Raw genomic sequence first — 71,762 nt, 5'->3', positions numbered from 1 at the left:
GGTGCAGCAAGCTGCTGGGCAAGAATGTGGAAAAATAGTTATTTCTTAACTACAACATTTGTTTGTTTGGATATAATTACTAAGTAAGTAACACCTAAAGATTTAATATTTAGCGACTCTTACTGCAGGCTCTGAATGATTGGATATAGATTCATTGTTAATTAAAGTAGCATTGCATCTTGATATATTTAATAAATCTTGTGTTCAGTAACTTCGTTTATATACCTTTCTCGTTTGGTCTCGGTCGAACGTGAAGTTAAACTTTCGGTTTCGGCTTCGGTTTCGGCCAAAAGTGTAGTTAACTTTCAGTTTCGGCTTCGGTTTCGACCGAAAGTAAATTTTTTACTTTCGGTCTAGTTTCGGTTTTGGCCGAAACCACAAATTCAGTTTCGGTCGGCCTCTAGTTCGTATCGATTTTAACAGTTGGCTACGTACGGTGTGAAACTATTTCAACATATGTACGTGAATTATTGATCCTGTATCCTAACCACAATGCCATACACTGTCCATGTGTAATAATACAGGTCGACGACAAGCGACTGTGTCTCCGTCTGTTTATTTCTTCATTATTTGGACAGCTCACGTTCCGCTCTCTCAGACATTCTGCATCGCGTCACTCCTTCCCGCGTCACTCAGACTCCGCCCTTCACCACACCCCTTAAGAACTTTCCAGATGATACCACCCCCAAGCGCCCGCGGGCTCCGCCCTTGAACCCTGCCCCCGGTGGCTCGTGTCACCTGGTTGGCTTAGGGGCTGGGGCAGCGAAGCCCCAGCCTACGCTCGCATTACACCCCCCCCCCCCCCCCCCCCGGTATAAAAGACTAGCCGTCCTAGGACAAGACCATAATGCGAGAGTTATAGTAACACAGTAACAGGACCGTGCCGGTCGCAACTAAAACGCCTTCCGATCCCTGTTCAAAATGGGAGTTGACCCAGCCGGACGATCTGGGCCCCAACCAGCGCAAGACCCTTGGTAGCGGTGTTAGACGGGGACAGCAGCACGCTCGCCGCCACGTCCATCCTGTGGAATTGTTTACGGTAACGCAACGGGACGAGCATTTGGGAGCCAGGAGGAATTTCCACCAAGCTATCGGCAAGCACTTGCACTGGAACGTCCGGCGCAGGATGACTCAACGTGGGTGGCAAAAAAAAATCTTACGCCCCGCAGGCAGCTCAATGCAGCCCTGATCAACGAGGATCTTAACTGGCATTTGACAGAGAAAATCGGTACCCAACAAACAAGGCACTGCCAATGATCTGGAAATCATGACCGTTCCTGATGCCGCAATGTTCCTGATGGAAACATGCGCTTTGACCTGACCCACAATGCCCATGCTACCCCCGTTGGCAGCAATACACACATCGAAAGCTGGCAGCACGTGCAAAGCGGGAATGGACAGGAGGTGGAATATAACATCGGAGATGATGGTGGCCGACGTGCCCGTGTCCACCAATATCTGGACGTCCACCACTTGAATAGAGCCCGGCACTGTAGAGGACCCCGTCGCGGCCGCTACCACACGACGTGCCAACTTCCTCCATTGAGTAACCGTACGAGGCGAACCGCCAGTGGCCCCATGTGAGCCCCAAACATACGAATCATGCGCGGTCGACGATGTATGAGGTTACAAAGCTTGCCAGGTGTCTGATGCATACCGACTTGCCTGGCTCTGGTCACAGCACGACGACAGTGGCGGCCGCTGAGGTGGGGACCCGGGAAGAGGCGGCTGGCGGGGACGACTCCGACAGTCCCGTGCGAAGTGGCCCGGCTAGCCACACCGAAAGCACGTCATGCCGGCCCACCGGTCGGCCCCACCGACGTCCTGGAGCGGCGCCGATGGAGCACCCGAATGCGCCTTGGTCGTCCTCCTCGGAATCAAGTGGCCCGCAGCGGCCATCAGGTCGCCGGTCTCCGCGTCGTCCAGAGTGCGGACGGCCCGTGACGGCACCCATCCCCTAGGGTGACCATCCACAGCAGGGTCGCCCATCCAGGAGGCCATCTGCACCCAGCGGCGCAAGTTGAACTGGGCATCGAGGAATTTAGTGGCTAACCGGGAAATAAGTGGCTCATGGCCACACACCGGCATCAGAATGCCGAGTTCCTTGAATAGCTCCAACATCTTGCCCAGGATGAGGGGGTTAAGCATGTCGGGCTTAGCGTCAGCGTAGTCAGCCATTGCCTATGCCACTAGGGCGCCACGGTAGGTGATGGGAGATTCATCCGCACCCCGCTGACGCTGCACAAACTTGCGCTGAGTATCGGACGGTGGCTCGTAAAATTCAGCCATTTCGGCAAACGCTTCCTTCAGCGTTGCCTTCTTCTCAGCGGGAATGGAGCGGAACACTGCGAGCGATACATCATCGGGGAGCGTACGTAAAGCCTCCAACGCCTCCTCCTCCATCCATCGGACAAAGCGAAAAGTGGACTCGAAGCGCCAAGCGAAAGCACTCCAGTCCTCTCCCGTGCTGAATTATTTTATGTTCGGAAGACGATGGCTGCGCACCGCGCCACTGTCCCCACCGGGCCCAGCCTCCTCGCTTCCGCATTCCACGCGGCACCGCCAAAATGGCGGGTTCCTGCGGCGCACTCGCGGGCCCGTCCAAGATGGCGTCGTCTTGCTGCATGGCCGCAATGGCGGATAGCCTTCCCGAGGCCGCAATGGCAGCCGACGCTTGCCCAAGGGGACCTTCCGAGACCCCCCCGAGAGGGCCCTGCCTGTCAGCACTCATCAGCGTTCCATGCGGACGTCCTGGCACCACGGACGGCGCGACCATCATCACCAGATTGAGCAGGACGGCACGCAGCGAGTCGATCTGCTCTGCCACCTGCCACCAGCTGTCACCAGCGCCTGGGGATGAAGACGGCCCGCCACCGACGACCATTTCCGGTGCTTTAGCAGAGCCGACTGTAGCCGCCGCGTCCGGGCCCCCGCTCCTGGGATTGTCAGGTCCTGGGTGAGTGAGTCGTTGTCGTCGTCGGAAGACGGCGTAGGTGGAACTTTTTTTTCTTGAGATGCTTAAGCATGTCGTCCACGTCAAGAATCACTTCTGACCCCAATTGTAATAATACAGGTCGACGACAAGCAACTGTGTCTCCGTCTGTTTATTTCTTCGTTATCTGGACAACTTGCGTTCCGCTCTCTTGGACGTTCCGCATCGTGTCGTGTGAGCTGGCGTCCTGCTCTCGTACCGCTCTCTCGCTCTCGGTGCATCACGTGAGCTGGTGTCCTGCTTCCCCGCTCCCGCGCACCGCTGGCAGACGGTTCGCTGGAAGCCGTCTCCACGTCGCCACGTGGCCGATGGAGACCCGCGACGTGGTCCAGCTTCCAGCTCTCACCAACTGACCTCGAGCCCCTTCTGGCTCTCCCTTATATCCCCTTCCCGCGTCACCCAGACTCCGCCCTTCACCACACCCCTTAAGAACTTTCCAGATAATACCACCCCCTAGCGCCCTCGGGCTCCGCCCTTGAACCTTGCCCCCGATGGCTCATGTCACCTGGTTGGCTTAGGGGCTGGGGCGGCAAAGCCCCAGCCTACCCTCGCATTACAAATGTACAGCCCTTTTGTCAGTCCACTGTTTGATGAGGGCCGCCGCACGCTGTGCGGGTTGTGGCGGTAATTTGACCATGCTTCAGGCTACACAATATTCTTGTGGTATGAGTATGGATTTGAGAAATTACCTCTGTGCTTAAAGATTGAAACAGTAATGCAAAGATGTGACAATTTAATTTTTTTATTTTTACAGTCCAACGTTGCATATCCGACTCGCTGGGGACTGAATCATTGGTGGCTATGTGAAATGTCGGATGTGATTATAACGTTTTTAGAAACTGCCAGTTGCATTTTTAGGAACAATTAGGTTTCTTGGCACCAATGAAGTGCAAAGTTTTGAACGTGGGGAAATGTGTTATTGTACTTCAGAGATAAGCAGCTGTATGCTAGATTAAAAATATGTGACTGCATGTGATAAGGTAAGATTTACAAACACCTTTAGAATGTGATCGTTGCACCCTGCACGGTTACTGCTGAACTGGATGTGTGTGGGCAGTTTTGTTAGGGCGGACATTGTAAGAATATTTACAGACCAATTGTTATTTTTTCACAATTACAACAATATTCGAAAAAAATACTTAAAGCACGAATAGACGGCGACCTAAAACTCACAATCTCCCGCGCAATAAAGAGTCTAGTTTCCATGAGGATTACTGTGCCACCACACCTATGATGGATAGTATTTTTTTCTTCAGTAACCTTCATAAAGGCCACTACTTCTGTGCACTATTCATTGCCTGGTCAAAAGCCTTTGATACTGTTGACAATGATATTCTACTCACACGATGCAGTCAACTTACATTCTCAGACAGTATAATAAAGGTACCTCTCAGACCATTCTCAAAAGGTACATCATGGTAAAATCTCGTCCAAATATATTAAAGGTTGGTGGCTACTGTGACGCTTCATACAGATCAGCTACTAATGTAACACTGAACAGACTAAACCCCATTTGTCATTCTGATCTCCGATTCTTATTGTATGTACCATACATGACCCACAATTTGACCTCGACTTAAAATCCCATCTCACGTCACTTGATGCAAGTCGAAATCTACATTGGGCCTTGTTTATCCGTAAAATCCTTCTTGGGAAATCTGTGCTATAATTAGCTAAATCATGAAGCCTGCTGTCAAACCCAAGAAACCTAAGACATCCATTTAATTGCCTGTTAATTATCCCAACAACGAAAATTGAAATAGGTGACAAAGCCTTTGCCGTTGCAGCACCAATGATTTTGAAAAACCTTGTTTCATTCCTTAACATCATACATTTTCCTTCAATAAACGTCCTGAAGCAGAATAATCGAGCTGGCTTCAGCCACATTTGCAAATGTGATTGGAACTTTGATCCATATCCATGTATCGATAGTTCAATATTCATGTACAATATTATTGAGAGATTGTGTGCTGTCTTGGTGTGATGAGGGACTATTTTTGTTTTTCCTGACTTGCCCAGGCTTGCATTTCGTGTTAAATCATTTATATCCGATTGTAATTTGTTAGTTATATATTGGAAGGTGCGGGGTGAGGACAACAAACCAAACACAAAAATCAGTTCCAAAGAAATTAGTTTTTAATGTAAGTCCGATCCAGACGTCGCTACCTCTGTTCTTTCAGAATGCTTGTCTGAAGCACAACTGGCTGCAGCTAAACCTGGGCAAGACAGTGTATATGATTGTTGACTCAGAGCAGAGTCCGAGAGCGTGGCAGGGCCACTTCGATCCTCCACTGATTAGCAGAGCTCGCCCTCTTCGTGTGTCCAAAGGACGCAACCTCGGTGTGCTGTTTGATCAAAGCTTGGCCATGCGCCCGAAGGTCGCAGCTACAGTCAGAGCAGGTCTCTACCACTTCCGAACACTCCGAGGATTGTGCCCACTCCTCTCTGCCCCAGACCTAGAATCATCAGTTAATTAGAGGATTCGCCGGTAATCACAACCAGCCTCCACATGCTGGTTGTATTTAGTGGCGAAACGACTAATTTATATTTACTCGATCTAACCCAAAAATACCTCTTATAGATATTGGTCGCAAAAGACGACGTGTGAAACTGCTTTTCATATGATTTATTTTACTGATTATATTTACCACTTGAATTGGTGGACATTTTTCGGCGCGATTGCAATTTACTTTGCTCAGTCGGGGTTAGCCGCCGAGGTCGTGACAGATTAATTTTTTACACACTTTCATTGAACGCCCTGTTGTGTTTATATTATTTCAAATATTTGACCCTTTTGCGAAGTCTAACGATCTCAAATGTTCTACACATATTCGTCTTGCGTGCCAATTCAAGATTATATTTAAAGAACCGATCCAGGTTCTTTAAATGGCCCTCATTGTATTTTTTACTATATTTTTGTCATAAAAAATCATACGTTCCGCCCTGCCTCCCATTTTAAATCACGAATGGTCGCGCCCAGCTACGAGGGGAAACGTCTTGTCCAATCAGAGCGGCTGCTTTTCTTGGGGAGCCTCTGACCAATGAAAGGCGAGCTTATATCGCCGCTCGTCATGGCGCCGGAGCGGGCGCTGTGATATCCTATTACTTAGCGCGAGACCAACAATAATAATAATGACTACTATTGCTGTTGTTAAAATAATTACATAGTTATAAGCGTAATAAATAGTAATATTATTTGCTTTGCACCACCCGTGCCAACGCGCTGAGGGCAACCTGGTTATGCTGAAATTGAGTGAGAAGGTGAGGACCATGATCTTGATTTTGAATTAAATATCATAATGTTATCACTATTTTAATTGGCAAAATGTTCTAATTATGATTGCTGATATAAATGCTTTAAATGAAAGTGCTAAATCTGTGCACGATGAATACATTGTCGCGATATGCACTGTTGTGCATATGCGCACATTTATATAGCATTGCAGTCTATATTTACCTGACCGGCTTCCATATAGTGCAGTACTTAATGATCGCAAATACGACAAACGCGTTACAGTACACGTATTATCTTGTTCTAAATGTAATTTATTCTAATTGTAATATGCGTGCTTCGTGCGAGGTGCTATCAACCTTGCATTACCTAAACCAGGGGTCTGCAACCTTTAAGACATAAAGAGCCACTTGGACCCGTTTCCGAAGGAAAAAATAAACTGGGAGCCGCAAAACCATTGCGACATTTAAAACAAATATAACACTGCATATATTGTTTCTTACCTTAATGCTATATACAGGATCGTGCAGTCAGCTGTCAATCTGAAGAAAAAAAGGACTTTTTCACTTAACAATGTAAAATATATTTTTGCAAATTAATAGCTAATTAAAATATTTAATTTACCTGGTTAATGGGATTTTTGCTCCTGAACCTCAGTGCACAGTGTCTGCACATCAGGGCTGTAAGACGTCACCTTCATTTTCACACAGGCTTGCAAGCTGTCATCTGTGAGGCGTGATCGATGTTTGTCTTTAATATAGTTCATGTTGGAGAAGACCTGCTCACATACATATGTGGAGCCGAAGATCGACAGGACTCCAAATGCATACTTTTTCATGTTTATATAAGTGTTGGGGATGGCATTCCATGTTTCGAATACAAGTTTGTCCTGTTTGGGAAGGTTTTCAATATCACTCTATTTATGATTCTGAGCCAGAATGGCCTTCTGATGGGCAACATCCTGAAGAGTAGCGGTCAAGCATTTGAACTTGGACACCCATATATCTTTGTCGGCTATATCGGCCAGTTCCATCTCAAGATCAGGTTGACTTACACCTGCAAATGCAGTCATATTCAATAGGGATGGATCGATCGCCAGGGGAGTGACAGGGAAGGATGTGGTTTTTTCCTCTCTGAACTCACAGAATCGTTTCCCAAACGAACTTTGCATTGCGGTGATTGCAGACTTGAAATATTCCAAATTTATCGTATCATGACTTTGTTTGAACTCTCTCAAAGAGGGAAAGTGAGGCAGTGTACCTCTCTGTAAATCTTTGACAAACACTGTCAACTTGCGCTCGAATGCCAAAACCTCCTCCAGCATGTGCAGGGCTGTGCCTCCTTTCCCCTGCAGGGTTGTATTTAGCGTGTTTAGATGTGCTGTCATGTCTACCATAAAATGTTATTTTTCCAGCCACTCTGGCTGTTCCAGCTCAGCAAAGGTGAGCTCTTTGCTGCCCAGGAAGGTTTTTACTTCTTCCAAACATGTGACAAAGCGTTTTAGCACTGCGCCTCTGGACAGCCACCGGACCTTGTTGTGGAGCAGGAGGTCAGAATATATGCTTTCCACCTCATCCAATAGCAAACGGAACTGGCGGTGGTTTAAATCCCTTTCACATTATCTTATTAACAATCTGAATGACCACATCCATCACTTTTGTGCATTCCGGGGGAAATGTTTGAGCACACAATGCCTCTTGGTGCAGGATGCAATGAAATTACAGCAGCGTTCTACCCAGCGCCTTCTGCAGTAGAGCCACAAAGCCCTTCTGTGCTCCTCTCATGCTCGGTGCCCCATCAGTAGCCACTGAGACCAGGTGGTTGGTGTTTATTTTTTTAGCACTTAAAAAGTCCAGGACAGCCTTACAGATATCCTCACCCCTTGTTTGGTCTTTTAGTGGTATCAGCTCAATCAGTTCTTCCTGTGGCCCAAAAGAGTTCACATATCGGCAGAACAGCGCTATTTGTTCAATATCACCTTTATCTTTGGCCTCATCACAGGCGATGGAGTACGCCACAGCTGAATTAATGTCTTGAATTTGCTGTTTGCTAATGTTTTCTGCCATTTTTAGGGTTCTGTCTTTGACAGTCTTCGCAGAGAGAGGCATGTCTTTGATTTTCTGCACAATTTCATTCTTGTTTTTGAAGTCCATGTATAGATGTTCCGAAATATTAATGAATGCTTCTTTTATATACTCTCCATCTGTGAAGGGCTTCCCGTGCTTGACTATTTCCTGAGCGGCCACAAAACTAGCAGTCTCGTCAGTAGAGAATGCAAATGATTCTGTCCATGTATCATTAAACACTCTGTTTTCTTCAGAAATTTTTCTCTTCTTGCCTTTATCCATGGCTGGCCTATCGGGGGGTCGAAAACAGCGACGTAATTAGAAATCACAGGGCCCCATAGCAAAATTTGCTATGCCCACCCCCCTCAAGCTCCAACCACCCCCCTCCCCTTTCCCTGCAACGTACTCCAACCAAAAAAAAATAATGCAATTGAACAGCACATTACACAGCCAATGACAATGCCCCCAATGTGCCATAAAAAAACTAATTACTGCCCCAAAGTGCCAGAGAAAATGACCAATGCCCCCAAATGACCAATGCCCCAAAATGGCATAGAAAATTAATCAGGGCCCCAGTGTACCATAAATCATAATCAGTGCCTGATGTAAATAATAATTAATAATGAGGGCCCAATGTCATCCTCGTCATTATAAAAATAACTTTTTTGTCACTTTTTTTTATTTTTTGGTTTGACCCCCTCAGAATTACTCCTCATAGAAATAAACGTTAAATTAACAGGTTACCTTTTTTGTGTGTGTGTGTTCTTCACTCCCGCGCAGTGCTGGCTCAGGCTGGCTCCGGCTCCGTCACTCCTCCCCCTCGCACGCAGGCGGCCTGACGTCACCAGGCACTGTACTAGCGGCGAGGCGGAGCTGAGGAGCGGAGCTGATGGAGGCAGCCATGTTGCGTTACCTAGCAACGGCAACGTTATTGCCTGTCACCGGGCGGGCAGTGTGGAGCGGAGCGGCTACCTGTCAGCAGCTGCAACGCCAGAGCAGGTGTCACAGTGCGCCTCCTTCCCTCGCTAGCATCCGCCCTGGAGCCGCGGTCAAGGTTCAAAAGAGCCGCATGCGGCTCCGGAGCCGTGGGTTGCCGACACTCGACCTAAACTGTTGTTGTATAGCAATGCGCATGCTTTCATTTATTGTAGGGTCAAGGGTTGACATAAGCAAGCCATCATTGCCATCTTTACAGCGTCATTAAACAGGTACAACTGTGTGCCATGTCGTCAGTGGTTGTTAAAGAGGGCCTCTGCCATGGGAATGTGGAATTTCCACTGGTGGAGATGAGCACCGCACAATGCCTGTAGGAGCATAGGTAAATTTTGCCAATCTACTGCTGGTTGTGGAGGCCGTTTGACATACTTCAGTCCAAAATTACCGGTATTCTAAGTCTTGCGAAATTTGCTAAACAAAGACATTTCATCCCACTTGAGACGGTTTCAGTGCTGATACTACACCCACCTACGGGGTGTACGCGAAGACAGTGCATCGCACGCCATTACCCTCTAGGGCCGGCACCATACAATGACATCTGCAAAATCATCACAAAAAGGCAAACAGGGAAAATTGCGTGCAGTTTACCATGCCAAAAAAGCTTCGGAACTACCGGAGCATCGAGAAAATTGATTAGAAGCCATACAATTCACACGTCTAGCCATGGGGATTCCAGAAAAAACTCCAGAACAGTGTCCAAAGATTAGTATAACAAAGAGAACGTCAGACATCACTGATTGCACAGGAAGGACCTGAAGAGCGTCGCTGCCGTCTAGAACATGATTCACAGCGCCATGCCACACAAAGAACAAACGAGTCGGTAATCTGATAAGAGTCCAAAAATTGGAAACACAATGACAGTGCAGACTCATTGCAGTCGCGGATTTTGGATTCTTTGATTGACAAATCAACGTGCTTGCTGACAAGGTTCACGAGGAATGTCAGAATCAGTGATATCCTAGCCAATAGTCATTTGAGATTGAATTCTGCGCAAATTCCAGACTACTTTCCATTGCAGCTTTCACAAAAGTCAAGTATGTTGTGTGATCGATACAGACGCCATCTGAATAGCAACGATCAGCTTCCCCCAGCGAAATCCTCAAAATTTGGTGCATTTTATGTGCAGTATGGATAAACGCCAGACCATCCTGTTCGCTCAAGACTCTTCGAAGTAAGTGAGCGTTTACTGAACATGCTGCTGCCATCTCCAGAAATGGCCGGAAATGTTCTTGTCAAGGATGAGGTGGAAAATCTTTACATCACCAGTTCTCGATTTCGACAGAACGTGTAAATAGGATCCTGAACTGGCTCATCAACAACAATCCACTCTACAGAAATGTCCAGCACATTACCGATGATACCAATCTGCAGCAAAACGCAATTGTGCGGCAAGAGAGAGCGGAACAAGAAGAACTGTTTGAACTCGATGCTTACTTCAGGATCAATGATCATTCCCGACTGATTCGTACTTCATGGAACCAAGCTAATGCTGGTTTCTTGAATAATTCCTCAGCTGGAACACAATGAAGTGCCATGGAACTCTCATCAATTGTTGAGTCCAGCTTGTTTCCATCATCGATATGGAGCAATAACATCTACAACCAAGTGCTGATTGAAGGCAACAATTTGTACTAAATAATTAGAATGCTGGTCGCTATGCCCAACATCAACATACCAGAGTTCAGCTTCCTGGACGTAAAAAACTTCGATGTCATCCAGATCGACTTCATCATGTTCTACGACTTGTTCTCAATAGTGCATGATAATGCTCCATCAACTTTCATTAATCTGGATGACAAACGGAACATTCCTGAAATTGGCTTCAAGTTGCTGAACGGTTTGAAACAGCTGTTCAATCATCATGGTGCTGGAATTTTGATAGCAAACTGCAAATGCTATGCGGTGATCCAGAATAGTGACAAATATCATTTCTGTGATTCACATTCTCGTGGAGCAAAGGGAACAACATCAGCGAACAGACCAGAATAAATCAAATTAATCTACTGAATAAAAGTGAGTGGTTTACTTTCGATATTAGTTTAAATTTCTTTATGTAAGCCACCCACTTGATTCAAATTTTATCAATTCTGGGGTCAAAATAATTTATTTTCTACGTTTGAATGCAAATAAAAGTGTGTGCATTGAAAAACGAATTTTTTTTCCCTAATTTCATTTTTGTTGTTCTCTGTCCCCTGAATCGTGCCCGTTCTGTTGGAATATGTGCTGATGCCTACTTCATTGTGTGGTGAGTCTATAGGTGTCTGCGTGGTGAGTCTATGGGGTCTCTCTGATGAGTCTATGGATTTCAGTGTTGTGAGTCTATGGGTTTCTGCACGGTGATTATATGGGGTCACTCTGATGAGTCGATGGGTGTCTATGTGAGTCTGGGTCTCTGTATGGTGAGTCTATGGGTGTCAATGTGAGTCTATGGGTCTCTATATGGTGAGTCTATGGGTGTCTATGTGAGTCTGGGGGTCTCTCTGTGAAACTATGAAAGTGTCAATGCATGGGCTCGTTAACATGCACCGTGTAGCAGATAGTGTTTTCAGGTGTTGGTGGGTTGTGGTCATTGTAGTAATTCATCGCTTTGTTACAATGTCGCTTTGTTATGAAACGGTTTATGGGCAGCTCCACGAGGAGTTTATTTCTTTAGCCAGTTGAGAGTGAGATGGTGAGTGAATGTTTGAAATGGAGCACGAGCGAATTATTAGGTGAGTGAGTGGGTGGGTGAGGTGATTTGAAGGTGAGGTATGTGAGGGTGAGGTGAGTTGAGATGGTGGGGATGAGGTGAATTGAGATGAAGTGAGTTGAATTGAGGTGAGATGAGGTGTGTGAGAATGAGGTGACATGAGATGAGTTTACAAGAGGTTATTTGAGATTAGGTGAGTTGACATGAGGTTAGATGAGATGGAATTTGACCAGCAACCCCTGGCGCTGAGACGTCGGCACTTACCAGGGTGCGTCTTGTGACATGCATATGTGAGCGAGTGGGATTGTGCATGAGAGAGTGATATGGTGGTTGAGTGAGTGCGTGGGTGAGTGAATGAGTGAGTGGGTGAATAAGTTACTAAGACCCTGAGTGAGAGAATGAGTGAGCAAATGACTCAGATGGTGGGTGTCTGCATGATTTAATTAATGCCAGACTGAGTAAGTGGGTGAATTCGTTCCTGAGATTGTAGGTGGTTGAGTGAGATAGTGGTGAGTGATAAGTGAGTTGGTGGGTGAGTGAATGAGTGAATGAAGGGGTAATTGAGTGACAGAGATGGCGAGAGGGTGAAATAGTGAGGTGGTAGGAAAAGTGAGTGAGATGAAGAGTGAGTGAATGACGAAGTGAATGGATGAGTGGGTGAGATGGTGAGTAAATGAGTTGAGGACAAGGTGCCATGGTGTAGTTTGAGTCCCTGTCTCTTTGTGCCTCTTTCTCTCTGTACTCAATCCCGTTATTGATCCTTATTCCTCTTTGGACCCTCTACTGGATAAAGATTTCCTGTACATTGAACAGCACTGCCCATAGACTCAACACTGCCCATAGACTCAACACTGCCCATAGACTCAATGCTGCCCAAAGACTCAACACTGTTCATAGACTCTACACTGACCCTGCCCAAAGACTCAACACTTAATTCTAGATTTGAAGCTTTCGTGACTGCAAGGATTCATATTCTTAGGTTTTTTCGGTAAAGTCACGTAGGTAAAACATTAAAATTAATAAAAGTAAAGACTCAACACTGCCCAAAGACTCAACACTGTTCATAGACTCTACACTGACCCTGTACATGAAGCAGCCTCACTTCTTACCCTCTTTCTTTCTCTATAGTAAAGCCTGACCTCTTCTCCATTACCCTATCTCGTTGTCATGGATACAATATAACGTGGTTCACAGTGGTGTTCAATGATGGTACAATAGTCTGACTCGACGGGTTTCCGGTCCATTTGAAACTGAAATTATCTGGATGTGGCTAGGGGCCGGGTGACCAAAACCCATTGGCACCTTCCAGTATACAAGGGGGTTGACTGTTAGAGCAGCACCAGCAAAAGAAGCAGCACCAGCAAAAGAAGCAGCACCAGCGGGAGAAGCAGGAGCCACAGTGGAGGAGGCAGCGGCACCAGCGGGGGCAGCAGCAGCACCAGCAGCAGTGAGCTGAGCGTGCAAAGCATCTCCACCTGGGGTGGGAGCAAAGACCCACGGCCTGGTGTGAAGATCTGAAGGGAGAAGGCAGGACTCAAGATCAAGCCCACTGTAGGCCTCTTGGACTGATGCCTAAAACCGCGGTGCTGGTTTCCCGGTCCCGTGGATTGAATAAGTGGTACGGTTATTCAGGGATGTTCGCAGACTGTCTACAGTACATGTGGACAGTAGAGTTGGTTTTGGTGATGTGTGTGAAATGGTGAAACGCATAACGACCACCACTAATGAGATTGTGCGTGTGTGTGTATGTTGGGATTACACAGGGTCATAAGTGTGAGTGGGTTTAGATAGACCCGTGTGTCTGTGTTGAATTGTGTGTTCTGTGGGTGTTGGTGGGCCTTCACACATCTCACTCTACTGTCTGTAACCTGGCCTAAGCACAGAAGTAAACTTGCTTCATCGCTTAAAAGCCTGGTCCATGGATGCCGTTGCTTATTTCGCATTGTGGAGCCGACCGGCCTGCAAACGCTAGAGTTGGTTACCCACCGTCACACACTTGCTCTTCCCTCCCCCTACCCTTTCGTAATCTCTAAGTATCCCCTATCGCAGTCACCCATTCCTCAGCCTCTAACACGTCCCTGCCATCCATATCATTGTATTATGTAACCTTTCTTTTTAACTATGTTAAGCACATTGAGAATAGGTGTGCTATGAATATAAAATAAGTTGTTGACATGAGCACCGCTGTTGACAGACGCATCGAGGCTCGCCGAGGCAGTGCTCGAGCCACCACTCGACTCGTGGATGGTGACGCCACTGCCCTAGAGGTCGCCATCTTTTTATGTTGTATCTGTCACTTTCAACGAAGGGAAATCTGCGTAAATTGTCCTTCAACAAGTAAAGCCTCAATGAGTCACTTTTCAAATATTGTTTTGGGACGTTCAGCCAATTCCTCTTCAAATGGCGAAAACCACAACCCTGCAGCAGTTATTTTCGATTCAGACTGTTGAGGCCACCTGCAGTGCCCATGGAGGCCACCTGCTTTGAGTGGCGAGTCCCTGGCGGTGCACCGAGCCAGGCTCATTATTCGTGGCCAATGTTTTGGGCAAACTTCATTAACCCTGTGGACCTCTTTGAGACTGAACTTAAGAAGAGTGGAACTTAGGCTGGAGGGACTTTTTCAACTGCAACTCCGATGTCCTTTCTGGACTGTCTGGAAAGGACGCGCCAGGATTTGTTGGTGCTCAACTGTTCTGATATTCGTGTCTTTAAGGGTCACGATTATTTGGAGCTTGGTAGGTGAGTTCAACTTTGTTATGGAAAAACTTACGTCATCTCTGCGTGACGGTGGGGCTCGTGAGTTTGTGTAATTGGAGGGTAGCTGTTGATTGTCCAACCTTCACAGAAGTGTGTTGAGAATGAGATGAGTTGACACAAGATAAGTTGACAATAGGTTAGTTGAGATGAGGTAAATTGAGATAAGGTGAGCTGAGTCTTTATTTAGCTACTTCTGGCACCGAGACGTCTCTGCCTGGTCAAAAGTCAACACATTCCAGGGCGCGCCTCATGATATGCAAATCAAACTAAAAGAGTTTGTACTTTAACCTGCCTCACATTTATGTGGCTTGTTCCTAGTTTAGTGCCTCAGATGTCGCCAGAGACTGCCTGAGCTACAGCCAGAGACTGCGTGAGCTATAGCTAGATACTGCTGGAGCTACAGCCATTGACTGTCTGTGCTACAGCCAGCCTGCCTGAGCTACAGCCACAGACTGCCTGAACAACAGCCGGCGCCTATCTCTGAGTGGAGCCACAGGATCATGGCGAGTGCAGCTCCCAGTGGTAGCGAGGCCCCAGGGGAGTTGACCTGCCCCATCTGCCTGGACGCCTTCCGCTGCCCCTGCACGCTCAGCTGCGGCCACTCGTTCTGCCTCGAGTGCGTGGAAGACGCCTGGGAAGCGGTCGAGTCCTTCTCCTGCCCGCAGTGCCGAGTGACCTTCCCTCGGAGGCCCAAGCTGAGCAAGAACTTCACGCTCGCCAACCTGGTGGAGCAGCGCAGTGCCGCAGTTGAATTGGTCACCGTGGTCTTGTGTGACTTCTGCAACGATGGCACGACCGCTGCCACGAAGACCTGCCTCAGGTGTGATATGTCATATTGTGTGACTCATGTAAAGCCTCATCAGGAGAACCAGAAGTTCAAGGACCACATTTTGGTGGCTCCAGTCACGAATCCTGAAGAACGCAAGTGTAAGACGCACCGAGATGAGATCAAGTTTTATTGCCGACAGGACGAGAGCTTGGTCTGCACAACCTGCACCATCGCAGGAGACCACAAGGGTCACGATGTGGCTACGCTGGAGGATGAGCACAAGACACGGGAGGTGAGACGGTCTGCCTGTGTGAGTGGGAGCCCCTCCTGCGTGAAGTCATTTCCCAGTACGAACTGAACAATAACATCCAACTAAATATCATTCCTCTCTCAGCTGGCCTTTGTTCATTCACATTTTAACAACTTTAATTTAATATAAGAAATAATACAACAGAAAGTTATAATCAATCCTGTTGTTTGGCAAATTTCTAAATGTGCTCTTAGTATATTTTATAAAACTGAAGCACTTTAATGCGTAAAATGATTTCTCAAAATTACGTGAGTGCATAGACCGTGGTTTGTATGCAAAAAGTGGTTTGTGGTAGAGAGAAGCATTCCCCAAAATGAAAACGAAATGTAAAACGACTGGGACTGCGTGAGCTGCAGTGCTCAGTGCTTGGTAGCCTCGTGCCGGTCTGTACCAGTTTAGCGCCGCACTCTACAGCAGCTACCGGGTCACTGGACGTGGCGTTCCATAAATGTCGCGTGATTGTGACAGACCCAGTATTTTCTGACCGTATTTATATTTTCATCAAGATGCTCTCTACCGAATTTCTCCGACACTCAACAGTTACATTGCAGCCCTTCCTTGTGCCATGTAAAACTAAACTAAAACTTTTTTATTTTATCAGGTGAAGCTCACTCAGCTATGTAGCTCTTTTTCAGAAGCAAACCTGGCAACAAATGACAGCTCAAAGAAGTGGCTTATCAAGTCGAAATTCATAGCAGCCAAATACTCTAAACGCACGTTTCTAAATGTAGAGGGAAACCCGGAGGACCTGGACAAAAATCCATGCCACCATGGGAAGAACAATCTCCAAATATACAGGTGTCAGGGTCGGGATCGAAACCACGACCTCCTGTATACCAGGCAAGGCAGATTAACATTTCGCGGCGCCTTTTCCACCCATTACTCAGAGCCCTACTCACTACTCAGAGCCCCACCCACTGCTCAGGTAGCCCTGCCCACGACTCAGGTACCAGTGGAGAGTGATTGGGTCCACAGGCTTAGGCTCCTGCGCGTGCTATGTGAGCCCAGCAATAATCAGAATCAGATAGGGTTTTATTCGCCATGAAAGTTTGCACAGGCAAGGAATTTACTATGGCAGGAAGGTGCATATGTAAAGTAGTAACTCGGCAGGAGACGACTTCACGGGTAGCACACTATTTATTTTCACCAACTTGTAGTTACACGGATGACTAACACCCTACTTCGTTACACGGGTGACCAACACCCACTTAGCTACACGGGTGACGGACACCCACTCAGCTACGACTTCGTTACACGGGTGACCAACACCCACTTAGCTACACGGGTGACGGACACCCACTCAGCTACGACTTCGTTACACGGGTGACCCACACCCACTCAGCTACACGGGTGACCCACACCCACTCAGCTACTCGGGTGACTAACACCCACTCAGCTACACGGGTGACTAACACCCACTCAGCTACACGGGTGACTAACACCCACTCAGCTACACGGGTGACTAACACCCACTCAGCTACACGGGTGACTAACACCCACTCAGCTACACGGGCGACTAACACCCACTCAGCTGTACTGACACGGGCTCTTACGCCCCGTTGCCGTCCGGGACACACCCAGCCGGGGTGCCCGTCTCGGCTCTGGGTACCACCGTCCCGACCCACACGGGCGTCGGACTACGGTCCCCCCAGTCTCGGCTCCGAGCCACACAGGGCCCCTATCTCCTCCACCCCGTCTTCGGTCTTCAACTGGTTAACACTGACCACGAGTGCTCTCGCGCGTCCCCCTTTATACCCCTCCTGCGGACGTCGCTGAGAGTACCCACTTATCTGACCAATCACTGCGCACTCGCTACGATCCTCTCTTCCCAGCTTGTGTGAGCGCGCCTCACCACCGGCGCGCGCGTCCATGCCACGCCCACACTGCGTTCCCAACCCCGCGCCCCGTGATCCCTCACTGCCGGCGCACGTCAATACCACCACTACATCACCCCCTACCACATAGCTCGCAGCCGACCCGGCTGCTAATAAACCATACAACACCCCTTCACTCCCATGTGTGCCCCGTAACATAACACAACATGAACACCGCAATCCGCAAAACCCAGCAACCGCCCCACCCGCAACAAGAACAACATGCACAATCCGGCGAGTGGCAACGATACTGTGTATGCGGAAAGAGTAACAATAAAAAAAATTTCTTTAATCATTTTCTCTTCTTTTCTCTCCGACTCATGCAATGTCCCAATGTCCGAGCGTCCCTTGAACGGGACATTACCCCGGCAGAGGGGGGGAAGCCGGCAACGAAGTCGGGCTTTAACAAAAAAAGAATATATATATTTTTTTTTTTTTTTTTTCATGAAAAGTGTTGCGTCCTTGATCGAGTCCGCCTTGCCGGACCGTCGTACGGCACAGGACGCAGTTGGCCATCCGGCAGCGCCGGCAGTTCAGGGAGGCATGGGACAGGCATCGGGGCTCCGTGCGAGCCCCGGGGTTCCGGTTCCCGACGGTCAACAGCCGTCAGGTCCGAGACACCTGGGGGTGGGTCAGGTGGAGACACGTGAGGATCAGCCTGCGACACATCCCTCCCCGAGTCGACGGTCACATCCCACGCTCGGTCGTCACGGCACAACCCGGGGTCACGCGGCGCCGCGTAGGGTTTCAGTCGGGAGGGGTGCACGTACCAACGGCGTTTTCCCCATTTAATCTGTATACTCTGGGGTCGTGCAACCCGCACAATTTCCACCGGTCCCCTCCACGGTCTCAACAGTTTGGGGGACGTAGCCAACGGTGCGTGTGGACAATGCAGCCAGGCTTTATCGCCCGGTTCCCAATTGTGCGTACGCACCTTCCGTTCATGCAATCGCTCGTTCGCGATCTGCCGAGAGCGTGAATTCAATCTCGCAGCCTCTCGCGCCTCCCCCAATTTGGCGATGTTAAACTTAATGTGGTCTGCCAATTTAGATTTTGCACGTGGCTGTGAAATCCCCAGTTGGACGTCCATGGCCGGATCAGCCTCCCGCCCATACATCAGAAAAAATGGAGAAAACCCCGTCGCCGCATGGGGTGCCATCCGATAGGCCGCTAGTACCCCCGGTACCTGTAAGTCCCAATCCACCTGGTCGTCGCATACCTGTTGGCACAGCATAGACGTAATCGTCCTGTTCAGACGTTCAACCATACCGTCAGTCTGCGGGTGGTACGGGGAGGTACGTACTTTCTTCGTACCCAACAGGTCGCACACCTCGCGCAACAAAACACTCGAAAAGTTTTTCCCTTGATCCGTGAGCAAGCGTTCGGGGGCGCCTTTGTCCAAAACGTAACCTTGGACAAAGGCGTCCGCCACCGCCGCAGCCGACTGGTTGGCGAGTGGCCACGCCATGGGCCAGCGGGTGAAGTACTCTACGCCAACCAGCAGGAACTTATTTCCCCGAGGTGTGGTGGGAAAGGGCCCCAAGATGTCTAGCGCGACCAATTCGTTCGTGCGCGAAACTTGAATGGATTGAAGCGGTGGATTAGCCGCTATTGGTGGCGGTTTTCTTTTAGCGCACCCTACACACCCCTTAAGAATGTTCGCCACGTCACTGCCCATCCCAGGCCAATAGTAGTCTCGCTGAATGAGGGCGAGCGTTTTGTGAAACCCCAGGTGCATGAGTCGTTCATGGGCAGCCAGGACGACTTTACCCCGTACAGCAACCGGCACCACAAGCACGTGACGCCGGGACATGGAGTCCCACTTCATCAAGAGGCCCTGTCTGCACACCCAGGAACCGACCCGCGTTTCCCCGCCCTCGGGAACGTTAACCTTCCGACGTAGCGCGAGTAGGGAGCTGTCGGCCATTTGCAGACGGCCCCACTCGATGAGAGGCAATGCTAACAGCGAGTCCCTCCCCGTGGGGGCGTCGACCCCCGTCGTATCCGTGGCGGCTAGCACCACTTCCGCGGGAACATCGACAGAAGGTTTACACCGCGCCGATCCCAACTGACATGCGCATTCCGTACGCGTCGGCAACCGTGACAATGCATCCGCATTCGAGTGGCGCAACCCCTTGCGGTAAATCGTCGTGAATTGGTAGTCCTGAAGGACCTCCAACCATCGGGACAATTGGCCGGATGGCTGCGCCACCCGCATAGCGTATTGGAGAGCCGCATGGTCCGTGCGAACCGTAAAGTGACGGCCATACAGATACGGCCTGAATTTCTGTATAAAAAACACGATCGCCAGCAATTCACGCCGTGTCACACAGTAGCGTTGTTCCGCGGGGGACAGAACCCTGCTACCGTAGGCGACCACCCGTTCGACCCCCCCGACCACCTGTGAGAGCACTCCCCCGATACCCGTGTTACTGGCATCCGTGTCGAGCACAAACGGTTGCGTGAAATCGGGGTAACACAAGGGGGGAGCCTGCACCAAGGCGTCACGCAGGGAGCAGAACGCGGCCTCCTCCTCCGGCCCCCAGTGAAACCGCACCCCTTTAGCCGTCAAGGCGTGCAGGGGCCTGGCTATGGTGGCAAACTGTTTGACAAAACGACGGTAATAGGAGGCAAATCCTATGAAGCTGCGGACTTCAGTAACAGAGGTCGGTGTTGGCCATGAGCCGACGCATTCCGTCTTAGCAGGGTCCGTCGAGATCCCCGAACGGCTAACGATATGGCCCAAATACCTGACCGATTCCCGAAGCAGAAAACATTTAGCCGGTTTAAATTTAAGCTTCGCGGAACGCATCCTGAGAAACACTGCCCTCAGTCGCTGGAGGTGCTCCTCAAAAGTTCGGCTGAAAACGATGATATCGTCGAGGTAAATCAAACAGGTGTCCCATTGAAGGCCTGACAAAACCAATTCCATGAGCCTCTGGAACGTGGCAGGAGCGGAATGTAAACCCATGGGCAATCGGTTGAACTCAAATAGGCCTCCCGGTGTCCGGAAAGCGGTTTTAGGTTTTGATTCGTCATCGAGGGGCAATTGCCAAAATCCCGAAAGCAAATCGAGCGTCGAAAAAAACTGTGCTCCTGCCAAGGCATCCAGCGACTCATCCATCCTGGGGAGCGGATACGCATCGGCCATTGATATTTTGTTTAGGCGGCGGAAATCAACACAGAACCGCAGGGATCCATCCTGTTTTTTAACCAAGACGATAGGAGCACCCCACGGACTGGAAGAGGGCGCAATGATGTCGGCCGCCAACATGTCATTTACTGCTGACTGCACATGCTCCTTCTCGGCTGGACTGAGCCGGAAGGGATTCTGTCGAATAGGGGCCGCATCCCCAGTCTCTATGTGGTGGCGCAACAGGTCTGTGCAGCCAATGTCGTACTTGTGCCTGCTAAACACGTCAGCGAACTCGAGCAGCAAGCCCCTCAATGCACCCCTCTGCACACTGGACAAGGTACTGGACCCGGCACACAACGAGTCCAACCACTCCGTCCCCTCCTCACTTTGGGGATGCGTATCGACATGCGAATCGGCGTGAGCAACGAGCTGTTCCTCGACGGGCAGCGGCGCGGCGTGAGCGAGCACCGTTCCCTGCGTAATCACGGCCGGCCGCGACCCCGTATTCAGGACCACAACGAACGGCTCACTGTCCCCCCTCACCATGGTCTGGGCCACCGCTAAGTCGAGGTCCCCTTTAGCCCTGTTAGACGGCCCCAATAGAACTCCCTGCGCCCCCGCATCCGCCCCAAGGGGTTTTCTCAACCGAAGGGGCACCAACATTTGCGATCCCGGGGGCACCCGTACAGTCCGGGTTGCCAGCGCCTGCACCGTCGCACAAGCCGTGCGTATCTTATTTGGACTCTTCAAAAACTCAACCCGCCGACCCGATGGAAGCTCAATGCAGGCCTGGTCTATGAGAATTTTTATGGGCATCTTAGACAGAAAATCCGTGCCTAGTAAACAAGGAACGGCCAACGATGATGATACAAAAATAGGACCCGCCAATTTAATGTCGCCAATACAAATATTCGCCCGAATCTGGCCGATGATTCCCAAAGATCCCCCGTTTGCCGCGTAAAACGGTACGTCCACCGGCAGAAGTGGTCGACATTGTACGGGAAGAATATTATAAATCAGGTCCGAAATAATAGTGGCCGACGCACCCGTGTCCACGAGCACCCGGACCTCAACCCCGTCAATGTACCCCGTTACCACGGACGACCCGGCCGACGCAGCCACAATCCTGTGGGCTAATTCGGACCACTCGACTGCCTTCGGGCCGTACGCGGACCCCTCTCGCCGAACCGAACCCCCGGCGCCCATACCCGGTCCCCCCACCGCTAAGCGGCGACCCGAATGTGCCGTGCTTGTGGACCGAACGTGTGAGGTGCCGCGACTTGCCGGGTTCAGTTGGGATGTCTTGAGTCCCTGGGCGTCGTCCGGACGTGGTCCCGCGGTGCGTTGACGCGGGGCCCGGCATCCCGACGCGACGTGGCCCCGAAGGCCGCAGTTGTAGCAGACGACGAGGGACGTCGTGGGTTTCGGTTGCTCCAGCTTGCGGGAGGAGCGTGTGGGCGAACGACCGCCCGTTCTCCACTCCCCCGGCCTCGAACCCGCGAAGGCCTCCTCCCGAGGCACAGCAGGCTGAGGTCCGATGATCGTGGCGGCCGGTGCCCCGTTCTCCACCGATGCGCAGACGACCGTCGGCTTCCGCTGTAGGACCTCGTAAGCGTGGATACTCGTGGCAATCCCCAGGGAGCAGATGTCCATCTCGTCCGCCGTATTAATGGGAACTCCCAATCCGTGAGCCAGCGCCAGCAGCTGCTCCGTCACCATGGCGTCCTTCCCCTCCTTGTCCATACGGGGAAAAGCTGAATCTGCCAGGGCGAGCAGCGCCGTGCGATAGGCGAGCGTTGTTTCTCCAACCACCTTCCGCCGATCGTAGAACTGGTGGCGACAGGTCGAGGGCGGCCCGAACACCTTGGCCAACAGGTGCAGCGCGGCCTGGAGCGTGGAGCGGGACGACCTCGGGGCAGACGTGAAGGCCGCAAGCGCGTCGTCGTCGAGCATCGCTGGCAGCGCGCGCAGGGCAGTGGTGTCGGACCACCCCGACATTTCTTGATGCGCGATGAACCGTCGCTGGAAGGCTCCCCAGTCGCCCCCGTCCGCCTTGAACACCGACAGCGCGGGCAATCATTGCTGGAGAACTCGATCGTCGTCGTCGTCGTTGGAGCGATTTTCCCGCGCGCCGCTGTGGTTGTAGAAAATGTCGGCTCCCTCTGCAGGCGCAAAATGGAGAGCTCCGGCGCTCGCCGATGACGCGGGCTGCGCTGTGTGGAGACCTCTGGCCACGTGGTGTCCTCGTTTCCCGCCAAGCGGAGTCGGGCCCTCAAAAATGGCGCCAACTCCCAAACTTTTGGCGCGAAACGCCGTATGGCGGGAACCCTCCAGCCGCGCCGCCTCATCCAACCCCGCAGGCGTTCCTCCGGCCGCTGGAACGGAGATCTCCGCCAAGATTGCAGCGGCGGCGAGCAGCAACTCCGCCAGGCGGGAATGTGCGTCCTGCAGGCTGGTGTCGGAGGCGGGCGGAGCATCGGCCATTTCCGCGAAGTGCTGCATCGGCGGCAACTCCTCGTCCTCTCCTCCCGAGGGTGGTGTCACCGGTACGTCGTCGTCTCCCCGGTCTTGCACGTGGGAACGAGAAGTCTTCCTTGTGTCCATTTCTCCTTGAAGACAGGTTTACTTCTGACGCCAGTTGTAAAGTAGTAACTCGGCAGGAGACGACTTCACGGGTAGCACACTCTTTATTTTCACCAACTTGTAGTTACACGGATGACTAACACCCTACTTCGTTACACGGGTGACCAACACCCACTTAGCTACACGGGTGACGGACACCCACTCAGCTACGACTTCGTTACACGGGTGACCAACACCCACTTAGCTACACGGGTGACGGACACCCACTCAGCTACGACTTCGTTACACGGGTGACCCACACCCACTCAGCTACACGGGTGACCCACACCCACTCAGCTACTCGGGTGACTAACACCCACTCAGCTACACGGGTGACTAACACCCACTCAGCTACACGGGTGACTAACACCCACTCAGCTACACGGGTGACTAACACCCACTCAGCTACACGGGTGACTAACACCCACTCAGCTACACGGGCGACTAACACCCACTCAGCTGTACTGACACGGGCTCTTACGCCCCGTTGCCGTCCGGGACACACCCAGCCGGGGTGCCCGTCTCGGCTCTGGGTACCACCGTCCCGACCCACACGGGCGTCGGACTACGGTCCCCCCAGTCTCGGCTCCGAGCCACACAGGGCCCCTATCTCCTCCACCCCGTCTTCGGTCTTCAACTGGTTAACACTGACCACGAGTGCTCTCGCGCGTCCCCCTTTATACCCCTCCTGCGGACGTCGCTGAGAGTACCCACTTATCTGACCAATCACTGCGCACTCGCTACGATCCTCTCTTCCCAGCTTGTGTGAGCGCGCCTCACCACCGGCGCGCGCGTCCATGCCACGCCCACACTGCGTTCCCAACCCCGCGCCCCGTGATCCCTCACTGCCGGCGCACGTCAATACCACCACTACACATACATTCAACATGTAGGAATCTTAAAACTTAAATAAGTCGTATACAGTCTAACTATACTAAAATTACAAAGTCTAACTAATACTAAGGGGCTAAAGTATGTAACATTTTTAATAAGTATACAATATAAAATGTAAACTAGCCGTAATATACAATCTTAAAATACAAATAGGGTAACATGTTGTAAATATGGCAAGGTGTAATTTTGTAGATAAAATGTTAAAGTAAGTGTAAAAGTAATTTTAAGCCCTTGGCCTTGCTGAAGAGGCCAACAGCGAATGGGAAGAAACTGTTTTTATGACGTGAGGTTTTGGTCCTGATGGACCGCAGACTTCTGCCGGAGGGGAGTAGCTGGAACAGAGAGTGCACCAAACATAGCCAACCGTGCTTATCGGAGGTGCGGGGGAATGACAACTAAACACAAAATACTCCAGCAGGCGTGTGAGCTCCTCGTGAAATCGGTTTTCTGCAGTGCTCGCTACCCCAGCCTCCATTGCTGCACAGGGGTCGCTGCAGCCTGGAGATGAAACCGTCAGTGTGGAGGGGTCCGTGTGGAGCGGGGGTGAGAGGGGGCGCTCAGAGAGTGAGTGGAGTCTCCCCTGGTGACGTCTCTCACAGAAACAAGTGGGAGAGGAGACGCGGGCGGTGGAGGAGAAGAGGAGGGAGGCGGAGGAGTCCGTGAGGCGGATGGAGGCCGCTCGCAGAAACGTGCAGGTACCGCGTCTAGCCCGGACCCTGTGACCTCGTGACTCCACCCTGAGTAGGGTTTGTGATGGAGGACAACTCCATTCATTCACGTGGACTTCCATTGGCTCTGAACACATCGTGGGACTAAAGACACAACGGTCAATGCGCCTCAATACCCAGGACAAGCATAGAAGTGGTTCTCATCTCCAATGAGGAACTGAATTAGTCGTGGAAATTCCACATACTTAGGATGGGGGCCTGATTTTCCCATGTGAACTGCCACTTCATCTTCTGTTATTCATCTATTCTGGCCAGATGAGGTGGCACATACCTATTATCCAGTATATTGGTGGCAGGGTCCACATTATATATTTGTTTACAATATGTATCGCATTGTACTATGAACCAAAGTCACCTGAGATCAACTCCCTGCGATGACAAACATCAGTAATGAGTAATATCTGTAAAACCACAACCGCACAATACACTGAATGCACGCAGTGTGCTTTATGCAATTTACATATTCACGTAACCTATTCACATAGTACACTCCCATTCAGTATATTGCAATGTGCGATGTGAGCATTAAAGTTCATTTGAATTTAGAAAGAGTATCCGACAAAGCACAGAGACACTTCGAGGTAAGGTCACCATGTTGCATGTCCAGTTCTCATCGGTGCACCGATCTTATCACTGCTCAGTCACGAAACCCAGCTCTCGTGTCCAGTCCCAGCTGGGCATGTTTTGTGGTAGGAATACAGCTTGGAGGCGTTGCTGATCAGGCATCTTCAATTATGACCTTTTGCTTTGTCACTCTGCTCGCATTACACACACCTTGCGCAACTCTTCAAAAATATGGGGTTCATATTTAATTATTATTATTATTAAAATTCCTTATTTTTCTCATATTTGTCATGTACTGTTTGCGATTGAGTCCTGTGTAATTTGCAAGGTTATGATAGATGACAATTGCATTGTTCATTGGCTACCGAGGCCGGGATGCACAGGGGGGTTCATCTTCCATCAGATCATCGGGGTTACAGGTCATAACGTCTCCCATAGTGTGGGTTGCATGGCCACAGTGGCAATACTGTGGATTTATGTTAATGCATCTCTATGGGTCTCGATGGGTCTCTATGTATCTATGAGTGTCTCCATGGGTTTAGTATACAGCCCATAGTTTGGGTTGTAAGACCACAGTCACACTGCCCTATATTGACTCAAATGGGTCTATATGCATCTCTATTTGTCTTCATGTGTCTGTATTTCTATATGGGTCTCTACATCTGAGTCTCTATGTATCTCTATGGATCGCAAGGTATATCTATGTGTTTTTATAGGTTTACTTTATTGCCCATAGTTTGCGTTGTGTGGGCACATTCGCTTGTACATTTATGATTCAGGAAAGAGTGGTGTAAACGCCACCTCCCTAAGACATAGATCAACCATTGCGAGATGAACTCCTTCGTGAATTATTTAATAAAAATAAATCACACGCCCTGGCAGGGATCGATGACCGGGGTGAGGCAGCGAATCAATGGCGAGTTCGCCCGCATGAGAGCAGCTCTGGACGAGGAAGAGAAGGCGGCTCTGGCTCGTGCATCCAAGAAGGAGCGCGAGCTGCTGACCCAGATCGAGAAGAACATCGCTCACTACCAGCGCGAGATCGGCGAGCTCCAGGCAGCAGCCGCTCGTCTGGAGGTCCTAGCGCAGGAGAGGGACTCGCTCGCCTTCCTGCAGGTGAGCGATGAGTCTCCAGTGTCGCTATTTGCACAGAGCCCTCGGCAGCGTCAGAGTTGAGGCTCCTAAATGAGGTTTTCACGTCGACTGCGCTTTGTCACGCACGGCCTGAGCTTCCGCCCTGTCCTTGATGGAATCGTCCCCACTCAGATGATGTTTGCAATGTAAGTAAGTGTTGGTGCTCATGAGGTCATAAGCCAAGACTTTGTGGTGTATATTCTACCCGCGGTGTTGCAGTGGGAAATTCACAGATCCCATGGGAATGGAGGCAGTCACAGTAACGCACCTCTCTCTCTCCCACAGGGGCACCTGGAGGAGACACGCAGGTACAGACGACGATCACTCACGACTCGACACATGACAACATGGGACTGAGTGCGAGGCGCGGGCAGTGAGACACTGGCTGTGTATAGGGATGCTGTGTGTGTGATAATGCTGTGAGTGGTGGTGCTGATTGTGATGATGCTGCGAGTGATGATGCTGTGTGGTGATGATGCTGTGTTGAGATGCTGTGAATTATTGTGATGTGAGTGGTGATGCTTTGTGTGATGAGTCTGTATGTGATGGAGCTGTGATAATCTTGAGTGATGATTATCTTCGTGAGAAAGTAGGCGTGTCTGCTCTGCTTTCACAGGACCGGAAGGGTTACAACGTCTCAACCCTCAGCTCCCCGCCAAGAGGACATTGCCTCACTTAAAGTCCTGGAGACAACTACTGTCAAGTTCATGTGTGAGTTATTCAGTGTGAATCATGGGTGATGGGCCATCTTGACAACAGATGAATCTCGTGTGTGCACGAGGTCGACACACCCTCAAATTATTACCTGGTGTAGTGTAAACATCACTACTAGGGAGACAAACGGGGCCAGGCATAGCGCTGGCCGCCAACCCCCTCGTGTGCCATGCCAGCCTTCATAGATGCTCACGGACAGCACTTGTCCCAATAGTCTGCAAGGCTACACAAGGGATCTGTCTTTGTTCACATCCCATTCCAGGACCCTACTGAACAACACCATGAGACTCAGTGTGTTGTTCTTGTGTAAATAATCAGCATGAGTCAGGGGTAATTGTGATGTTGAGATGCAGTGAGTGCCTGTGAATGTGTTTGCGTGGGGGAGCGGTAGCACACTGCACTACAAACCCAGTTACCTGGGTTTGATTACCCGCCATGGCTAACATCAGTGGCAGGTGATATCTGATCCAGTCCTGGGCCTCTGCTAGGCAGTTTCAACCTCAAATTAGTTCCTGATGCTGGTAATGGTCATAATGATTGTGATAGTGGTCGTGATGAGGATGGTGGTAATGATAATGGTGCATCGGCCAGTCATCTCAGTCGACCCATGGCACCTGGGTCTGCCCCATGACTTCCTGCCAGTGGGCGTTCTACACTTCAATTGGCCTCAACGTGCACATAGCCTGGCACAGGCGCCGTGGTGACGTCACCACCACTTAGTGGCGAATGGCGGTTGTTGTCGGTAATAATGCTGATCTTGGTAATAATCAGTGGCGGCTGGTGATATTTATTTTTGGGGGGGCGCATTTTTTTATTTTATTGAGGGGGGCAAATAAATTTAAAGCAGTACCAAAAACCATTTTGACTACTTGAATATAAATTTTGATGATCTTTATTTACATTTCAGACCAAAAGAAGTACCAAAAAGCATTTTTCCTACTTGAACATAAATGTTTCTCTATTATATATACATTTCAGACCAAAGTACCAAAAAGCATGTTTCCTACTTGAACATAAATTTTGCTCTTCTTTCTTTCTGGCCAGCAAATTTCTCAACTACTCTCTGATTAAAGTCAGTCATCTCCGTAACAAGTCTCTTTTCCATGGACAGCAATGCCAGTGCATTCAGCCTCTCCTGGGTCATGGTGTTTCTGAGAAAAGTTTTTATTCGTTTCAAGGTTGAGAAGCACCTCTCAGCTTCAGCCGTGGTCATGGGTGTGGTAATGATAACTTTTAGGAGAGTCACAGTTTCGGAAAAGACTTCTTTGAGATTATTCTCCATAAACAGCTGGAATAGGTCCACAGCACCACGGCAGGCTCTGAACTCTTCCTTGCTGTAGATGAGACTGAGCTCCGTCTTCAGCTTGCTTCCACTGAGCATCGGGTACGCTTTCATGGTGCTGCTCAATGCATCTTCAGGAAAGGTATCCTTGTACTCATCAAACCTGTCCCCCTGCAACAAGGTGGCACAGACAAGGTGGTCTGTGAAGGAGAAACGCTCCCTAGTGTGTCCCAGGATTGTGTCACAGACCTATAGAGATAATTAAACAAATAGATATATAAATGTAAGGTAGTAGCCTGGAGTAGACCACTAATTGTCACAGTTGCAATTACTTTCAAAAGAAAAATAGAGCCATTTGAGTTTTTGTCCCATACAAGACTGTAGTTTTTGGTGGCTTCAAATTTCATTTGATCATTTATTTTTATGTTGCCAATTTATTATTTTTGGGATGCTATTGTATATTAAAATTGAGATTTTTGTTAGGATTTATACCAAACTAAAAATGTTTTCTTGAGTCTGTAGAATATGATATGTAGGCAGGACATCTCTGCAGCACAACAATAATGTAAAATGGTATTTTGACTGATTTCTATAACAAACTCACCTCTGCTGCAATCCTTTCACGGTCTTCCGAACTGAGCGCCCGGCGCCTCTTTGTTGGACGAGAACCACTGCTTTGCTCACCAATGGAGTGGAGAGAGTTTCTGCAAAGGACAAAGATAATTTATTATAATTTTGGCAAAGGATAAAGAGAGTTAAAAATGAAAGAGAAAGCAAATAATGATCATATTACAGGAATAAAGTTACCTGATCTTTTGTATTTCTTGTTGGAACTGTTGGATGCTCACTTTGATATGGACTGAATCAATGTTCTTTTTCTGGAGCTTGGCATAGAGGAAGTCTACATGTGGCATGATGTGGTGATAAAGTTCCAGAAAGAACTTAAAATCCTCATCCTCCAGTAGCATGGCCAGGGCTCCTGCTTCTCTGACAGTATTGGGGTCGAAGTCACCTGAGTCTTGTATGCTCTCAAAACAGTGAATGAGATCCTCTCCGTGCTCAAAAACAGTATTAATGGCACGGCTATGAAAGTTCCATCTGATGTTGCTGGATCTTGGCAGTCTATGGGCAACCACTTTATCCAGAAAACATGTCCGCTTGGGTGACTTAGAAAAAAAGCTGGCAAATCCACCAATGTTAGAAAAAAATATTCTCGTCTTGGATATGTGAGACGTGGCCTGTTGCATTATCAGGTTGAGCTGATGTGCGTAGCAGTGGATGTAGTGGGCATTTGGGTACACATCTTGTATTTTTCTCTGAACACCTGCTGTGGCACCCCTCATCACGCTGGCCCCATCATATGCCTGGCAGATGAGCTTACTTTTCTGATCCTTAGGAAGCATAGAAGCAAGACGCTCTTTTAGTGCAGTAGCAATGGACTCAGCTGTAGCTGACTGCAGAGGGATGAACTCAAAAAATCTTTCCTGCACGTTATTTTTGTCGTCGATGTAGCGCACCACAAGCACAAGTTGGGACTGTGTGGCAATATCTGTTGTTTCATCTGCCTGGATTAATAAAAAACTACTTGTCTGGACTTCTTTGATTATTTCTTCTCTTGTAACAGACAACATACAGTCCAGTAGCTCGTTCTGTATAGTTTTCGACGTTCCCTTAAATACAGTAGAACTGTCAAGGTGCTCTTTCAATGCTCCATCAAGAGAGGCAACAAAATCCACCAACCCGCGAAATATACCGGGGTTATCTGAGCTCTCACTCTCATCATGGCCACGTAACGCCAACTCAAATACTCCACAAAATTTCACACAGTCTATTATCCTGGACAGTATGTGTCGATTTTTTGTCACCTCTTCGTTGTGCCTTCTAATGCCAATCCTGTAGCCTTCATCTAGTTGTTCAGCAATGCTAACTCTGCCCAAAAACGTTAGTTTCATGCTATTATCAATATGGCTGCGGCTACTTTCATGACGTTTGCATTTGTCAGAGAGATGTTTGAGGTCTCTTACCCCCGTCGTTGTCCACAAAACTTCAGTGCCGACACTTTGAAATAAAAGACAGGGAAAACAAAAAAGAGAATTGCTAACATCACATCCAGCCAGCCACCTCCGTTTCTCATAACAAGCGCGGGTGAAGCTTCGTGTGTAGCTTCGTCCTCTGTCACTGGCCTGCTGCTGGATTTGTAAATCGGGTTGGTCCGGTCCGAGATCCTTTATCTTTTTTATTTCTTCCAGCGAAAGCCTTGTGAAAGGGTTTTTTTGTAAATAAATTACAGAATTTGGATGAACTGCTGCCATTGTTTACACAAAAAATTTGATCAGCCTAGCAAGTGTCAAAGTGGTGTCGCCTGCGCACTCGCAGTAGTGGCCCAGAGCGTAAATTTGAATAACAGGTGACGAGAACCAATCAGATTGGATAAAATAACATGTATCCAATTCTGATTGGCCAGGGACGCAACGACTTGCGCCCCGAGGAGAATCTTTAAGAAACCAATTAGAGACCAGCTTCAGGTCACATGCTGTCCGAAAATGTAAAGTCTCACATAGACATCCATTTGTCCGGCGCCCCACATGAAACACATTGAAAAACATAGAAAATAGTTGACCGATTAAAGCCAGTTTTTATTAAATGCTGATGCTTTTCTTACTACCAGCCGGCACATCGTATGAAAAAAATATTTTATTTATGTATTTTTATATAAATTTTGTATATGTATATTTCTTGAATATTGATGGGGGCGGCGCCCCTGCACCCTCTATTGACGAGCCGCCACTGGTAATAATGTAAGTGATGGGAATAGTGACAGATTTGGTGAGTGATGGTGTTGGTCGTGACGATGGTTTTGATGGTCGTTCAGATGGTTATAATGATGCTTTTTGAGTTGGTGATGAAATGTTAGAGATAGTGATGATGGGGATAGTGGTGATGATGATGATGGTTGTAATGTTGCTGATGGCGAAAGTGATGTTGCTGATGTTCATAATGTTGATGGTGATGATGTATATGTTGTTGTCATCAATTATATTGATGGCGAGGATGCTTGGTGATGTTTGTCATGTTATTGTTGATGGTGAAGATGATGGTTGGTGATGGTTGGTGATGGTGATGGTGGTGATGGTGGATAATGGTGATGATGGTGTTCTGTAGTGACGTTATCATCGCTGTTGTCACAGACGGACGCTCACCAACTCTGGACACAAACTCAGCTTATAACCAACTCCAGATCTCCTCGGATCTCAGGACGATGACAGCGGTCCAGGCCTCCCAGGGTCGCCCCGATCACCCACACCGGTTTGATGGCCGTGCACAAGCCCTGTGCTGTGAGAGCTTCTCGTCGGGCCACCACTACTGGGAGGTGGACGTGGGGGACGCGAGGTGGTGGCGGGTTGGAGTCGCGTACGGGACGATCCCACGGAAAGGGGATCGTGATGCACAGCAGCTGGGAGGGAACGACGCGTCCTGGTGTTTAGAGAAACGTGACGACAACTTCTCAGTGTTTCATGGTGGAGTGAAGACTGCACTGTCGGTGAGGGAGGCCCCCTCCCCCCGCAGAATCGGGCTTCACCTGCACTGGGAGGGGGGGCTTCTAGCATTTTACTGCGCCGACTCAATGGAGGTGATCCACGAGGTTCGGCAGAGATTCTTGCAGCCTCTCTACCCTGGTATGTGTGTGAGGTGTTTGAATGATCGATTGAAGATCGTGGATCTGAGTCGTGCATCCTGAGGATGAGGAGAGATAGAACCCCAATAAACGGTGGAGAGGGGGATGGTGAGGAGAGGGTGAAGTGAGGGTGAGGGGAAGGTGGAACGGAGGGTTAGGTTCAAGTTCAAGTTCATGTATTAGGTGTAGCCCTGTGAGCCATTCGGCTCTTGAATCGGGTGCAACCGCAACAAACAAAAAACTAAAACACGAACAAAAAACATCTTAAAGTGAATATGTAACTAAGTGCAAACAGAAATCCGAGAAAAGACAGCAAAATATTGCAGGAAAAAATCACCGTACACCAACGCTGTGTGCAAAAATCCCAGTGGGATGCAAGTCAAACAACCAACAACAACCACAAGACAACTTAGATTAAGGCCATCAGTATTACTTTGTACTACTAAACCAATATACTTTTCGAAATCACCAAAATAAAGCCATGAAAGCAATGAAACAGTGATCAAAGGAACTGTGACGGAATTTTCACAATAAATGACATAAACAACATGTAACCCATCATGGGACCTCCTTTGCCAGTACCAAAATATACTAATAGGGGTTTTTCCCCTTTTTTTCTGGCAACAAAACTGACACCTTTTGCAAGGAATAATGCTTACATTAACCACAATACTTGCAGTCAAATGCAAACAAAAAACAATACTCAGATGGTGTCGAACACCATATGAGACTAGGCTCCAAAGAAAGCTGTCTCTGGTGTGGACCAATCAGTTTCAAAGACAATGCATAAATTATCAGAGTATTGTTCTGTGTTTGCATTTGACTGCAAGTATTGTGGTTAATGTAAGCATGATTCCTTGCAAAAGGTATCAGTTTTGTTGCCAGAAAAAAGGGAAAAACCCCTATTAGTATAACATGTAACCCATTCAACGGTGGAGAAGCGGGATGGTGAGGAGAGGGTGAAGTGAGGGGAAGGTGGAACGGAGGGTGAGGTTAGGTGAGGGTGAGGGGAGGGTGAGGTGAAAATTGATGGAAGGGAGAGGTGAGCATGGAGGGGTAGGGTGAAGGGGGGATGGTGAGGTTCAGGTTGGCGGACATGAGAGGTGTCGCCGGTGCAGAACAAATTGCAGGTTCGTGTGGCCGCTCCTTGGCCTGCAGTGCGCGCTCACCTCACCACGCCTACTCATCCCTGCGATTCACCATCATCACCATCGTCACCATCACCAACATCATCATCACCCCATCATCATCACTATCAACAACAACAACCGCCATTCGCCACTAAGTGGCGGTGACGTCACCATGACGCTTGTGCCAGGCCATGTGCACCTTGAGGACACGTGAAGTGTCGAACGCCCGCTGGCAGGAGGTCACGGGGCAGACCCAGCAGGTGCCACGGGTCGACTGACTGAGACGACCGAGATGAGTGGCTGATGCAACACCTGTGCCCCCTACTGTGCCAACTTGCTGTGCTTTAGCCACCCGGCGCTCCGCTTGTTGTTGTGAGCGTCACTCCTCCGCCCTCCGTTGTTGTTGGAGGGCGACTGCCTCCAACTGCCCAGTAGCGTCCTTCACGAGCCTCCTCCACTGAGGCCGATCTTGACACCGCTGGTTCCAGTCATTGGCAAGTCCACTCAGCTCCACGTCCTCCTGTACCACAGCACTCCATCTCTTCTCGGGCCCGCGCCGCGCCCGTTGAGCCCCCTCGATCTGGCCGAACAAAAGCTGTTAAAGGCATGCGGTGGCTGGGTAGGCGGTCTACATGGCCCAGCCAACGCAGCCTTGCCTGCCGGAGTAGCTCAACGATGGGGCCTCGTCCAGATCTTTCAAGGATTTGTGATCTCCTCACACAATCCAGCCTAGTTAAACCCAGGATGGATCGTAGGTAGGCCAGCCAAAATGTTTCCAACCGGCGAAGATGCTCCATCAGGGGGGTCCACGTTTCGCAAGCGTAGAGAAGGGAGGGAATGGCTGTGGCCGAGAAGACCTGAAGCTTCGTGCGGAGCGAGAGACGCCACCTTCGTTGGTCGTAATATGCATCATGAGGGAAATGTGAGCATGAGGAAGACGATGTTTTTGCCACCCAATGGTGTGCAATGTACTGCTTGTCTATGAAAAGACGCCGCATCTCGTGATGCGTATGACAAAAAAAAATCCGCAGACTACCTGCTGGATCTCCTCTCTGTTTCAAAGAACAAATTTGACCTAAGGTCTTCGCTCATTTACCAGCTTCACATTCCCTATTGCCGTACAAATACTGGAGCAAGGGCCTTTGCTATTAAAGCCCCCAGGGTTTGGAATGCTATTTCCAATAAACTGCAACTTGAATCACTACCTATAAGATCTTCACTCAAAACTGATCTAGAGGAGTTGTACAACCCTAGCTGCCACTGCTTTTCAGTGGCCTGAAATCAAATGTATCGCTCCGGATGACCGCTGCAAAGTAACATCTTGTGTTTTAAATATAGTGTGCTAATCTTTAAAGATGCATTGAAAAATGTTGATATTCCTACCGATACTCCTGTAATAAAGGACTCTTGCACTGGGTCTGTCTCCGTTGTCCTTTATTGGTTCGTACAACTTGCCCGCACGGCGTCTCGCTCAGAGTCTCCTCCGTCTCCCGATCGGCAGCCCCACTGCTGCCGTCGCTCTTGCAGCCCTGTTGCTGGCTCACTATGCAGCCCCGCTGCTGGCTCGTTACACAGCCTCTCCGCTTCCCAACCTGCAACCCCACAGCTGCTCACTATGCAGCCCCGCTGCTGGCGCTCTGTCGCCTCCGTGCCCGGACACCGCTGGCCGACGGTGCCGAGTCCCAACCCTGTGGCGATCACGCCACTTTCCTTCTCCTGCCCCACGTGGCCTCCTTCTGTCTCTATTCTCACACTCTCCCCCCTAGCCCTTCCGGTTCCTGTCCTTAAAAGCTCTCTCTCTCTCCACGTGACCCTAACTCCTCCCACCTGTTACGTCACATCCCGCGAGCCCGTTTACGCTCACAGTTCCTATGATCACTGTTACATTGTTTTTGTAGCTTTATTTTGGTGATTTCGAAAAGGTTCTGGTTTAGCCATATTTGTTTGTTGTAGTACAGAGTTAGACTGATAATCTAAATTGTGTAATGGTTCTTATTATTTGACTTGCATCCCACTGGGATGTTTACATACAGCATTAATATACGGTGCTTTATCTGGAAGACTTTACTGTTTTTTCCTGGATTTTTCTGTTGCACGTAATCACTTTCTGATGTCTCTTGTTCAAGTTTTTGTTTATTGTGGTTGCACCCGATTCAAGAGCCGAATGGCTCACAAAGCTATACCTAATCAATGAACTGAACTGAAGTTAGCTCCCACACAGCGTTACGTAACTAATGTAAAGATAATGCCGCTTGACTGATTTGGAGTGAGACCTCTGCTGTTAAACTGGAGCCGGTCATGAGCACACTGCCCAGGTACAGGAAACTCTACACTCTCTCCACAACTGCCCCATCACCAATTGGGAGTTGTGGGGGTGGAGTGTCCGATGGTACAAAATACCCAGGCAGGTGCTTAGTTTTGGTGGGGCTGATGGTAAGGCCCCAACTCCCGGTGGCAAGTTCCAGTTTCAGCAGCAGCGTCTCCAACTCCTTTTCTGAGTGAGCAGCATTCACCAGATCATTGGCATACGTAACATGGTTGAGCAATAGGGAGTCATTCCTTGACCGCACCCGGGCATCGATCAGCCTCCCATTATATCTGGACCAGATGGAAATTCCTCCGGTACAGCTATTGAAGGCTTCACGAACTACGTGGTCAAAATAGATGTTAAATAATGTGGGAGCAAGAGGACATCCCTGTCGTATCCCAAGGTGTACAAAAAAAGGCTCTAACTCCCGGCCACATAGTTTTCCCGGGCCCGCTCACCATCATGAAGGTCCTTAATGATCGTGAGCAGAGGGTCAGGGACTCCGAAAGCACAAACAACAACCCAGAGCCCAGGCCTACTGATGGTATCTTAGGCCTTGACCAGGTCAATAAAGCAGAGGTGTAGGTCTTGTTGGAATTCCCTACACCTCTGCTGTAGCAGACGTACAGAAAATATGGCATGTGCAGGACCGCCCTTTCCTGAAACCCCATTGGGGCTCCACAAGCCTCTCCTACCTAAAAAGCCGCGTGGCTAGCAATGCAATTTTGAATAATCCTTGCCAGGACCTTTCCCGGCACACTGAGTAGTGAGATGCCCCTGTAGTTGTTACAGTCTGTGCGGTCTCCCTTCTTAAAGAGGGGGACCACCAGGGTATCCTTCCAATCCTGCGGAACCCGTCCAGTGTTCCAGACTATTGTTATGTCATGTAGGGCAGTCTGTGCACAAACGCCACCCTCCCTCAGCATTTCGGTTGGGAGATCATCTCTGCCTGGTGCCTTTCCTGGTCTCAGACTCTGGATCGCCTTCAGTACTTCTTCAACAGATGGCACCTCAGCAGGCTACTCGAGCACCACCGCCAGCCTGACACCGTCGTCGTCAGAGTAGAGGAAGCGATCCGGCGCCTCCTGGCTCCTTTCTACCATAGGGAGGTGTCAGAGGCAGCCTCCTTGTGCTCCTCTGCCCCTTCCCTGCTCCCCACCGGGTGTCCAAGCTCGAAATGTGGTCGATTTCTGGGTACCGCTCTCGTTCCCTGCTGGCTGGAGCTCAAGAGCGGTGAGCCCTGGGGTCTTCCTCCATTCACCCTCTGGTCTCTGGTGGTGACTGACACTTTGTTTGCTGCAGATGTTTCAAAATTTCAATCACCCGCTTTCCCTATGCAGGTGTATTTTCTTTTGCCACTTATTTGTACCATGTGACACAATACACTACACTACTATACTCTACACTACACTATACAATACACTACACTACTATAGACTACTATATACTACACTATTATACACTACACAATACACTGCTATACACTACGCAATACACTACTGTAGTGACTTGGTACGTCACTACCGTGTGAGCCTACACACACACGCGTGACGTCACTACCTGGGGGAGCGTCACTACCTCGCGCGGGTCTACACTCACACACACATGACACACATGACGTCCCTACGTCTGCATGCGGGAATAACGTCACGGCCGGATCAGGGGGTCTGGAGGCCGTGGGTCAGTACCGCGGGGGTTTTGTGAGGACGTGGCACTCTGCATGAACCCGGCTGGACACATGACCGGATCAAGGTGGGGGCCGGGGGCCCTGGGGGCACCCTGGGGTCCACGTGGCTAGAAGAAGAGCCTTCTCAAGAGTTCTCGAAGGTGGGCGTGGCCGGGGTGTGGCCCGGACAGAGACCGAAACATAGACCCACAGAGACCCATTGAGACCCATACTTAGAACCACAGAGAGCCATATTCAGAGACCCATACATAGACTCCCCAGAAACCCATACATAGACCCACAGAGTCCCATACTCGGGGACCCATGCAGACCCACAGAGACCCATACTCTGAGACCCACAGAGTCCCATAGTAACCCACAGAGGCCCATACAGATGGAGTAGGTTCCAGGAGACTTGGACGACGTAGTTTGGAGGCACACTTATTTATTAAGCACAAAGTACATAACAGGCCGAGATGTACAACCCTCGAAGGGGTATCGGCCCCTTCACCTGTCTAACAGGGAGATCAACAATCTAGGTCACAGCTAGCCTACTCCTAGGTCCTCCACTACCGGGCGAGGGGAGGCGAGCTAACCCAACCCTGAGTCCCCAGACCGGCTCTTACAAGAGCATCGGCTCTGGGCTCTTGGGGCCACGCCACTGGCTTGCCCTGGTCGGTCCTGACAAGGACAGCGATCCAGGGGAGTCCCAGGGCCTATCTAGCCGGTCTTCTTGCTTCACTGGTTAAAGCTGAACACTGAACCCCGAGCCCTCCGGCTCACCGCCTTATATAGCAACTCCCCCACTGAGGGGTGGGGCCGTGGGGGATCCCAGCGCTATGTTAGCCCCCCAGGCTAAACGGTGCGGACGTGGATGTAAGCACCTCTCGGCGTACGGGCATAACCACGCCCAGTGTGTTTGTTTGCCCTCCGTAACACATCTACATCACCCCCCCCCCCCCCTGTACAGCCCGCAGCCGTCCCGGCTGCAACAAAATCTCAATAAAGATGCATCCCCCCCAAATCCGTGTGTGCCTCGCGTAATTTAACAAGAACAGCAACAACAATGAAGAACAACAACAACAATGAAGAACAACAACAACAAGAAAGAGAAAAATAACCCGACGCACCCCCCCCCCCCCCCCCCGAATAAATACGCCATCCCGTAAAAAAAAAACCCAACATATATACAATTTCCAGGACCCCCCCCAAACCCCGCGACCCCCGCAAGGGCCGCACAAGCGGCCGATCTCACAAAAGTCTGCGCATTTTGGCGCGCGTTCTTGCAGTGGGGCCGTCACAAGGGGCAACCCGGTTGGCCCAGTGGTGGGTGTCAACAGTCCGGGTGCGAGATTGTCTGGCTTTGCTGCTGAGCACGTCAATCCTGGTGCACCTGGAGGTAGAACAGTCGGTGGCAAGTTAGGCGAAAGCAGCGAAGTCGGACTCCGGGAGTCGGTGGACCCCTCACATGTTTGGCCACGCGTGTGTGGTAGGAACATGGGGCGCAACGAACGGTTTCAACCTGGAGGGGTGCACGAACCACCGACGCTTCCCCCATCGGATACGCACACATTGTGGCCGCAAGACCTGCTCCACTTCCACAGGCCCCCACCATGGCCGCACCAGCTTAGACGAGGTCGCCAGTGGTATTTTGGGACAGTGCAACCACGCCTTGTTACCCTTTTTCCACTGGAGCACATGTGCCCGACCCAGCCTGAGCCTCTCATTCGCCCTTTGGCGGAGTTCTGAATTCTGGATGGCCGCCTCCCGCGCCTCTGTTAATTTAGCGATGTTGAATTTGACATGGTCGGTCAATTTAGATTCAGCATGCGGCGTGGAGATCTGCAGCTGAGTTGCGACAGGTGGGTTCGCCTCGCGGCCATACATTAGGAAAAAGGGCGAAAATCCGGTCGCCGCATGCGGAGCCATTCTGTATGCCGCCAAAACCCCCGGAATATGAAGGTCCCAATCGGTCTGGGATTCAGAGACCTGTTGGGACAGCATGGACGTGATAGTCCGATGCAGACACTCCACCATCCCGTCAGTTTGCGGATGATATGGGGAGGTACGAATCTTTTTCGTTCCCAGGAGCTCGCATACTTCGTGGAGAAGTTTACCCGAAATTTTTTTACCCTGGTCGGTCAGCAGCCGCTCCGGAGCACCTTTGTCGAGGACGTAGCCCTGGACAAAGGCCTCCGCGATGGCTGCTGCTGACTGGTTGGCGAGGGGCCAGGCCATAGGCCATCGCGTAAAATATTCTACCCTGGTCAATAGGTATCTATTTCCCCTAGGTGTAGCGGGGAATGGGCCCAGAATATCAAGCGCAACGAGCTCGTTAACCTGGGAAACTTTGATAGACTGCAATGGTGGGTTGGACCCCCACGCTGGTGGCTTCCGTTGCGCGCACTGAGTACACGACCCTAAAAGATCATCCACGTCCCTTGCCATGTCCGGCCAAGAAAAATCCAGCTGGAGCATGGCAAGGGTTTTGTGAGTCACCAGGTGAAGGAGTCGCTCGTGCGCGGCCCACACCACTCTACCCCTCAATGCGGAAGGCACCACCAGCCGGTGGCGGCGGGATCTCCCGTCCCAATGCATCAAAAGACCTTGAACTAACCCCCACGAGTCGACATTTTCCGGCCCCCGACCAACTCCACCGATGCGACGGCGCAAAGCCAGGAGGGAGGTGTCCTCCATTTGGAGGCGCCCCCACTCCGCAACAGACAAACCCAGCAAAGAATCCCTCCCTTCTTGCTCAATAGGACTGGCAATGGAAGACGCATCACCGGCGGCCGCAATGACCGAATCAGAGATCACATTCGGAGGTCTGCAACGCCCCGAACCCAGGAGGCAAGCGCACTCGGAGGTGGGCGGCAAACGCGACAGAGCGTCTGCGTTCGTGTGGCGAACGCCCTTACGATAAGTAGTTTCAAAATCGAAATCTTGGAGAATCTCCAACCATCGAGACAATTGTCCCGATGGCTGTTGAACCCGCAAGGCGTACTGCAGCGCCGCATGATCTGTGCGGACGGTGAAATGTTGACCGTACAGATATGGGCGATATTGCTGAATGAAGTAACGATCGCCAATAGTTCCCGACGGGTAACACAGTACCTTTGTTCCGCCGGAGACAACACCCGACTGCCGTACGCAACCACATGCTCTACGCCCCCAACAACCTGCGAAAGCATGCCCCCAATGCCCGTGTTGCTTGCGTCTGTATCGAGCAAGAAGGGTTTCGTAAAGTCAGGGTAACTCAATGGCGGAGCCCCCACTAGGGCGTCCCAGAGGGAGCGAAAAGCAGCCTCCTCCTCCTGACCCCAATGAAACTTGACCCCCTTGGATGTCAAGGCATGTAAGGGTTTGGCAATTGTAGCGAAATCAGCGACAAACCGTCGGTAATATGACGCGAATCCAATGAAACTCCTGACCTCCCCCACCGAGGTGGGAGTTGGCCAGGAGCTGACACATTGCGTTTTGGCGGGATCAGTGGCAATACCTGAGCGTCCGACAATGTGACCCAAATACCGCACCGATTCGCGGAGCAAATAACACTTCTGGGGCTTGAATTTCAAATTAGCAGCCCGCATTTTGAGAAATACGGCGCGCAACCTCTGGAGGTGTTCATCGAATGTTTTACTATAGACGATGACATCGTCTAAGTAAATCAAACATGAATCCCATTGCAACCCAGCAAGGACCAATTCCATTAATCGCTGAAAAGTTGCCGGCGCTGAATGTAGCCCCATCGGCAAGCGGTTAAATTGGAAAAGGCCGTGCGGCGTACGGAAAGCAGTTTTCGGTTTAGATTCATCATCCAGAGGGAGCTGCCAGAACCCGGACAATAAATCCAATGTGGAAAAGAACCGCGGCCCCACCAGAGCATCAAGCGATTCATCCATCCGAGGAAGCGGGTATGCGTCGGCTACAGAAATCTTGTTCAGCCGACGAAAATCGACACAAAACCGCAATGAGCCGTCGTGTTTTTTTGACTAAGACGATCGGCGCACCCCAAGGGCTGGTAGAAGGGGAGATAATATCCGCAGCTAGCATGTCGTCTACGGCCGATTTGACATGATCCTTTTCGGCGGGACTCAACCGAAAAGGATTTTAGCGGATTTGCGTGCTGTCACCCGTGTCAATATGGTGTCGCAGCAGTTTAGTACACCCAATATCGTATTTGTTTTGACTAAAAACGTCGGAAAACTCGCGCAGGAGGATTCGAAACCTCTCACGCTGTGAGTCTGACAGGTCCGATGATCCCACACAAAGCGCATCGAACCACCCCTCATCACGGTCCGAATGCGGTCGCGACGGCGGAGCGGTGCTCACCTGACCAATGACCGGTTCCTCACAGGGTACCGGCGTCGCGTGCGCAAGCACGGTCCCTTGAGGAACCACAGCCGTTCGAGATCCCACATTGAGGACCGCGTTGAAGGGGTCCCCGTCCCCATTCACAATGGTCTGGGCTGCTATCAAATCGGGTCCGTTGACCCCGGCCCTAGATGGTCCCAACAGAACCCCCCGATCCCCAACTCCCTTGGCAAATGGTCGCCGCAGCCTAAGACGCACGAGCATCTGAGCTCCCGGTGGTACGCGTACCGTTCTCGCAACCAGCGCCTGTACCGTCGCAAATGCCGTACGGACAGTAGCGGGGGAGGACAAAAACATCATACGTCGGCCCGACGGGAATTCGATGCAACCCTGGTCGACCAAGATACAAATCGGCATTTTGGCCAAGAAATCCGTCCCCAACAGGCACGGAACCGCCAGCGAGGAGGAGACCAATATCGGGCTGGATAATTTGATGTCCCCAATACAAATTTGCGTGCGGATCTGTCCGATAATGCCCAGCAGCGTATCATGGAACATCAATGGAGAGCAAAGGACGGCTTTGAACGGGGAGAATGTTATAAATCAAATTGGACACAATAGTTGCCGATGCTCCCGTATCAACTAAGACCCGCACCTTAACCACATCAATGTGCCCCACAACGACCGACGACCCTGACGACGCGGCAACAACGCGATGGGCCAACTCGGACCACTGGCCCGGTTGGAATGCACTCCCCACTGTGGCACGTTTCGGCGCGACGACAGGCAAATTTTGACCCCCGTTCGTTGCAGCGCGTGAGTGTGTCACAGGTGTGTGCGTAGGCCAAACATGTGGGGTGCCACGACTCGCCGGAGTTTGCTGGTGAGGCTTGGGTAGAGGCACGATGTCCGGCCGAGGCGTCGCCCCGCGCTGTCGAGGAGCCCGGCATCCCGAAGCCACATGGCCCCAGAGGCCACAGTTGTAGCAGCGCGTGAGCGCCCCAGATGGCTTGGGCTGATCCTGGCAGCTCGGTCCGTCCCGAGCCGGTCGTCCCGCGGATCTCCACTCCATCGGGCGATTCACAGCGCAGACCTCTTCCGATGGGAGGGTGGTTGCAGCCACGGTATGCCCGGCCACTGCCTTGCTGGCCTTGCGATGCTGGGACAGCAAGTTAGCGTGGATGTGCCGCGCGGCCCGCAGGGAACACATCTCCGTGTCGTCTTGCGCCAAGACGACAATGTCCAAATCGTCCGCCAACAGCAGTATCGTCTCTGCCACCATGCATCCACCCCTTCCTCGTCCATCCGAGGGAAAGCCGCCTTCGCTAGGGCCAGGAGAGCTGTGCGGTATGCCAGAGGCGATTCCTTGGCGCCCCGCTGGCGATCGTAGAACAGCTGCCTGCAATCCGAAGGTGGTCCATAGACTGCAAACAGGAGTTGAAGTGCCATTTGCAGCGTGGCGCGCTTTGCTCTTGGCGCCGAGGTGAGGGTAGCGAGGGCGTCACTGTCGAGCATCGCCGGTAGCGCGTGTAGTGCCTCGTCATCCGTCCATTGTGCCATTTCTTGGTGAGCGAGGAAGCGTCTTCGGAAGCCTCCCCAGTCACCGTCTTCCCCCACGAACTCTTTGAGAGGTGGTAATCGCTGCTGTAATGCGGCGTCCGCAGTCGAAGATCGCGCCCCGTCGTTCCCGCCACTCCGCACAGTTTTGGCGGTAAGGGCGGGTGCCATCGGCGGTCGCTCTTCTGGTGACACGCCGGCCGCCAGTGATAACGTGGCGGTTCCTGGTTGGCGAGAGTCGGTCGCCTGACGTAGCCCGGCCCCGCCCTCAGCACCCACTTTGCTGATGGCGGCAAATCCGACTTCCAGGCCCGTAGAAATGGCGGGAACCGGCGCCACGTGTCGTCCGTCGTCGCCCCGTGCAGCTCCTCCAGCCCCCAGGCGAGTGATTTCCTCCAACGTGGCGGCTGCCGCGTAGAGTAGCTCCGCCAGGCGGGAGTGAGCCAGCCGTAGTCCGTCAGCCGACGGTCCCCACCCGTCCTGCCGTTGCGGTGTGGGTGGACTCGGCCCTGGTTGCTCGGATTCACCCTCCGCAATCTCGGGCTCTGAGTCGGCCGAGGTTTCCTCCTCCCCCGGTTCCCTGGTACGAGCCGTCCGTCTTGTATCCATCCTTAGAAGACCACTTCTGACGCCAGTTGTAGTAGGTTCCAGGAGACTTGGACGATGTAGTTGGAGGCACACTTATTTATTAAGCACAAAGTACATAACAGGCCGAGATGTACAACCCTCGAAGGGGCATCGGCCCCTTCACCCGTCTAACAGGGAGATCAACAATCTAGGTCACAGCTAGCCTACTCCTAGGTCCTCCACTACCGGGCTAGGGGAGGCTAGCTAACCCAGCTCTGGTTAAGCTGGGATTACGGCACCCTGAGTCCCCAGACCGGCTCTTACAAGAGCATCGGCTCTGGGCTCTTGGGGCCACGCCACTGGCTTGCCCTGGTCGGTCCTGAGAAGGACAGCAATCCAGGGGAGTCCCAGGGCCTATCTAGCCGGTCTTCTTGCTTCACTGGTTAAAGCTGAACACTGAACCCCGAGCCCTCCGGCTCACCGCCTTATATAGCAACTCCCCCACTGAGGGGTGGGGCCGTGGGGATCCCAGCGCTATGTTAGCCCCCCAGGCTAAACGGTGCGGACGTGGATGTAAGCACCTCTCGGCGTACGGGCATAACCACGCCCAGTGTGTTTGTTTGCCCTCCTTAACACCTCTACACAGACCCACACTGTGATTGTGATTGGTGGTTCATGGTTGTAGTTTGTTTATTGTAGGGAGCGGTTGCTTGCGCTGTGTCGCGGCTCACGACCAACATCAGTGGTGAGTGATATCAGAACCGGGCACCGTACCTCCCCTAGGTCGATTCGGACTCAAATCAAAACCTGGTGCGGTGTGTAAAAATCAGCGCTGGGGAGACAAAGGCGGCCGGGCGTGGTGCTGGCCACCCACCCCCTCGTGTGCCACAACGGCGGCCTTCACAGGCGCTGCTGCTCCTCGCTACTAACAGCTCTTGCTCCTCCAGCCTGGGTGGGCTACACGGGGGAGCTTTGTCACAATGTAGAGACAGACAAAGCTCCCCCGTGTAGCCTCCAATAGATTCTAGGTCTAGGGGCAAGTGCTGTTATCGGGTTGTAGCACCTGTGGCACACGAGAGAGTGGGTGGCCAGCACCACGCCCGGCCGCCTTTGGCTCCCCAGTGGCGATGTTCACTACACACCACTGCACCAGGTACTCACTTGAGGTTGAGTTGACCTAGGTGAGGGCTCAGAACTGGTTCGGATAATCGTCATCAGTGTTGGCCTTGAGCTAGAATCGAACTCAGTTCGCCAGGTTCTTAGTGCAGCGCGCTAACCACTACACTACCGCTCCCCATTCCGTGTACACGCACACATGGACACACGTACACGCACACATGGACACACGTACACACACACACAGACACGTGTACAAAGATCCCCGTATAGCCTTAGATTGTCGGAGTAAGTTTTGTTAGTGAGCACCTATGAAGGCCGGCATGGCACACGAGGGGGTGGGTAGCCAACACCACGTCCGGCCGCATTTGTCTCCCTAGTGGTGATGTTTACACATCGCACCAGGTACTCATTTGAGGGTGAGTCGACCTAGGGGAGGCCCAGGACCGGTTCAGATAATTAATCGTCACTGGTGTTGGCCGTGAACGGGAACCCAACCCAGGTCGCCAAAGTTCGTAGCGCAGCGCGCTAACCGCTACATTACAGACACATATAGACATGTGTACACACAGACACGTGTACACACACACGTCGACACACACAGACACGTCTACATACACGTGTACACACAGACACGTGTACACACACAGACATGCGTACACACACGTCTACACACACAGACACGTCTACACTGACACGTGTACACACAGACACGTGTACACACACAGACACGCGTACACACAGACTCCTTTACACACAGACACGCATACACACACAGACACGTGTACACACATAGACACGTCTACACAGACACGTGTACACACAGACACGCGTACACACACGTCTGCACACAGACACGTCTACACAGACACGTGTACACACAGACACGCGTACACACACACATCTACACACAGACACGTACACACACACACACGTGTACACACACACACGTGTACACCACCACCATTGACACTCCCTCTGGCCCTGCTCCCGTGCCTCCGCTGTGCTCCACATCACCAGCAACGCGTGCTGGGAAGCCGTCTCCAGCCCTGACCCACGATGGTCCGAGGCCCCAACATCCCCGTGGAACGACATCAACAACATAAACAACATCAACAACAACCACATCAACAACAAATACAGCAGCAGTGGAGGCAGAACCGACTGTGGGTCTCTGTGTGAGCATATATGTCTCTTTGTGAGTCTATGGGTCTCTGTGTGGTGAGTATATGGGTCTCTGTCTTAGTCTATGGGTCTCTGTGAGTGAATTTATGGGTCTCTGAGTCTGGTTCGGTGTGTGTGTATGGGTCTCTGTGTGAGTGTGAATCTCAGTGTGAGTCTATGGGTCTGTGTGTGATGGAGTCTATGGGTCCCTGTTCGTGAGTCTGTCTCTGAGTGAGTGTATGTCTCTGTGTGGTGAGTCTATGGGTCTGAGTGAATATATCAAAGTGCTAATGAATTAACTCTTTCACGTTCACCGTGCAGTAGACTTGGCACATTTGTGTTGATAAACAGAACGAGCACTACAATAGGATTTGTATTGAATCAGATACAGCGAGTACTGGTCTGGTCACACACAAACTCACGTCAAATTAGTCTGTGTCACTGTACGTGTATTGCTTTCTATAGACTGTGGGTTAAAGTCACTTCAAATAAACAGTAATACTCAAGACAATAACACGTGCTGTGTGTTCTTTTTTACCTTCGATTTTTATTGACCATTTTTATTTTCTAATCAAACACGAGCAACCCGCACGGCCTTTGTACCTGACTGTCCGTGCCTGTGTGTGTGTGTTTTTGTGCTTAGTTTGTTGTCCTTCCCCCGCACCTCCGATTAGCCCAGTTGGCTACATTTGGCGCAATATAATCTCAACACAATACATACAAGCAGGCGGCGAGGAGTCCAGTCGGCAAATACTTCGTGAGCATTGGTTTAAGCAAAGCCTAGCTGCTGCTGATGAGACACCGAACATCTGGCCAATTCGCCAGCATTGCACCTCCGATTTGCACGGTTGGCTAGGTACGTTGGCTACGTACGATGCGAAATGAGTTCAACATTCATACATTGCTTCACGCGAGCCTGACTCTGCTGCTGATGAGACACTGAATGTCAAAACCGTCCCAGAGTGTTGCTTGCGTTGAACCAAATGCCGCTTCAATTAGGAACTCCCAGAAGGCCGTGCCTGCGACTTATGGGATGAGTAAAACAATACGTGGTGTCAATCTTGATTTGAAGTTGTGACTGCAGGAATCCATACTCTTTGGTTTTTTCGCTGAAGTCACGTACGTAGAAAAATAATAGATCACGACGTTTCGATCGCAGCACAAGCAATCGTCATCAGGTGGGACAACCACGGCAAGAAAAAAACTGCTGAAGTAGGAGAGAGGCCTGCCGTGGCACGAGGTTATATAGGCCTCGGCAATAGGGGGGAGAGAGGAGGTGGGGGGAGAGAGGGGGCGGGGCAGAAAGTGGACCCCGTGGTAGCACTTAGAGAGATCTGAGAGATCGGCTGCAGGGGGGAGAGAGAAGGGGGCGGGGGGCAGAAAGTATGTGGTGTGTATTATGTCTTTAATGTTTCTTGTGGAGAGAACGGTTTTGCGAAGGAGGAATGATGATGATGTTGGTGACAATGATAGTCTTCATCTTCTTGGTTCTTTCGGTAAAGTCACGTAGAAGGGAAGTAATAAAATAATAAAAATAAAACATAATAAAAAAAAAACAATTCTCACGACGTTTCGGCCACAACGCAAGCAGCCGTCCTCAGGTGAAAACCAGGTCCGTCGAGGCGACAGAGTCTGAATGAAACAGCACACGAGCTTGGAGCATATATATAAGCTGGGCGCATTGACAATGATAGTGTAATAAAAGACGCGGACGCTTCTCTCTGTCCTGTGTCCTTTATTTTGGGTTCGATCTCTTTCCCTCACGGCACTCCCCCTTACTCTTCGCTCTGCAGCCCCAGGCTGCTATCGCTCACGTAGCCCACTCCCAGCACTCCCTTGTATACTCTTCGCTCTTGCAGCCCCCAGGCTGCTGTCGCTCACGTAGCCCACTTCTCTCTTTGCAGACCCGCTGCTGTCTCGTCGTGCAGACCCCCGCTGCCCAACTCCACCCTTGCAGACCCGCTGCTCTCTCTGCAGCCTCCTCGCTGCTCCTCCAGCCCCGGGGTCGGTCACCGTTGGCCGACGGTGCCGATCCTCGGGTCTGTGTGTGTGGCGATCTCGCCACTCTCTCTCTTCCCCACTCCGCCCTGCGTGGCCTTACACTTTCCCAGTCTCTGATCACTCCCCCTCTGCTTCCGGTTTCTCCCCTTATAGACCCGAACCCTCTGCCCCACGTGACGTAACTCCTCCCTCCATGACGTCACTTCCGGAAGGTCGTGTACTCCCGCATTACACCACCCTCCCCCGTAGAGAAAATCCAGCCGACCTCGGCTGAGAACAACTCCAACAACAATGCGAGCGAACACGACCGAATACAATAAAAAAGACACAGAACACACAATATTATATCGAAGAACAAGAACACAACACAATAATTAACGAAAAGTGAGGGATTTTGAGCGGGTGCGGGTCGCCGGATAATGATGATGACGGTTATGGTGGTTTTCACGGTGATGATAGTGATGATGATAGTGATGATGATGGTCGTGATGATGGATGTGATAATGGTGATTATTCTGGTGTTTATTGTGGTGTTGATGATGATGGTAATGATGGTGATTGTGATGATTGTGATGATGATGGTGGTAACGATGATGGAGGTGATTATCGTGGCAGTGTTGGTAGTGGTGATGATGATGGTGATGGATGTGATAATGGTGATGATAATGGTGGTTTTTGTGGTGTTCGTGGTGATGGTAGTTCATAATGGTTATGGTCGTGGTCGTAGTGATGATGAGGATAATGATGTTGATGATGTTGGTGATGATATTGATGATGATAGAGTGGGGGTGATGATAGTGATTAAAATGGAGTAATGACAATGATGCTGATGATCATGATGGTCGTAATGATGGTGATGATGGAGGTAGTGATGACTGGTAATTACAATGATGGTGGTGTTGATGGGGATGATGGTGATGATGATGATAGTGATGATGGGGTGATGATGGTGAATCGCAGGGATGATGGGGCGTGGTGACACGAGCGCGCACTGCAGGTGAAGGAGCGGCCACATGGACTCAAACTTCTGAACCGGCGATGTGCACTTCATAGGTGACATCGCTCACGCACACCAACCTGAACCTCACCCTCCCCCCTCACCCTCCCCTTCCATGCTCACCTCACCCTTCATTAAATTTTCACCTCACCCTCCCATCACCCCACCCTCCCCTGACCCCCACCTTGCCTCACCATCGCCTCTACCCCCTCCTTCCCATCCTCTCCTCTCCTCACCCCCTCCTGACCCTTCACCCTCCACGCTTACCTGTCCCCTTCCCTCACCTTCCCCTCCAACTTACCCTCACCCTCACTTCACCCTCTTCTCACCATCCCCCCTTTCATCAGTTTCTTGGATTTCTGTCTCGGTTTCTTGGGTTTCTATTTTTCCTCATCCTCAGGATGCACGACTCAGATCCACGATCTTCAATGGTTCATTACAATACCCCACCCACATCACAGGGTAGAGAGGCTGCAAGAATCTCTGCCGAACCTCGTGGATCACCTCCATGGAGTCGGCACGGTAAAACTCCAGGAGCCCCCCCTCCCAGTGCAGGTGAAGCCCGATTCTGCGGGGGGATGGGGCCCCCCTCACCGACAGTGCAGTCTCCACTCCACCATGAAACACTGAGAAGTTGTCGTCACGTTTCTCTAAACACCAGGATGCATCGTTCCGTCCCAGCTGCAATGCAGCACCACCCCCTTTCCGTGGGATCGTCCCGTACGCGACTCCAACCCGACACCACCGCGCGTCCCCCACGTCCACCTCCCAGTAGTGGTGGCCCGACGAGAAGCTCTCACTGCACAGGGCTTGTGACCAGCCATCAAACCGGTGTGGATGATCGAGGCGACCCTGGGAAACACCGGTCCACTTCATCGTCCTGAGTTCCGAGGAGATCTGGAGTTGGTTATGAGCTGAGTTTGTGTCCAGAGTTGGTGAGCATCCGTCTGTGACAACAGCGATCACAACATAACTACAGGACACCATTATCCACAATCACCACATCAACATCACCATCATCAACCATCATCTTCACCATCAACAAACAGCACATAATTCACCAAAATCACCATCGTCACCAACATCATCATTACGATGAACATCACCAACATCACTATCGCCATCAGCAACATCACAAACATAATCATCACCACTAGCACCATCACAAGTAATCACCACCACTATCACTACAACTACCTCGACCATCACCAGTTCCCATCACCGCCATCTAACATCTTCATCACTATCACCAACAACACCAACACGACCAGCATCATCACCATCACAACGACCATCAAAACACTCAATACCACCATCACTACCATTATCACCAAAACCAATCTCATCACTACCATCAGTGTCATCAGCAAAACCATCAACCATCACCAACTATATTATCACCAGTGTCACCATCATTATCACCACGAACATCACTGCCATCACGACCAACACCATCACCAATGCTATCACCATTCCCATCACTCACATTATCAGTAATATCAGCATCATTACCACCATCCTCATCACAACCATCATCATCATCATTATGACCATTACCAACATCAGGAACTCATTTGAGGTTGGAACTGCCTAGCAGAGGCCCAGGAATGGATCAGATATCACCTGCCACTAATTTTAGCAATGGCAGGTAATCAAACCCAGTAAACTGGGTTCGTAGTGCAGTGTGCTAACCACTAAGCCATCGCTCACCCCACCTACAGATGCATAGAGACATTCACAGGCACACACCGCATCTCGATATCGCAATTACCCATGACTGGTAATGCTGATTATTTACCAAAAACACCGAGTCTCATGGCTCTGATCAGTCGGGTCGTGGATTAGTATATAAACAAAGACTAAAATCCCCTGTGTAGCCTTAACACAATGTCAGGGCAAGTCAGCACCTTTAAAAGCTGACACGGCCAACGAGGGGGTGGGTGGCCAGCACTACGCCTGGCCACCTTTGTCTCCCTAGTGGTGATGTTTACACAAAACACCAGGTACTCATTTGAGGTTGAGTCGACCTCGTGCACACACACGGGGATAATTGTCAAAACCACCCAATCACCCATGATTCACACTGAAGAACTCACACAGGAGTTTGACTGCTTTTGTCTCCAGGACTTGAAGTGAGGCAATGTCCTGTTGGCTGCGAGCTGAGGGTGGAGCTAAAGTAACCCTCCCTGCCCTGTGAAAGCAGAACAGACACGGCCACTGTATCACGCAGAGCATCGTCACTCACAGGATCATCAAAGCTCCATCACATAGACACTCATCACAGCTTCATCACACGTGGAATCATCACAGCTCCATCACATCTAGACTCATCACAGAAAGCATCATCACTCACATCACAACTACTTACAACATCACCACACAGCATTACTATCACTACACTTAGAATCATCACACACAGCACCATCACACAGCATCACCACGCAGTATCAGACAAAGCATCACTTAACACAGCATCATCACACAGCATCACCACACACAGCTTCACCACACAGCATCATCACACAGCATCATCACACACCATCACACACCGCTTCACCACACAGCATCATCACACAGCATTATCACGTAAAATATCTTCACACAGCATCTTCACACGCAACATCACCACACACAGTTTCACCACACGGCATCATCACATACAGCCAATGTCTCACTGCCCACGTCCCACACTCAATCCCATGTTTTCGTGTGTCGAGCCGTGAGTGAAAGTCGTCTTTTACCTGCGCGTCTCCTCCAGGTGCCCCTGTGGGAGAGAGAGAGAGATGCATTACTGTGACTCTACTTCGATTCCCTTGCATTCAGTGGAGTTCCCACTGCAAAACTGTGGGTGGAATATAAACCCCAAAGTCTTGGATTATGACCCCATGATCACCAACACTGACTTACGGGCCAAATATTTCAGAGGGAGACTGGTTGATAGTCAACTATAAACTATTTTTTTCCAGGTAAAGCCCATAGAGGTATATGGCTCTTTTCAGAAGCGACCTGGCCACAAATGATAGCTCAACAAAGTGGTTCATCACGTGGAAATTTATAACAGCTCAATCCTCTAAACGGACGTTTCCAAATTTGGAAGGACCATGGGGAGAGACATGCAAACTACAAATTTATAGTGATGTCCTCGACCTCCGGTATACTAGGCGACGTAGTTACCATCTCGCCACCCCTATGAGGACCAACACTGAATTGTAGGGCAAATATTTCAGAGTGAGACCAGTTGATATTGATCTGTGTTGAGAAATTTGGGACTTGAAATGTTTGGCGTTACCAATGCACATGGTGCAGGTCTTGTAGAAGTGATGTTCAAGACACAATGATATCATTAATACGTGTATGAGACCTCATATTTATTTAAGCTTTCATAATACGAACAAGAGAAGGCTCACAAAGAAGCAGCGATGACATCGGCACGTGAGCAGGCGCTGCTGGATTGTTGCATCGCGGCATAATGAGATGTGGCAATGGCTTGGGGAGGCCTTCATCCATCAGTAGATAGATCATGTCTAATGATAATCATGAATACCGTGCACTTTTATTGTAGGGTTGATTTAAAAAGTGCAATTCCAATACCATTTATTTTATATTCACAATGAAACAAACTTAATGGGAATCTGTGAAAGGACGGGAGAGAGAATTAATTTAACTGTGAAAATATGAGCTGGCCTTCCAAATGACAGCAACTGGAGCTGCAATGCGGATCCATGACTGGAGCTGTGTTCTCAAGCCCATGAGATGCGAGCTCTCATTCAGGAGCCTCCCTCTTCTGCTGCTGGTGAGAGGGCTCTGTGCCAATAGCGACACTGGAAACTAATTCCTCACCTGCAGGAACGCGAATGAGTCACTCTCCTGCGCTCGGGTCTGCAGGCGAGTGGCTACTGTCTGGAGCTCGCTGATCTCGCGCTGGTACTGAGCGATCTTCTTCTTGATCTGATACAGCAGCTCGCGCCCTTTCTGCTCCGCTTGCTCTAAAGCCGCCTTCTCCTTCGCATCCAACGCTGCTCTCGCGCTGACGAATCTGACCGAGATTGAGGCCTTTTCATCTGTCATGGATCCCTGCAAAGAGAAACAAATGCCACCTCTGTTCATTAAATGTCTGGTCCTTTGTGAAATGACATTCAGGTCGGTGTGACCCGAGTGCAACTCTAAGGTGTCCAGACAGTGACACGAGTCTGCAGCACTGAGGCCTCCTTCTTCATCTGATAACGCCATTGTACATTTTCAGTTAAACACGATTCGGGGGCTGTGAGGCATTGAAATAATCAAATACCATCAGGAGTACATTAATGGTACGTGTCATTCTCATTGCGTAAGACTCTCAGGACGATGCTTTGTTTACCTTCACATGAAGCGAAGGGAAATCTGCAATTTGCCGTCAACAAGTAGAGTCTTAATGAAATGGGAAATTAGGCCAATTCCTCTTTAAATGAATTTTTTAATGTGAGAAAAAAACACATGTATGGATGAAGAGAGGGGATCATGAAACCACTTGCAATACTGGCACCTGGCTACTCTAACGCCTGATTGGTTTCACTAAAAGAGTGTACAATTGTGTGTGATCACCAACTCTGCCACCAGAGTATTGGATAAGAGGTACGTACCACCTCATCTGACCAATATAGTTAACAGTCGTTGAAGTGGTAAGTTGTATGGAGATATGGGAATGTGGAATTTCCACCACTGATTGAGTTTCTCAGTGGAGATGAGAACCACCTCTTTACTCGTCCTGATTATTGAGGCAGATTGACTGTTGTGTCTTTAGACCCACAACGTGTTCAGAGCCAATGGTAGTCCACCTGAATGAATGGAGTTGTTCTCTAACACAAATACTACTCAGAGTGGAGTCACGGGTTCACAGGGTCCGGCTCAGACGTGGTACCTGCACGTCCCTGCGAGCGGCCTCCATACGCCTCACGGACTCCTCTACCTCCCTCCTCTTCTCCTGCACCACCCGCATCTCCTCTTCCACTTGTTTCTGTGAGAGACGTCACCAGGGGAGACTCCACTCACTCTCTGAGCGTCCCCTCTCAACCCCGCCCCACGCGAACCCTCCACAGTGACGGGGGCAGTTGCCCTGGTGCAGCGATGGAGGCTGGGGGAGCAAGCGCTGCAGGGAACTAATTTCACGAGGAGCTCAAAAGTGCGCAGGGCTTCCTAAGTAGTGGGTCGGGCTACCTGTGCAGTGGGTGGATCCACCTAGAGGGTGGGGCTACCTGAGTAGTGAGTGGAGCTGCCCGAGTAGTGGGTGGGGCTACCTGCGTAGTGGGTTGGGGCTACCTGAGCAGTGTGCAGGGCGACCTGAGCAGTGCGCGTGGCTCCTGAAGTAGAGGGTGGGACTAGCCGAGTAATGAGCGGGGTTACCCAAGTGGTGGGCGGGGCTAACCGAGTAGTGGGTGGGGCTACCTGAGTAGTGGGTGGGGCTACCTGCATAGTGGTTGGGGCAACATGTAGTGGGTGGGGCTAACTGCGTAGTGGGTTTGGCTTCCTGCTTTGTGTGTGTGGCTGCTTGAGTAGTGGGCGGTGCTGAGTAGTCCATGTCGTAAGAGGTGGTAACAGGTAAAGTACAGGATTGCCAGACAGGGCGAAGTATGGCAGGTAGTTCGACCACCTGGGCCACTTCGGTAACCAAAAAGGCCTGTCTGGACTCAACTGAAAACGCGCTGGCTAACGGAGTTCTGGTTAGCCACTTAGGCTAAGGGAGTAAACCCTGATAAAATCTTGGGTGGATACCAAGTGGCCAACGGCCCACCTCGGTGGGGTAGATGAGCTCCGGTTAAGTTGGCCAACGGCATATGACGGAGAAGACACTGGATGTCTGGTGCTTCAGGACAAGCCTTCCAATCGTCTTGGTTTTCTGTCTCGTCATTGGACCCAGGCTTGGTTCCTGGTTAAGCCCCGTGCGGTAGCTGGTGTGCAACAGACACTGCACGTAAATTAATTCACGCACTGGCACCCTCCAGAGGAGATGTGCCATCGCACCACCACACTACACACCCAAAGCCCTTGGGCGATTGGCAAGTGGCAAGCGGGGCAGGCCTATGCAGCTAGAAGCTCCTAGTCACAACCCAGCACCAAGGCGGCAGCTATTAGATGGTCGTCATGCACTCGGATTAGGCAGGAGTACATCCCGGCAGCTGTAGCTGTGACTGAGAAGCCCACAAGGATCCACTCTGCTCACCCCAAATTGGGAGGAGGCTAGAAAATGTGCCCTAAACATAGCCTGCCTAGCAACATCCTATCTCGCTTACCGCGACCAGAGGGAACATCAATAATTGCGGTCGAAACAAAAATAAATACAGTAAAACCTTGGATTGCCAGTAACTTGGTCTGCGAGTGTTTTGCAAGACAAGCATTTTTTTAACTTAAATATTAATTTGATAAACGAGCGAGGTCTTGCAATACGAGTACTGTAGTACATGCAGTATACGCTTTGTCTGCCGAGCGTCACGTGATCACAACTGATATACGAATGTTTTGATATACGAGTGCTTTGGATTACAAACACGTTTCTGGAACGAATTATGCTCGCAATCCAAGGTTTTACTGTATAACATAAACATTGGATCCTGGAATGTCAGCACCCTCACACAAACCCAAACTCGCAAAGTCCAGAGCGCTGAACAGCTCTTGTGGCACGTGAGCTGAGACGATTTAATATCCATATTGCCGCCCTCAGTGAAACCCATCTGGCGAATGAAGGCCAACTGACCGAGCTAAGTGGAAGCTACATCTTTTGGAAGGGTAAACAAGCGCATGAACGACGCCTGCATGGTGTAGGGTTTGCAATAGATAACATGCTAATCAGCAGCTCAAGTGAGCTCCCAAATGGTATCAATAAGTGTTTTATGACCCTAGGCCTGAAACTCGCAAAAGACCAACACGAAAACATCATCAGCACCTATGCACCAACACTGGACTCTAATAAGACACTAAGGAAACCCACTACAGCCAACTCAACTAAACCCTTCAGAGTACACCAAAAACTGACAAGCTGATTCTCCTCGGCGACTTCAATGCTAGAGTTGGGAGAGACCATCAAATGTGGAACGGTGTAATTGGTAAAGAGGGAGTTGGAAAGCCCAACTCCAATGGTCACCTTCTTCTTACAACCTGTTCTGAGCACGACCTGACAATCACAAACACCCTATTCAGGCAGAAGAATAGCCTTAAGACCTCCTGGTGCCACCCTCGATCACACCAATGGCATTCACTGGACTACGTTATTGTCAGGAAGTTTGACAGCACAGACGTCCGCATCACTTATGCCATGATCAATGCAGACGATTCCTGGACTGACCACAGACTAATTCGATCAGTGGTGACTCTCAAACTAAACCACAAACACATGAACCGACCAAAACTACGGAGAAAAAGACTCAATGTAATCAGACTAAAAGACCCAGCAGTACAGGACTGACTGAAAGAACTAGCTCAAAGACTCAGCATCAACCATGCTTCAGAAAATGTTCATGAGTACTGGACACAACTCAAGACGGCAGTTATAACCGGCTGTGAAAACACCATTGGCTACACAAGAAGGAAAAACTGTGACTAGTTTGATAACAACAACCCGGAAATTACAGGCCTCATTGACAAGAAGAAGAAAGCATGTATCGCCTGGCAACAACACAAACAATCTTGAAAGAAAAAAAACAATCATATAAGGAGGCCAAATCGGAAGTACAAACAAAAATCCGGGAACTAAAGAACTGGTTCATAAACAAAGTAGAAAAATTACAACATCTTGCAGATTCCAATAACCCACATGCATTTTATAAAGCAACCAGTCTTATATGGACCATCAAAACAGGGCCTTGCACCACTTCATTCTAAGGATGGGACAGAAATCTTCAAAGACAAAAATGCATCATCTCCCACTGGCAGGAACACTTCAGCTGCAACGCTGTTGTAGACGCTTATATATTCAGTGAGATTCCGCAACACTCTACCACTGAGGATTTAGCTGGAGAACCAACGATGCTTGAAGTGGCTAAAGCTGTCAAGCAGATGAAAAAGAACAAAGCTAGTGGGCTAGACCAGATTCCTGCTGAGATTTACAAACATGGAGGACAACTCCTACTAGAACACCTCCACTCCCTCATGGCCAGGATCTGGAATGATGAAGACTTTCCCAACGAAGGGAAAGATGCCATCATTGTCACCATTTTCAAAAAAGGTGACAAGTCAGACTGTGACAACTACAGAGGAATCTCTCTTCTTGCCACCGCTGGAAAAATACTGGCAAGAATCCTACTAAACAGACTTCTACCACTTGCTGAAAAACTCCTTCCTGAATCGCAGAGTGGCTTTCGACCTGGCAGGGGAGCCTCAGACATGATCTTCTCAGCCCGTCAACTCCAAGAGATGTGCCAAGAACAGAGACTACCATTGTACATGGCCTTCTTTGATTTGACTAAAGATATTGATTATGTTAATCGTGATGCACTATGGAGAATCCTTCTGAGATATGGCTGCCCAACAAAATGTGTTAACGTCCTCCATCTGTTGCATGACGGTATGAAGGCTGTCATCCTCTCTGATGGTGAAACCTCAGAGCCAATAGAAGTAAGGACCAGTGTGAAGCAGGGCTGCGTTATTGCACCAACTCTTTTCTCCATCTTCCTGGTGGGAATGCTTCATCTGACAGAGAACAGACTTCTCAGAGGCATAAATATCACATATAGGACAGACAGGAACATATTCAACATTAACCGTTTAAGAGCCAAGTCGAAACATCCGTTATTGAATTCCAATATGCTGATGATGCCCAAGTCAGTGCCTGCTCAGAAGCTGACCTTCAGGTCATCGTCAATATATTTACAGATGCTTACAGGATGGGTCTAACATTGAATACCAGCAAAACAAAGATTATTTTTCAACAAGCTCCGGGAGGACATCGACCACCCCCTACAATCATTACCAACAATGCAATACTAGAAAGCGTTCCCAGTTTCCCATACTTAGGACTTAGGCAGCCATCTTTCTAGCAATGTCTTAATTGATTATGAAATCCAACATCGGATTTCCCGAGCTAGTGCTGCAATTGGCAAACTTAAGAACAGGGTCTTTGAAGACCACAACATTACCACGAAGACCAAAGTGGCCGTGTATAATGCTGTAATCATTCCAACCCTCTTATATGTTGCAGAAACCTGGACCACTTATTGTAAACACATAAAATCTCTCGAAATGTTTGATCAACGCTGTCTCACGAAAATAGTAAACATCACATAGGAAGAAATACAAACTAATATCATTGTCCTGGAGCGATCAAACTCATCTAGCATAAAGGCCATCATGATGAAGTATCAACTCAGATGGGCCGGTCACCTTGTGAGGATGAATGACTTGAGGCTTCCTAAGCAAATCTTCTATTCCCAGCTCAGTGATGGATCACGTGCCCCCGGAGGTCAAAGGGAGCGTTTCCGTGACAACCTTAAAATGCATCTCAAGCGATGCCACGTAGATCCAAGAAACTGGAAAATCTATGCTCTTGATAGACCATCATGGAGGGCCAAAATAAACAATCGAACTCAGCATTTTGAGGCCGAGCGAAGAGAGTTGATGGCCAGGAAAAGAGCACGCTGAAAATCACACACACCAGAGACAGAGACGACAAGTGGGAGCTCCAGGATGGACCATCCGTGCCCCCACTGTGCCAAGATCTGCAGGTCACGGATTGGCCTATTCAGCCATCTCCGGACCCATGGCCAGCCAGGTCCACCTTGCAACACAGACAAGTGACACCTGGAGGGAAATCAAACTCGACTTCGAGGGATCCCAGAAGAAGGTTTGGGCTACCTGAGCAGTGGGCAGGGCTACCTGAGCAGTGGGCGTGGCTACTGGAGTAGTGGGTGGGGCTACCCGAGTAATGAATGAGGTTACCAAAGTGGATGGGGCTAAATGAGTAATGGGTAGAGCTACTTGAGCAGTGGGTGGGGCTACCTGAGCAGTGGGCAGGGCTACCTGAGCAGTGGGTGGGGCTACTAGAGTAGTGGGTGGGGCTACTGTAGTAGGCGGGGCTACCATAATAGTGGGCGGGGCTGAGTAGTGGATGAACAGGGCACCGGAGTGGTGAGATGTTATCTGCCTTGCCTGCAATACAGGAGGTCGTGGGTTCAAACCTGCGCCTGATGCCTGTATAAATGGAGTTTTCATGTCTCTCTCCATGGTCGTATGGATTTTCTCTGGGTCCTTCGGTTTTTCTGTCCACATTTAGAAAGGTGCGTTTAGAGTGTTTGGTTGCCATACATTTCGACCTGATACGCCACTTCGTAGAGCTGTCATTTGTGGCCAGGTTGCCTCTGAAAAAGACCTACATAGGTCATTGAGCTTCATTTGGTAAAATAAAAAAGTTTTAGTTTAGTTTTACATGGTACAAGGAGGCGCTGCCATGTCACTGTTGAGTGTCCGAAAAATTCGGTAGAGAGCATCGTGATGAAAATATAAATACGGTCACGAAATACTTGGTCTGTGAAAATCACGTGACATTTCTGGAAAGTCCAGTGACCCGGTAGCTGCTGTAGAGTGCGGTGCTAAACTGGCATGGACCGGCACGAGGCGACCAAGTGGTGAGCACTGCAGCTCACGCAGTCCCAGTCGTTTTACATTTCATAAAAATTTTAGGGAATGCTCCCCTCTACCACAAACCACTTTTGTATATGAACCATAGTCTATGCACTCACGTCATTTTGAGAACACAGTGTACGCATTAAATATATTAGTTTTTATTAAATATACTAAGAGCACATTTATCAATTTGTCATATAACAGGATTGATAATAACATGTTGTTGTATTATTTCTGCACAATGACAACCTCAGCATACTTTATAGTAAATCATGGTTGTTAAAATTTGAAGAAACAATGGAAAGCTGAAATAGAAATTATATATTTATTTGGATATCATTGTCCAGTTCGTACTTGACTTCACGCCTGAGAAGCTCCCGCTCACACACGCAGACTGTCTCACCTGCCGTGTCTTGTGCTCATCCTCCAGCATAGCCACATCGTGACCCTTGTGGTCTCCTGCGATGGTGCAGGTTGTGCAGACCAAGCTCTTGTCCTGTCGGCAGTAAAACTTGATCTTCTTTTTGTGCGTCTTGCACTTGCGTTCTTCAGGATTCGTGCCTGGATCCACCAGAACTTGGTCACTGAACTTCGGGTTCTCCTGATGAGGTTTTACATGAGTCGCACAGTAGGAGGTTTCACACCTGAAGCAGGTCTTCAAGGCAGCGGTCGTGCCATCGTTGCAGAAGTCACACAAGACCACAGTGGCCATTTTCTCTGCAGCACGGCGCTGCTCTACCAAGATGGCGAGCGTGAAGTTCTTGATCAACTTGGGTCCCTGAGGGAAGGTCACTCGGCACTTCGGGCAGGAGAAGGACTCTGCCGCATCCCAGGCGCCCTCCACGCACTTGAGGCAGAACGAGTGGTCGCAGCTGAGCGTGCAGGGGCAACGTAAGGCGTCCAGGCAGATGGGGCAGGTCAACTCCCCTGGAGCCTCGCTATCACTGGGAGACGCACTTGCCATGATCCTGTGGCTCCATTCAGAGATAGGCGCTGGCTGTTGTTCAGGCAGTCTCTGGCTGTAGCTCAGGCAGGCTGGCTGTAGCACAGACAGTCAATGGCTGTAGCTCCGGCAGAATCTAGCTATAGCGCACGCAGTCTCTGGCTGTAGCTCAGGCAGTCTCTGGCGACATCTGAGACACTAAACTAGGAACAAGCCACGTAAATATGAGGCAGGTTAAAGTACAAACCCTTTTAGTTTGATTTGCATATCATGAGGTGCGCCCTGGAATGTGTTGACTTTGACCAGGCAAGAGACGTCTCGGTGCGAGAAGTAGCTAATAAAGACTCAGCTCACCTTATCTCAATTTACCTCATCTCAACTAACCTATTGTCAACTCACCTTGTGTCAACTCATCTCATTCTCAACACACTTCTGTGAAGGTTGGTCCATCTTGGACCTAACAAAATTCCCTCTTGTAGTCCATTTAGCTGCTCTCACAATCAACAGCTACCCTCCAATTACACAAACTCACGAGCCCCACCGTCACGCAGAGATGACGTAGGTTGTCCCCATAACAAAGTTGAATTCACCTATCAAAAGCTCCAAATAATCGTGACCCTTAAAGACACGAATATAAGAACAGTTGAGCCCCAACAAATCCTGGTGCGTTATTTTCAGACAGTCCAGAAAGGATGTCGGAGTTGCAGTTGAAAAAGTCCCTCCAGTCTAAGTTTCACTCTTAAGTTCAGTCTCAAACAGGTCCACAGGGTTCATGAAGTTTGTGTAAAACATTGGCCACAAATAATGAGCCTGGCACGGTGCACATCCATGGACTCACTACTCAAAGCAGGTGTCCTCCATGGGCACTGCAGGTGTCCTCAACAGTCTGAAACGAAAAGAGCTGCTGTAGGGTTGTGGTTGGGTTTCTCGCACATTCAAAAACACTAATTTGAAGAGGAATTGGCTGAACATTCCAAAACAATATTTGAAAAGTGACTCATTGGGGCTTTACTTGTTGAAGGACAATTTACGCAGATTTCCCTTCGCTGAAAGTGACAGATACAATATAAAAATATGGCGACCTCTTGGGCAGTGGCGTTGCCATCCACTAGTCGAGAGGTGGCTCGAGCGCTGCCTCGACGAGCCTCGCTGCGTCTGTCAACAGCGGTACTCATCTCAACAACTTATTTTATATTCAGAGCACACTCTCAATGTGCTTAACATAGTTAAAAAGAAAGGTTACATAATGCAATGATATGGATGGCAGGGACGTGTTAGAGGCTGAGGAATGGGTGACTGCGATAGGGGATACTTGGAAAATACGAAAGGGAAGGGGTAAGGAACAGTAAGAGTGTGACGGTGGGTAACCAACTCTAGCGTCACTACATGATTACCTCCACCGTGGTGAACTATTTTGCAGGCCGGTCGGCTCCACAATAAGGAATAAGCAGCGACAGCCATGGACCAGGATTTTAAGCGATGAAGCAAGTTTACTTCTGTGCTTAGGCCAGGTTACAGGCAGGAGGGTGAGATACGCGTAGGCCCGCTAAACACGGCCGCACACCCCCAGAACACACAATTCAACACAGACACACATTTCACACACAGCACCAAAACCAACTCCACTGTCCACATGCACTTCAGACAGTCTGAGGACATCCCTGAATAACCGTACCACATATGCAATCCACGGGACCGGGAAACCTGCACCGCGGTTTTTGCACTGCTTCTCCCGCTGGTGTTGCTTCTTTTGCTGGTGCTGCTCTAAGTCAACCCCATTGTATACTGGAAGGTGCCAATAGAGTTTTGGCTACCCGGCCCCTAGCCACATCCAGATAATTTCAGTTTCAAATGGACCGGAAACCAGTCGAGTCAGACTCGTAAGCTCGTCTCTCCAGCACCCCCAACACAGCTTCACCTACTGTATCATCATTGAACACCACTGTGAACCATGTAATATTGTATCCGTGACAACGAGATAGGGTAATCAGGATTTACGATGAAGAGGGTAAGAAGTGAGGCTGCTTCATGTACAGGGGCAGTGTAGAGTCTATGAACAGTGTTGAGTCTATGGGCAGTGTTGAGTCTTTGGGCAGCATTGAGTCTATGGGCAGTATTGAGTCTATGGGCAGTGTTGAGACTATGGGCAGTCCTGAATCTATGGGCAGTGCTGCTCAATGCACAGGGGATGTTTATCCAGTTGAGGGTCCAAAGAGGAATACGAATCAATAACGGGATTGAGTACAGGCAGAAAGAGGCACAGAGAAACAGGGACTCAAACTACAACATCGCACCCTGTCCTTAACTTATTTATTCACCATCTCACCCACTCATCCATTCACTTCGTCATTCACTCACTCTTCATCTCACTCACTTTCCTACCATCTCAGTATTTCACCCACTCGCCATCTCTGTCACTCAAGTACCTCTTCATTCACTCATTCACTCACCCATCAACTCACTTATTCACTCACCAAATCACTCACCACTATCTCACTCAACCACCTACAATCTCAGTTACTAATTCACCCACTCATTCATTCACCCATTAATTAATTCATGCACACACCCACCATCTCAGTCATTTGCTCACTCATTCTCTCACTCAAGATCTTAGTAACTTATTCACCCACTCACTAATTCACTCACCCACTCACTCATTCACTCACCCACTCACTCATTCACTCACACACGCACTCAATCAACCACCATATCACTCACTCATGCACAATCCCACTCGCCCACATATACATGACACAAGACGCGCCTTGGAAAGTGCCGACGTCTCAACTCTAGGGGTTGCTGGTCAAAGTCCATCTCAATTAATCTCATCACAACTCACCTAATCTCCAATAACCTCTTGTAAACTCATCTCATGTCACCTCATTCTCACACACCTCATCTCACCTCAATTCAACTCACTTCATCTCAACTCACCTCATCCTCACCTTCTCAACTCACCTCATCCGCACATACCTCACCTTAAAATCACCTCACCCACCCACTCACTCACCCAATAATTCGCTCGTGCTCCATTTCAAACATTCACTCACCATCTCACGCACCAACTTACTCATTCTCAACTGGTTAAAAAAAATAGCGTGATGAAGAGAGCGATGGAGAGAGAGGCATGCGTGAGAGATAGAGCGCGAAATACGGTGGGGGGAGAGGGGGGTAGAGATAAGAGGCAGTGTTTGGGAGTGGGTAGTATGGATTGTAATAAACAGAGTGAGAGAGAGGGAGAGAGACTTTGACTGTGAAACCACTTTCAATGCTGCCAGCAGAAAAAGCACTGGAGCCGATTTCGATGCAAAGCAACATCGAATGCAGGGTGACGTCACAAAAAGGCCACGACTACCCGCGCGGGCCATGTGGTGATTGCACGCGCTATGCACAGCACGAAACAGCGCGTCGTCACGCACGGCAGGTTCACTATGTCAAACGCATAATGCCGTTCGCGCTGCTGCAGAGGGCTTGACTGCCCCCCCCCCACACCGTTCAAAATACACGCGAGAGTCGCCGGCATTGGAGTGGCTACGCGTGCTCCAGCTGTAGCCGTGCCTTGAGCAGCCCCCCTTCGAACATTGGCACAACCGCAGAGCAGCCGTCACGTGTCGCCTTGCGGCATCTTTATTTATTTCCCTGGTCTTGTAAAGGAGAGAGAGGAAGAGTGTGGAGGGAGGGAGACTTGGAACTCATCCACAAGTAAAACGGAACTCGGGGCAAATAAAAGCTGGAAAATAACTGACTCCAAAGCAAAAATGACGTTGACGACGCAGCGAGGGGTGCGTGCCAACAATTAAATAAATGCCTGCAACTCGAGTGGAACTTTTTTTCGTACAATCATGATCTTGCTATTCAAAGTGGGGGGGGGGGGGATACTGGTACGGAAGGAGCGGTGGCGAAGTGGTTAGTGCACTGTGCTATGAACCCGGCATATCATGAGTTCGATATCAGACCCTGGTGAACGACGTGAGTCACCAACACCTGAAAACACCATCTGCTACGGTGCACGTTAACGAGGTCATGCATTGACACTTTCATAGTTTCACAGAGAGACCCATAGACTCACATAGACACCCATAGACTCATCATACAGAGACCCAGACTCACATAGACACCCATCGACTCATCAGAGAGACCACATAGAATTACCGCGCAGAGACCCATAGACTCACATAGAGACCCGTAGACTCACAACACTGAAATTCATAGACTCATCAGAGAGACCCCATAGACTCACCACGCAGAGACCCATAGACTCACCACACAATAAAGTAGGCATCAGCGCGTATTCAAACAGAACGGGCACAGTTCAGGGGGCAGAGAACAATAAAAATTTAATTAGGCAAAAAAAACTAGTTTTTCAACGCACACACTTTGATTTGCATTGAAACGTAGGAAATAAATTATTTTGAGCCCAGAATTGATTACATTTGAATTAAGTGGGTGGCTTGCGTAAATAAATTTAAACGTATGGAGAGGAAACCACCCACTTTTATTCAATAGATCAATTTGATATATTCTGGTCTGTTTGCTGATGTTGTTCCCTTTGCTCCACAAGAATGGGAATCACAGACATTCTATTTGTCACCATTTTGGATCACCGCACAGTATTTGCAGTTTGCTATCAAAATTCCAACACCATGATGATTGAACAGGTTATTTAATTTAGTGTGTCTCTCTCCCGTTCTCCTAATTTTCAAACTTGCGTACCGTACCACGCGTCGTCCTACTCATTGACATGCTAATTTTTTCACTAACCCCTCCCTCTCTCCGCCCCCGCCCCCTCTCTCTATTTAAGGCCTCGTCACAGAGACGTTCTCTCTCTGTGTGCCGATGTGTGTTCTCTCTCTATGTATCTTTGTGATATCTGTCTGCTTATATGTCTGTCTATAATTTTCTGGTTAGATTTTTGTTGCTATTTCTTTTATACCTGATGATGATTGCTTGTGTTGCAATCGAAACGTCGTAGTATGCTATTATTTAATTTATTCTTTTATTTTTATATGTGACTTTACCGAAAGAACCAAAGAGTAATTCCTGCAGTCACGAAAGCTCCAAATTAAGATTGCATGCGCATTGCTATCCAACAACAGTCTAGGTAATGGAGGGTTCATAGCACCCAGCATAAATCACGCCTATTAGAATTAGAATAATGATCACCCCGAATTCAATGTAGTGAAATTACATTTAGAACAAGATAATACGTATAGTATAAAGCGTTTAATTGTCATATTTGCGATCATTAAGTACTGCATTGTATTGAAGCCGGCAAGACACAGACTACAATGCTATATCAATACGCGCATATGCACAACAGCGCATATTGCAACAATGTATTCGACTTGAACAATTAAGCACTTTAATTTAAAGCATTTGCCAATTAAAATAGCGATGACATTATGATATTTAATAATAAAAAAGAATGTTCACAGTTTTCACCTGCTCACTCAACTTCAGCTTAACCAGGTTGCCTTCAGCTCGTAGATATGGGTGGTGCAAAGCAAATAATATTACTATTTATTAGGCTTATAACTATGTCATTATTTTAACAAGAGCAATCGTAGTATTTATTATTATTGTTGGTCTCGCGCTAAGTAATAGGAAATCACAGCGCCCGCTCCGGCACCATGACGAGCGGCGATATAAGCTCGCCTTTCATTGGTCAGAGGCTCCCCAAGAACAGCAGCCACTCTGATTGGACAAGACGTTTCCCCTCATAACTGGGCACGACCATCCGTGATTTAAAATGGCGGCGGGGTGGAAAGTATTATTTTTTTGATAAAAATTTTAATAAAAAATACGAAGAGGGCCATTTATAGAACCTGGATCAGTTCTTTGAATATAATCTTGAATTGTCACGCGAGACGAATATGTGTCGAACATTTGAGCTCGTTAGACTTCGTAAAAGCGTCAAATATTAAGCGTTAAATATTTGAAATAACATAACAAATACAGGGCGTTCAATGAAAGTGTGAAAAAAAGAAATATGTCACGATCTCGGCGGCTAACCCCGACTGAGCAAAGTAAATTGCAATCGCGCCAAAACATTTCCACCATTTCAAATAGTAAATATAATCAATAAAATAAATTATATGTAAAGCAGTTTAACACGAAGACTTTCGCGACCAATATTATCTATGAGGTATTTTTGGGTTAGATCGCGTAAATATAAATTAGTCGTTTTGCCACTAATTACAATCAGTATTTTGAGGATGGTTGTGATTACCAGCGAATCGTCTAGTCTAGCCACCAATCTTGTGGAACGCAATTGTTATTTTAATATATTTGGACGAGATTTTACCATGATGTACCTTTTGAAAATGGTCTGAGAGGTACCTTTATTATACTGTCTGAAAATGTAAATTGACTCCGTCGTGTGAGTAGAATATCATGGTCAACAGTATCAAAGGCTTTTGACGAGGCAATAAATAGTGCACAGAAGTAGTGGCCTTTATGTAAGTTACTGAAGAAAAAATTACTATCCATCATAGCTGTGGTAGCACAGTAATCCTCATGGAAACCAGACTCTTTATTGCGCGGGAGATTGTGGGTTTCAGGTCGCCGTCTATTCGTGCTTTCAGTATTTTTTTCGAATTTTGTTGGAAAATAATAAAAATTGGTCTATAATTATTCTCACAATGTCCGCCCTAACAAAACTGCCCACACACATCCAGTTCAGCAGTAACCGTGCAGGGTGCAACGGTCACATTCTTAAGGTGATTGTAAATCTTACCTTATCGCATGCAGTCACATATTCTTAGTCTAGCATATAACTGCTTATCTCTGAAGTACAATAAAACATTTCCCCACGTTCAAAAGTTTGCACTTCGTTGGTGCCGAGTAACCTATTTGTTCCTAAAAATGCAACTGGCAGTTTCTAAAAACGTTATAATCACATCCGACTTTTTCACATAGCCACCAATGATTCAGTCCCCAGCGAGTCGGATATGCGACGTTGGACTGTCAAAAGAAAAATGCTAATTTTGTCACAACTTTGCATCACTGTTCCAATCTTTAAGCACAGAGGTAATTCTTTAAATCCGTACCCATACCACACGACTATTGTGTAGCCTTAAGGGTGGTCAAATAACCCCCACGACCCGCACAGCGTGCGGCGGCCCTCATCAAACAGTGGACTGACAAAAGGGCTGTACATGGACAGCGTATGACATTGTGGTTAGAATACGGGATCAATAATTAATGTACGTATGTTGAACTTGTTTCACACCGTGCATAGCCAACTGTTCAAATCGATACGAATTGTGCTCTGTGAAAAACACAACTTGACATAAGTTAAGTACGTCTTACACCCAAGCAATCATTTGCGTGCAACTTGGCAACTCGGGTGTATGCAACTGAATCGCTTCTACGTGGACGTCTCTGCAACAGGTTGCTCACAGTGTAACGAGACTACTTTCAAACATCGATCTCCTTACCGAATCATAGCAATGTATCGCATCATCACGTGCTGCACAGTTTCGAATTGTGATAAAGTTGCAATTGAGATGCAGGTGGGGGGTTGTGGTAACCAGAAAAGGGGGCAGACATTGTAGTCACTGAGACTTGTGTTTTGTTGTGCACAGATTTTGACAAAGCAGCTGCAGGTGACTAAGTCACACGATTTCGAGTGATTTGGTTGCGCAACTCGTCTCTAAGATGTGGACTTGGATTTAACAAAATGTGAGACAATCCGTTTTGTAATTTTCCGAATTCTATCATTTAATCCGTGTCCATAATCATCAACATTGTCCTTAGCACTGAAACATTTATTATCAGTAACACGTTACCTTGAGGATACAATACTGCGATAGAACCAGGAAACGCCGATTTGTAGTTAATTTAAGCGGCACAGCTGACGGTAATGTACCTGGACACATCTGTCACTTCTTCCTTACAGTAGATCTCCTGCGCAAAAAGGAGACAAACATAACCCACGATGCATCAATTCACTTCACAATAACGCTGGCATACGCTCACGTACAGCATGATGGATAAGATAAGGAGTTATGTCAACAGGGAAATACTCCACATATTCAAGGGCCTCTCCATCGACATAGTTGGGTGATGTTTGGCTGGTCCCATCACGGTTCTTATCTTATTTAATGAGATTTATATAGCTTCTTTACGAAGGTGTTTTACAGCAATTCTAAAATCGTATATAGCTTGATGAATTAAATGAAGAATTAGGTCATTGTAAAGTGCAGGTGTACTTTTGATGACAGTAAAAAAAGAGGGATGGATAAAGAGGGGTTTTGATAGGCCTGGTCGTAGCTGGGAAGGGGGGGTGATAGAAAGCTTGGGGGGCTGAAAAAATAATGAGGCATCGTTGTATTGAGAAGACAAAGGGTGGTTAGCGATGGGCTGGAGCCAGGAGAGAGAAGGGGGCCACCGCAGTCGAGTCAACCGCACCGCCGAAGACGTCCACAACGTCTGTGCAGTGCAGCAGCGCAGTTCCGTCCGGGCCCACGACGAGGTAGAAGGCGCAGCCTCAGCCCAGCTCGCTTGCCATGGACACGAATCTTCCATCCGTGCCCGGCATTGACGTGGCCCGGCAGGCGACCGCCGGCAGCCGGGCCACCAAGCGGACGTGTGGTGGGCGCGGGTGGCAGGCAAGAGATGTTTGAGGGGAACAGCGCCGATCGTAAAGAGCGGAGAGGAAGCCACGAGGTGCCGGCGATGGTGCGGCTCAGCGAGGAACCGCTGGCAGCCAGGCTGCTGCTAGGATGCCCAATGGGGGCAGGAGCAGGCAGGAGACGTGGTCAGGAAGCGGCGCCTCCAACAACAAAAATAGACGTTGCAAAAATAAAAAATAAAACAAATGATAGTGGTGGACGGGAAGGAGAGCGAGGTAGGGGAGGTAAGGTATGGAATAGGGAAATTAGGAATTGAGCAGATGGCTTTTGCTGCCATCTTGCTCTGAGTTGATGGAGCACCTTGGTTTTTGTGATGTTCAAGGGAGAAAAAGGCGGTCGCGTGTGGTGTATGTGTTAGAGCATGCATCAAGCATGGATCAAGCTGTGATATTTTGAATACCTATATTTGTGTGTTCAAGCATAGACCAAGCAGTGTTCGATTTTGTATTGTAAACAATCGGTCGATTCCCGTTTACTCGAGCATTTGATCGGTAAAAATCCTCTGATTCCCGTTCCAGTTTTCCTTATTTGGGCGAAACAATGTTCCATTACTCGATATATGGGTCTCAACCATTAACATGATATATCGTTCATTCTGCCGCGGATTCATTTTATCCCGTTTCAGCGCACAGAAGATGCGGCCTGACGCCACGTGGAAACCTGCCCCTACGTGTAAACCTGCCCCTTGCCTGGAGAGGGCCATCTTCTGCACTGCTGCAGGGAGCATAACACTGGTCAACAAAATTTGTTTTTTCTGGCCTGGACTTTTGCAGCTGTTTTAGACTAATTTCAGGGTGCTGATTCCAAACCTGATCTCAGATTTGCTCTATCACATCTAATTTTTATGCTATCGGCATACCTCATTGTCATTGATTTTACCCGAAATTTACTCTGTCACTTATGATTGCAAGTTGTAGCGAGTCAGTGACTGCTTTAGTGTTAAAATATGGTGCTGTATTTTTAGGATAGTGTGTTCATAATATCATTTTATGTAGATATCCACATTTATTTAATATTTTTCTTCTGCAGTTTTTATTGAAAATGCAATATTTGATATCTCAAAAACCTGATGTGATAGACAACAACTGATGCCAGATTTGGAACCAGCAACCCAAAATTACCTTGAAACCGCAGAAAAAGTCTGTTGACCAGTGTAATTCTGGGTCTGCACGAAGTCTGCTGAGCCCGGAGTTGCCGATAAGGGGACGTCCATAAATGACGTCACGCGATTTTGGACGATTTTTGACCACCCCGCTTCGTCACACGGCGTCACACGGCGTCACAAAAAGTCAGACCCCCCCTCAAATATGATGTCACAAAGCTCTGCCCCCCCAAATATAAAACATGCTACAAATCGCTTTAAACTATTGTCATTGTAGGGCGTATTTAATGTGCCGCTGCACTCTGATGTTGTAGGAGGAAACATTTGTTAAAAAGTCTATTAAATTAAGTAGAACGTGTTGTCTGTATTTATTTAAAGTTGCGCATTTTGATGTGACGTCACATTTTTCAACCCCCCTCCCCTCTCGTCACACATCGTCACAAATGTCTGACCCCCCCCCCCTCCCTAGATGCGTGATGTCATTTACGGACAGCCCCTACGTGATGGTCGGGAGTGTAGTGATGCCAGTTTTACATAGGAGGGAATGACGTGGTCAAATATTGCGGAGTCAAAGAGAGAGAAACAGACAAAGCAGCGGGTTTAAAAACATCTTTAATTCACTTTGCACGTGGGCGCACATTAGCCATGCCTCAGGACCCTAGTCAATAAATAAGTTTACAAATGTCATCATGCTGCTTGAACTGTTGGAATTGGCTGGCGCATTATGCTGCTGCTACCGATGTCTACTTATAATAAACTTAAAATATAATTTTATTTTAATTCGTTTCATCATTTTACCTTCTATTAGTTGACTTTGTTATTTTCATATAATTGAGAATCGTTTTGTTTTATGTTTCACTGCCGTAGTTATCACCTTTTACGATGCATTGCCTGGCCTTGCAGCCTGCTGCTACCATCACATCTCCTGACGTGCATGTACTACTACACATTAAACTCATACACGCGAACTTACACGTGTTTTCATACTCTACATTGCAGTATACACACTGTATACAGTGCTACATGTGTAGTGGTGATACGCGCTGGGTAGGGATCGTGTGCCAGCGCGTAGTGATTGGCTGTGTGTGTTGGTGACGCGCGCTGATGGTGAAGGATCAGGGGTCAGCGCGGGGTCGGGGGTTTTGGCGTAGTGATTGGCTGGGTATCGGTGACGCGCGCTGACAGCGATGGGATCCTGGAGCAAGCGCGCGGGGATTGGTCAACTAAGGGGGATGC

The 71,762-nt window shown here is 49.4% G+C and overlaps 3 protein-coding genes across 5 annotated transcripts; 1 reads left to right on the top strand and 2 right to left on the bottom strand.

Moving 5' to 3' along the window:
- Positions 1–15,084: 15,084 nt before the first annotated feature.
- Positions 15,085–32,504, top strand: LOC133339089 (E3 ubiquitin/ISG15 ligase TRIM25-like). The gene is made up of 6 exons (XM_061547206.1): positions 15,085–15,793; positions 24,937–25,032; positions 26,512–26,745; positions 27,049–27,071; positions 27,380–27,474; positions 31,948–32,504. The coding sequence occupies exons 1-6, from the start codon at positions 15,233–15,235 to the stop codon at positions 32,496–32,498; spliced, it is 1,560 nt and encodes a 519-aa protein (XP_061403190.1). The 5' UTR covers positions 15,085–15,232; the 3' UTR covers positions 32,499–32,504.
- LOC133339095 (zinc finger MYM-type protein 1-like) lies at positions 28,452–31,502 on the bottom strand. 3 transcript variants are annotated; one of them, XM_061547213.1, is made up of 3 exons: positions 29,567–31,490; positions 29,364–29,463; positions 28,452–28,930 (listed from the first exon to the last, which is right to left on the bottom strand). In XM_061547213.1, the coding sequence occupies exons 1-3, from the start codon at positions 31,069–31,071 to the stop codon at positions 28,481–28,483; spliced, it is 2,055 nt and encodes a 684-aa protein (XP_061403197.1). In that variant the 5' UTR covers positions 31,072–31,490; the 3' UTR covers positions 28,452–28,480. The 3 variants fall into 3 exon arrangements, 2 of the variants coding, with proteins under 2 accessions (XP_061403197.1, XP_061403196.1); XM_061547212.1 differs by having other exon boundaries at positions 28,452–29,008; positions 29,567–31,487; XR_009754677.1 differs by having other exon boundaries at positions 28,452–29,463; positions 30,784–31,502.
- Positions 32,505–49,598: 17,094 nt separating the features above from the next.
- On the bottom strand, positions 49,599–53,362 carry LOC133339147 (nuclear factor 7, ovary-like). Its single transcript, XM_061547270.1, has 4 exons — positions 53,096–53,362; positions 51,997–52,019; positions 51,352–51,446; positions 49,599–50,202 (listed from the first exon to the last, which is right to left on the bottom strand). The coding sequence occupies exons 1-4, from the start codon at positions 53,360–53,362 to the stop codon at positions 49,652–49,654; spliced, it is 936 nt and encodes a 311-aa protein (XP_061403254.1). The 3' UTR covers positions 49,599–49,651.
- Positions 53,363–71,762: the final 18,400 nt, after the last annotated feature.

Source organism: Lethenteron reissneri, unplaced genomic scaffold (assembly GCF_015708825.2).
Source record: "Lethenteron reissneri isolate LAM-NWPU_2019-01 unplaced genomic scaffold, ASM1570882v1 scaffold_1640, whole genome shotgun sequence".
Taxonomy (NCBI): domain Eukaryota; kingdom Metazoa; phylum Chordata; class Hyperoartia; order Petromyzontiformes; family Petromyzontidae; genus Lethenteron; species Lethenteron reissneri.
The sequence above is the reverse complement of the archived record's forward strand: the minus strand, read 5'-3'. Positions and strand labels throughout refer to the sequence as shown.

Bases quoted from the DNA above. Each gene is read 5' to 3' on its own strand.
- LOC133339089 (XM_061547206.1), top strand. From the start codon at position 15,233: ATGGCGAGTGCAGCTCCCAGTGGTAGCGAGGCCCCAGGGGAGTTGACC. The intron at 25,033-26,511 runs GTACCGCGTCTA...ACGCCCTGGCAG, and splicing joins CCGCTCGCAGAAACGTGCAG to GGATCGATGACCGGGGTGAG. The intron at 26,746-27,048 runs GTGAGCGATGAG...TCTCTCCCACAG, and splicing joins ACTCGCTCGCCTTCCTGCAG to GGGCACCTGGAGGAGACACG.
- LOC133339095 (XM_061547212.1), bottom strand. From the start codon at position 31,071: ATGGCAGCAGTTCATCCAAATTCTGTAATTTATTTACAAAAAAACCCT. The intron at 29,464-29,566 runs GTAACTTTATTC...TGTCCTTTGCAG, and splicing joins CAAGAAATACAAAAGATCAG to AAACTCTCTCCACTCCATTG. The intron at 29,009-29,363 runs GTGAGTTTGTTA...TTATCTCTATAG, and splicing joins GTGAAAGGATTGCAGCAGAG to GTCTGTGACACAATCCTGGG.
- LOC133339147 (XM_061547270.1), bottom strand. From the start codon at position 53,362: ATGAACAGAGGTGGCATTTGTTTCTCTTTGCAGGGATCCATGACAGAT. The intron at 51,447-51,996 runs GTAAAAGACGAC...CTGCTTTCACAG, and splicing joins CACCTGGAGGAGACGCGCAG to GGCAGGGAGGGTTACTTTAG. The intron at 50,203-51,351 runs GTGAGTTCTTCA...CTGTTGTCACAG, and splicing joins AAAAGCAGTCAAACTCCTGT to ACGGATGCTCACCAACTCTG.